Here is a 72089-nt window from a genome sequence, read left to right as displayed (position 1 = left end):
AGCAATACTGACGAGCGGTGAAGGAGTGGTTACACAAGAGTTACAGCCTACACAGCCAATCAATGTAGTATACCCAGTAGATCAAGGCGGTACCTAGAGGATGAGGAGGCAGATTTCAAAACCCTCAAGTGGGATTTAATGAAGGATAATTGCAGACATGCTGGAATTCTATGGGATATATGGCATGCACGTGGAGGAGTAGAGGGGACATGCAGCAAAACCAGCAAGCTCCAAGAGGGGGGATGGGCTATTTTCCACAGTACAATACAGAACCACTGCGGTATTATGCACAAGATCACACAGTATCAAACACGTGCACCACAAATACAGCAAACACAGCAGGTTCTGTTGCAATCACAGCCGACAAAAGGCCAACCACAGCAAGCGCCTATGCAAAGACAAGTACAGACCCAACAGTACAGCCCGACACAACAGGTGATGGTACCACAATGCAACGTGAATACAGGAGTCCCACAAGCAGCTACACCCAGGATAGGGAGTGTGACAGTGGTGAAGGAAATAATTTTACAGGTACAGGGATGAATTTATATCCACAATAGGAAAGCTTACCAGTGGCCTGATGTGTTTACTACTATCAGTGACACCGGACCCCCAAGAGGAACCAATGGTCAGGGTAATGATAGGAGGTGAGATATTTTTGTTTCTTGTAGATACGGGCGTGACACGTAGTGACTCATTCCTGTGTTTGAAAGGGAAAGTATCAATGCATGGCATTGCCATGAATGTGCAGGGATTCTCTGGGGCTATGAGTTTAGTTCCTTTTACTGACGAATTGCCTATTTCAATAGGAGAACATGACATGTCTATGCCACTATTGTTTTCTCTATGGACTGAGCTACACGGAGCCACTCCTTTCCTGCGGCTAACCTGCGTACGAGGTCCGTGCAGTAGCAGAGACGCTGACTGTGTACTGTGTTGGATTGTCAATCTGACTTTACAAGGCATTCAGTGTACACTAGTGTACCGTGGCCATTACTCTTTGGACCACTTGTAAACTGTAGACAGCATTCAGCACAACTTTCATCATGGGCACTAATGAGGTTCATGCTGTGCTCGCCACAGAACATGATATATTCCATATCCATGTGTATTCTACATTCCTAATGCACTTTGGTTAAATGAGTTACCCCCTGGAAGGTCTTTATCGACTGACATTCTTAATTCTTTAATAGGGGCTGAACAAGAGACAGTTCTTTCTGATGATGGTGGTGTATACCTTACTCTCCACCGAAACGCCATTTGTACCATTCACGCTTGTGTTCTACTTATGTACAGTACTATGTGTTATTACCACAGCCATTGGTGCATTACACTAGTACTATACAAATTGCTTCATGGTTTAATGATAGCATTCAGCATTGCTGTAAGTGATTTCAATCCGGCATACACCTAAGTCAACGCCTAGCATGTAATACACAACCGAACCCTTATTTATTTTTGTCTAAAATTTCTTTTATTCTGAACGATGTACCACTCATATCACACCCCTCTCCTGGAACCCCCTAAACCAAGAATCAGGCTGGTTGCAAAGTTAAAATATTTATTTATGTATTTACAATTTAATCACACTATGTTTTTATGGGTACACAATAATCACCAATGGGGTGATGTAACAGTGAATAATCTCTTTAATACACAAGGAGTAATAATGAGTAAAACAATTCAACACAGAAATAATACTTTTGTGTATGTATGCAGATCAGATAGCACAGTGGTTAAAGGCTCCCCCTTTAACCCCTCAACCCCCCAATAGGCAATGTAAAGAGATAGGAGGAGACAGCAGGTATTCAGGAATGGCAGAATTCAAACAAAATAGCAATCCCACTTTCCCCCAGCAAACACAAGAGAAAACAGAATTTACTGTCAAGCTGTCTGAATGGCTTTTAAAGTTATCTTGATAATGGATTGGGCAAAAACACTAATATGGTCAAAATTGCTGAAATTGCTATCAATTCTTATGCTTTGGATGGTTGCACACAAACACAAACAATGATTCAATACCAAGAAACTGTTTGAAATCTTAAAATTCAAGTCGGGAGCAATCAAAAGCTGTTTTACACATGTCAGAATTTCCCTAAATGAAAATTTGTGGCAAACTTTTTACTGCGCAATAATCACAATAACGGGAAAACCGTAAGGATTTGGGATGTTTTAGATGTGATTTAAAGCTGTGGATATTGGCTACAAGGAGAAGTTGAAATATTGTTTCCAGCACAAAAACTGGGGAAGTTATGGATGTTTTAGTGGAGGTCGTTTTTCGAGATAGGTGCAAGAATGGAAAACGGGACTGAGCTTTTAAAATGCAAATGGGATTTCTAACACAAGAGGATGACTATGAACAAACCGAATCCCCACAAGAACACAGCCAATTGATCAGAATGACTGCCTGCCCGGGACTCACCTTCTTCAGAAGAGAAAAGATCAGCGCAAAGATAGTTTTAGCAAGACAGGTACAGGAGGAGATAGGAGGGATATGATAGAGAGTTTAGACAATTCAAAAATACTCGTAACAATATCAGGTTCTGAAGACAAGATAGGATGGGTTAATATAGGGATTAACTAAGCAAGGTACATATGCTAGTGACCCAGTTCCCAGTTCTATCTATAGATACTCACTAGATATTTTTTTAAACAGAACTGTCAGAATTCTGCTCAGGGATTCTGGTCAGGGAACCGGATCTGGTTCATGGGACAGACAGCTGGGCACATCGGATGGGATGTGCAAGGGCTCTGGTAACAGCACAGGACTGGATTGGATCTGCAAGGCACTCGGATCACAGCACGGCACAGGACTTGATTGGATCTGCAAGGCACTCTGGTTACAGCACGGCACAGGACTGGATTGGATCTGCCCTTTCTGGTTCCGATGATAATTGAGGCCTAGCTGAAAGTGGTTCAGCTATGCAATGGGTTCTGCTTTGCCAAGTTTCTGGAGTCTGAAGCAAGGAAGATGGAAAGTTTGCAGCAAGGTGCTCTGCCAGCATTTGGATAGTGGGTGAATCTGTCTGTCTTTTTCTGCCCTCTGCTGTCTCTATGTATGCTATGATAAAGGGTGTGTGTGTGCTGGTTTAGTGTAAACTCGCCCCATTGACAGGGATTGGTCAGAATCTCCTCTCTGCCTTGATAGGAGGAGAAAAACAGTGTGTCACCTTTATGGTGTGGGTTCATGAGGCTTAGAGTCCACCCCTAGCCTCTTGAACACAAATCTACTTTTGACACAATACATATTTACACATGTGCAACCTCTATAACAAACATGTACACAGATTATATATTTTGTACAGCAGCTACTCCGACAAACCCCATAGCTGTGGGATCTTGTGTCTGCTTTTCACTGAATTTTGCCCTTTTCATCCGGAACACAATGTCAAATTTATCAGCAAATTTATACAAGTGTGCGTGTATAACCTGGGCATAAGTGTACACAGTTTCATACTCCTAGCAGAAATACATTTGTTGTAAAATCACATTTTCTGCTGTTTCCTTCCAAAATATGTCACACGATTTTGCCGCCTCTTTAAATGTGCAGGCAAAATTTAGATTTACAATTCTGTTACTTTTGTGTTTTTGACAATTTTAAGTGGCAAGTTACAAGTCTTTAAAGAAAATGTTCTTTGTGAATGTTCTGCCACAGATGGCTGTTTGGGCCCGACTCTTTTTCCATCCCTTCAGTCCAGAAGCATCTCCTCCCTGTTGGCTCTTGGCATAGTCCATTTACGACGGTCCTCACATCTCGTATTTCCTGCTTTGCAGCTGTTCATTGTTTCCTTCCTTCCCCACTGCAGACCAGGTTCGTCCCCAACCCTATAATTAGTGCTTTGGTGTGATTTCCTGGTGGAGGGAGCTGGAGTTAGAGGCCTTGCCTCTGTGAGGAAAGCTGTTATTCTGGTTTGGTAGCTTTAGCCAAGCTTTATTTTAACTGTTAATTCTGTTGAATTTTCCCTTAACATACAACAAACTTGTGGCATCACATCACAGCTAAATACTTATTCAAGATTGTATACCATGGAATCAAAACAATTACAACATAGGATACTCTCAGTAACAGGCCTCTTAGATTGCAAACATTTGATTTCAGTTTATACATGTTTAAAGTTTAATCCTGCAGGCCCCTGGCAGCTGTCATTCAGGTGGCCCAGGGTACTGCACCCAGATTTTGACAGATCCACAGACAGCCACTTTTGCTGTGGAAATCTCTTGGTGCTTTCAGCTGTTCAGGACATTGTATGTTCACAATGATTTCTTATACTAAGTGAATTGTAGCACCCAGCAAGAATGTTTGATGTTTGAGGGTGTTCTGTGCCGACCTTCTGCAGTTTCAGCCACAAAGAAACAGGGTTTAAAGCAAGATTTTGGGGTTTCCTTTAGCAAAGAACTGCTTTTCCTTCTGTGCTCCATCTTCACATGTTGTGGACCGGGGTGATATATTTGTTCCACCACTGACAACATGCATGGCAGATTGGGCAGCCATCTTTTTGTGCTTTACAAAGCGCAATTTTCAGAGGTTTTGGCGCGCACAAGGGTTTTGCGGCCATTTTGATGTTTCTGGCACCATCAGAACACAGTGATGCCGCATGGCAAAGCAGAAGTTGGTTAAGACATCCCACATTGCCTGAAGCCTTCTTTATCAGCCTCAGTCTGGCACTAACTTGCCAGGTTCTTATTTGATGATACTTCCAATATATTGCTTCCAAAAGTAAACTTAGATGCCTTTTTTGGCCCATTGGCACAAATTGAAGTGAAAATGATTTAATATATATGGGTTAGCCAGGGCCAGGCAGAAAGCTCAGTAGTGTGTAGGCACTTGTACTATATTTTGTGCTTTAAGAAGTTTTTTGCATTTGTTTCATCTGCTTTTTGAATAAATGTTTGGGTTTTACTGTTAACATCTTTTTCTCTGTTGCTGTTTCTTCATGGAAGTGCGTCTACAAAATGAGCACTCAACTTACTAAATGTTCTTGCAATAGAGTTTGCAAATATTGTTTTTCTAACATACTGCAAGGTCTGTATATTTTCATTTTAGGGTTATTCTTCATTTCCTTTCCTAATGTTTTCCTACATTGTGTTGTAGTTATTTCATATACACTTACATTAGATGCATTTACCATGTACTTGTTAATTTGCGTGATTAAATCACTTTTTACAAATTAAATTTTACTCAATACTTTAAAACTTTCAACACAGGAACACCTCTTTGTTGTATTCTATTGTATTCTCGACAGGCACCATTTAACCTGCTAGGACATGACTTGATGACAAAACTTAATAAGACAATATCATTTACTGACAAAGGGATAATATGTTCCACTCCAGTGATACATTACATGAATGTACAACAATTCATATTAGGCTTTACAGGCAAAAAATATTGTGAGGTGTCCCTTTGGACCCAGAAGTATTTTTGTAAGGAGTAAATATTTTTCTGCCATGGTTTCCTGGATTGATAGGTACATGAGGTGCTCACAATACCTGACAAAAGTGTGTTTATGCCTGAAGTACCTATGGATGACGAGGAAAGACAGGTTATTCCCATAGAACTAGAGGCAGCAGTGGTAAGAGAGGAAAGTGTGGTTGTTCATGGGACAGATGATGAAGGAAGAGCATGGAGTTCAGTAATAGCTCTTGATGGATACAGACTAACCGACTTGACAGACAAAGAGTTGTTCAGAAATGAGTATTCAGTATTTCAGTATTTCATAAGTCTTACTTATTGGATAAAAGTTGAGACTAGGGAAATACCACAGACAATGACATTAGTAAGGAAGAAACTGTCATTTTTGCAGGAAGATTTAGAAAAAGTGCCAAGCATTTGATGGACCAACAGTTCATATGATGTGGATCTACTGTGCGGAACAGGAGCACTTAAAATTAAGGTTAAGCCAGGAGCAATTTTATCACAAGCACAACAGTTTTCCATGTCCAGAGAAGCGGATTAATATATATTTGAAATCATTTCTGCTTTAGTATAGCAGGGAATAGTAGTACCATCATACTCCACATGTAACACGGATGTGTACCCAGTAAAGAAATCAATGGGGGTCCTGGAGATATATTCAGGATCTAGGCCTCCTAAACAATATTGTCAAAGCAGAGCTTCCTTTGCTTCCACACCTAGCTACAATAGTGTGTAGTATTCCAGCTACAGCTAAATATTTTACAGTAGTAGATTTAAAGAACACTTTCTTTTCAATTCCCCTTCATGAGGACTGCCAAGACTTGACTTCCTTTTCGTATAGAAAGCAGTGGTGGAAACAAACAAGATTACCACAAGGGTACTGTGAGTCCCGATCAATCTTTAATAGGGTCCTTTAGATGGACCTAGGCAACAGACAACTTGAGAGCACAATAATCCAATATGTATATGGCATACTTGCGTGCAGTGAGACAGAAGAACAATGCACAGAAAACTCAGCCCAGTTAATGACAGTATTGGCAGAGAAAGGATACAAAGTGCACATAGAGAAACGTCAGTACTGCCAGGAAGTGGCCCTGTAAACAGGACAGCTAATTTCTCAAGATGGGAGAAAAGTGACACCTGAGAGAGCAGAAGCCATCAATGAAACTTTAAGACCTATGACAGTAAGGGAAATGCAGGAATTTATAGGCCTATGTAATCATTGTAGGACCTGGGTTTTCGATTACAACACATATATTTGACCCCTTTTGAAAGAACTTAAGGAAGCACAGAGAGGTAAAGACTTCATAACATGGACAGATGAGAGAAGGATTTGATAGTTAAAAAGGGTGATTTGCACAGCTCTGGTGTTAGGGATTCCAGACTATAAAGAATAATTGTATTTGTTTGCACATTCAAAAGGAGTGGTAATGACAGCAGTCCTTATGCAGAAGACAACATTAGGACATGGGCATAAACCATTGGCTTATTACAGTGGGATTCAGGACCCAGTAATGAGCGGGCATTACAGTTGTGAACAGGCATTTGCTGCGGCTGCTTTCAAAATTGAAAAAGCTGCAAGTGTTACAATGGGGTATTCAATGACGTTACACGACAAACATTCCTTATTCACCTTTTTGGAGAATCCTAAAATCACGTTGACTACACAAAGAGCATCAGATTATGAGGTAATTATTTCAAACCCAGCAATTAAAATTGTTAGATGTAGAGTAATGAATCCAGAAATATTCATAGCAGAACCATTAGAGTAGGAGGATTATGTACATGATTGCACAACGTATACTGAGATCTATGATGATATTCCTCATGTTAAAGAAAATGCTCTATGAGGGGGGAATTCTATTCATTGATTTTCCCTCAAAAATTGATCAAGCAACAGGAGAAAGGCAGACAGGATCGACAGTAGTACAGCTAAAAAACAATAGTGAATTTGAAGTAGTGACAAGTGCAAGATTGCCTTGAGACTGTTCAGCATGTGCTGCAGAATTAGTGTCACTTATCACTGCACTTCAGAGATATGAGGATGAGGAAGTGACACTGTATTCTGACTCCGCCTATGTGACGTCAACCGTTCATGCAGGGTTGTGACGCTGGAAAAGGAGGGGCTTCCTCCGCACAGACAGAGCCCCAGTGCAACATGTGCCACTATTGAACAAGCTTATTAAGGTAATAAAGCCCCATTGGCTATCGCTGTGGTGAAGTGCACAGTCGATACTAAAAAAGCAGACATGATTTCTTGGTGTAACAAAGCTGCCAGTAATTAAACCGCAGAACTTGAAGCAACAAGAGTAGCATATTTAGTAGTTTAATAGAATGTGTTAAGCAAATAGCAGGATGATGTATGTTAATGAAGGAGGGCTTTAATATGTTAGCCATTGTACAGTTAATTGAGCTGCAATGTTGAGCTCCACAAGAATAACAGGATTTATGGAAAAGAAGGGGCCGTTCTATATCCCTCACAGAGGCTATATGGAGACAAGATAGTACTGTACAGCCAGTTATGCCTCTAGCATTATAGAGAGTTACGCTGGATCAGCATTACTATCCTACGCTATACCCAGAGAATTTTGCTGCCATGATTGTAGAAGACTGGTTTTCACCAAATGTATTAGAACACGTTGAACAGTTTATTGTAAATTTCATCATCTGTCAGATATTCACAGCAGGGAATACTTTGCTTACAGTGAGAGGAGTGTTACCCCGCACCAATGGTCTTTTTCAGCATCTGCATATAGATTTTGTGGATTTGTTGCAAACTTGCAATGGTTACAATATATGTTAGTAGTAGTATGTCCTTTTTCCCAATGGATTGAGGCAATTCCATGCACGCTCCCCAGTTGCCACATGTGCTGCCAAGTTTCTCGTACGTGAGGAGTTTCCTAGATGGGGTGTATGCATAGCCTTCACTCTGACAATGGGCCGCATTTTGTAAATGAGATGTTAAAAAAGATAACTCTTCTATTAAGCATAATGCATAGGTTTTCATCAGCTTATCATCAATAAGTGAATGTTATTTGTGAGCAATTAAACAGAATCCTTAAATATAGGATCGCCAAGATAAAGATGACTTTGAAAAAGGGATGGTTGGATTCCCTCCCCCTTACCCTATTCTCATCGAGAAACCAGCCTGGCTCAGATCACCACCTTACTCCATAAGTTGGTGACTGGACCCTGCATGAGAGTGCCCCTTGCTCCACACACTCAAATTGTAACTGATCCCATAGTGTAGCAAAAACATTCGGGGATGAGATGCATGATTATTTGACAAATATGACCACTAATGTTTCTTTTATTTCTCAACAGATCAAGAATTGGAGGAAGGGTCAAAGAAAATGGAAGAAGAGAGCCAACCAATCAATCCAATAGAACTTTTAAAACCATCGACCTTGTATACAGGGGACCTAGGTCTTTTTAGTTTCCACATGGAATAAGCCCTGTTTTGAAGGACTGTAACGAGTAGAGGGGCTACCCCCACTTCTGTGAAGATCCAAGGAAGATGAGCCTGGCTGCATGTGAATAACATAAAGCCTTACAAAGGTTAATTCCTTATCCCTCTGGCACACGCTGACAGTGAAGGAAGAGAAGAAGTTCCGCAAATGCAGACTAGATCGGCTACCAAGAGCAAACAAGAACAGATGAAAAAAAAAACTATTTGAACTATCAATATTAGGTTAAAGAGACAATGTTTTAAAAACTGAAAAAGAAGAAGAGCACACAGCACTTTATGTCGCCTCTAATGTTAGACACATTTTTGCACGCTGTTTTCACTTATATACTTTGATCTTATCCAGCTCTAATAAGATGAAACGTTGACATTATCACCATTTTTGGAAATCCTAAGAACGTCCCTATTATTTTCCGGATTATCATTGCCATAATGTTACAATTTCTGTTATAAAAGGTGAGGTTGTTACAAAAAGTAACAGAACCAAGCGTTGATAAAAGATAATGTGGATTTCAAAAGAGAAGGCCAGTTAATAGACAGAATGTAGAACAACACATGACTTCTTTTGCAATATTTCTTGTAGCTGCGTTTTGTACAATGTGTTTTCTTCCTTAATTTGCAGCATTTCGTCAAATGATGTTTTACAATATAGATGATGTGCCTGACAAGTATCCCTAACAAAAACACAAGTGACATTTTCCCTGAGATTTCTAAATGAACTGACTTAAGAGGGATGTTGGAGAAGATTTTCAGGACACAAATGCATACCTTGATAATTCAGCCCATTTAAAGAATACAATGTGGTATCAGCACATGAGGGAGGTGGGGATAAGAACATCAGAAGAACATCAGATGAGAGCTGCTGAGTACGTTCTCTCATCCCTTATGCTATGAGCACAGCCAGAATATTTATAGCAAGAGAAATACCTATACAAGATCCAAAGTGCCTTAGCCATTTGGTAGCATGCACAAGAGGCCAATTTAAAAGGAAATGGGCAACGCTAAAATGGATCTCACAGAGCACAGTTCCCATTTGAAGATGCTTACATAAAAATTCAGAAGATGATAAAAGACCCATTTGGAACATTAGAATGCTCCCATACTAATTCAGCAGTCTGACTGGAGGACAGATGAGGACTGTCGAACAAAAGAGACAAGATTGTGCAGACACATGGCAAACATCAGCATTGCCAACATGGTAGCGACCTCAGCTATTGGTATATGGACAGGTACCCACCAGTACAGGATGGGAAGAAGGAATGGTGGTATGCAACACACACTTATTGATGAGAGCACCAGTACAGGTAGTGCAAGTAGTAAATGATGGATGCCTTGAGGAATGGGCCAGGTATTCAAAATTACTAACATGGGCTGAAGATGAAGAAGGACCTGCATCCATTATATCGATGAAGAATGTGAAACTGGGTTTCAGAAACAGTGGTCTGATGAAAGTTGGAGAAAATAAAGAATGCAAACAAATAATGAATGTGCCAGGAATGATAGGAGGAATTGCAATGTTGATGGACCACTATTTTGCCTGTCGATCCAAAGTTTATATGAAGTTGCATAAAAATTGGGGAGAAATATGTTCTATAGTGAAAATACATTCTCCTGCATTGGGAATACCCCAAAGTGATCTCCATATAGTTGACCTTCCAAAAATGGATGGACACCAAGGGACAAATAGGTCGCTCAACCTCATCCGATAGAAGAGAACTATTTTACGGCAAAAACAATAGACGCTTATCACAATGTCCCAGATGAGCACACATTCTTTGGTAGGACAGCAGTGATATTTACAGCCATATTTCTGCTAGGGCTTCAGGCAGCAGCAAATGCCACGTTGTTACAAATCACCAGATGGGAGGTGCTGCATATAATTAATTTGACGATAAATGGATTTAATGCAATTAAAGAAGAAATGGGGCCCATCAGGCTCATGACACTCCAGAATAGGTATGTCCTGGACTTAATTACAGCAATGTAAGGAGGCCTTTGAGCCAAGACCAGGTCTTCTTGCTGTACTTACACACCTGCCCATGATGAGGAAAATAGAGCCCTGACAGATGCAATAACTATGCTGTCAACTCTGCATGTGAAAATGGAGGAAGATGTAGATGAGACTGGAGAATAAGATTGGTCTTTATTTCTATTCTCGTGGGTTCCAGCCTGAATGGCAAATGCCTACAAAATTTTAGGAGCAATACTAACGTTAGTGATGTTGGGTTCTGTCTTATAAGAATAACCACTGGATAATGCAAGAACACAGAGAAGAAAACTATTGGGATGATGATAATGTTTGATTTGAATGCTTTGACTGACGAGCACACACAGACCAAAACCACCACCTGTGAGCACCTGAAAGGAAGCCTTTTGGGATCACCACAAACAAAGTTTCAGTATACTAAGGATCATAAGAACTATGCGGAATGATAGATAAGTGTTCTGTTCACCGACTGGGGAGTGTTACTTTATGATCTGGAGTGCGGATGAACACATAAACAATGCAGGTGACCTTCGGCAATGAAATCCCAGTGTGAAGAAAAGGTGAACAAGATTGAGGAGGTTGTTGAGGACTCAACCAGAGCGGGGAATGTAGAGAAGCAGATGCACATGTCACTCATGGAGTCTACCTACTCACCTCTGTCATATTGGAAGAAGGGCAAGAAAGCACTATGTATGACACCAGGTATGATCCCAGTACCACATTGAAGATATGAGAGACATTATGCACTCAGAGAACCGGATTGAATGTACTCTTGAACTGACGTGGTAGAAGGAAGTCAGCAGCCATCACTGGACATAGAAGAACATTAAGTGAAGTCCCACAGGTGCAAAGTGATGACATGAAGAGAAGACACATGAACGCACTGAGACAATATATGGATATCTGAAGAATGAAGAAGTAAACATGCATGCAAATATGAAGAAAACCAGACACACTTAGAAGGTAAGTGACAAGAGATGCAGTAGATGTATATACTCAGAAGAGCAAGGTAGACAAGACAACGAAGAAGCTTGCTAACATTGGAAATATAACGCAATTTAACTACCCATGTTGAGAAAATGGATGTTGGCATCATATGATAATAAGCGTGAAGCCTCGAGGAGACAGACCAAGGCTGCAAAGCTGACAGATACTGGAATACAATTTCCCACAAGAACAAAGGATATTTGTTTGTCTCAGGATCAAGGATGCCGCAGCAAGAAACAATTGCAAGGCACACAAGGAGTCAAAGAGGAAATGCAACATATGCAGGACATATTTCTCTTAGATTAAGAAAAGGAGTGAACATTTGTGAGTGCCAAGTATTGAACAATCAAAGATGCAGAAGGCACATGCAAGACAGAGCACCCAAGCCTCTAGAGGCCAAGGAGTGTAATAGCATCCAGTATAATTGAATCAAATGCCACCAAATAAAAGGACAGAATCGACAAAATCATGGTCTCCACACAAGTGGTACAAGACCAGAAGACAAGGCTTATTCATAAAGCTCCAGACAAAGATAGAAATGTACCTTCACTCCTGTTAATGTTTCAATGAAGAGAACGGTTAGCAAGGTCAACTACAGAGAAGAAACCTTGGCCTAGGGCCTAACTGACAAGAGATGGTGTGCTAATTAGCTAAGGAGGGCTGTTGTCTGACGTTCTTCCTTGCACCTGACTTTTGTTGCTTACGTGCTGCTAACATGCCAAATGGCCAAGGTTGGAGGAGAGTGCTATCCTATCATGAGGGCCTATGAAATGGGGGACCATACATTGTTACAGAAGCCTATACGCTGCTATTTTTATACTACTATTAGTATTTTACATAGTTAGAGGTTGTTCACAGTGTGCCTACCAAATATGGGACAGCCAATGATGATACTAAAACTTATTTAGACTATAGGTGTAAACGTTCCCTTGACCAATCCCTCCGTCCAGTAGGATTTTACTGTTGGCCATGTAGGATGACATCATAACTGATGTACATCAAGGTATAAAGCCTTTTTCATAATGGAAATGTATTTACAGTGGGTGAGCTAAAATCTGTTTGTTCACTAGGTTTCTGTATTTTATTGAACTGATAACAAAGTAGTATTTTACCATATTCTTTGAGCCTATTAGGTTATGTGGGCCTGAGTTCATTTATTTGGTAATCACAATTTACTTTGCAAGCAGACAATTACTTGACTAATAAAGGGAGCGAAAATCAGGTAAAGGACATGTGTTTGTCTTGCCAATTTGTAAGGCAACACCACAACAAATCCCAAATGCAATTATCCTCAACCATCCTCCACCATCTATCAGATGTCAGCTCGCCTGTGCCTACCACCCTGCAAACATTGCATTCTCACTATTGCCTCGTTGCAAATTGCATCAATACGCGACCCCTCTTTGCTGGTAGACAAGGAATAGACCAACCAGTAAATTAGGGTGTGCATATATGCTCTGACCACTGGTCCACATGTTCCTGGTGCAGTGGATTGTTTTGCTCGTTGATGGCTTCAGTACACACCCCACTGTGGCCATGAACATATCAGAAAATTACAGCACTCCCATGACGGATACAGAAAATAGTCGGTATCTTCTGAACAATGATTAGCTTTTGCAATAAGATGCCGGAATCTAGAATTGTCCACAAAACAACTTGGACATGAGGTCTATTGTCAACATTATAGAGATATGCTTGGAAAAGGCATTGTCAGTGATGAGACTTCTCAGGCAATTGGAGAAGACAGGCCTAACTCAATGGGTGATCACTGTTATGTAAAACTGTGGTGCAAGGGCGCTATGGCTTTGTGTGCCAAGCAATGACACAGCTGCAGCAGTTTCAGAGGTCATTTTGCAGACTAGCATGATGTGTTGCCTGTCTGCTGCTGGTACTGCAAGGTTGCAGCTGAAATCTTTTCACTTCTTCCCATGACTATGAATGGTGGCACAGCGTGTGGGGCTGCATAGATGTATTACTAAGCTAGTCCATGCCACTGTGCTCTGACCTAGTGTGTGAGTAGAATAAGCAATTACTGTTTATGCTATGTGAAGTACGGCCGCGCTTTTGATTGGTGGAGGAATCTGGTGATGCTGGTGGTGTTCTCAATGCCGAGTAAGGATGTGATGTGATTTCTGTTCTGTGAGAGGAAGGCTGCTTCTCTCTGTGACTACTACATCCTCAGCATCTTGGCGTCATTCTCCACATGCTTAGCAGTGTTGCTTTCCAGCAGCAACATGCATTTCTGCCTGGACTCTGATGGATCATAACATGTATCTTGATCATCCTCCATGTTGTTGTTCAATGGGGGTGATGGTGACAGAGATCTGGATCTTGCCTTTAATTAACTACTGTGTGTTGTTCATCCCTGACCTTCAAGATATAGGATCTGTACCACTCCCTGTGTGCCACTAAAGTGGTGTCAGTGGTTGTTTATCATTGTGTTGCAGCACCTGTGCATGCACTTGTATTCATGCATGAAATAGTCCAGTGCGACCTTTGACGAAGGGGTTGTGGAATTTGACATAGTTGATACAATGTACAATTCTAGCCCCCCGCCCCTCCGCAGTGCACACAACAAGTGCTTCTGAAATTGGAAAAGACCATGGGTAGCATGTCTTCCTATTGCCTATGGCATGTTAGTGTTCTAGACATGTTGTACACATGTGCCAGTCACGACGACCTTTGAATCTCTTACCTTTCTGAAGGTCTGCCACTTCCTCCCTGAATGGCTGCTGTTTGTTTACATTATTATCTCCAAACTAAAGACTGATCTACATGTGTTCACATTTCTAATCTTCGTGAGATACGTTGGATTAGGTTAGACACATTTTCCGAGGGCCATTTAAGTCTTGACGTGGTACATAGTCGACCCATCTGCTGCCTACTTCTAATAGTGTTGGAAGAAACCCCAACATAGTGGCCTGCACATGTTTACAGGTGACGATTTCAAAGGTTCAGTGACCCATAACTATTCACTGGTGACATGAGAGTGCAAACCAGCCAAGCCCCACCCACAAAGACAGCCTGCTTTCCCTCTGTAAACCTCACTGAACCCCAGAAACTACCTCCCCAAGCAGTAGGAGCAGAAAAACAGTTTCTCCCTCTCCAGTGTTTTGCCAGGCACCCCTAGAGCAGTGAGTGGGGCCTGTGATAGGCTGCTGTGGGGGACTGCAGTAAAATGTCTGGCATTGCAAGGCCTTATCCATAGACCCCTGGTTAAACCTCAAACCTTTCTGGCTGATTCTTTGAAATGCGAGTGGTTTGTATTGGTCCCGGGAGGATAGCTCAGGGGCAATGTGCTTGCCTTGGAAGCAAGACGACACGGAGCACCACAGATTCGAACCCCGGGTTCGCGCTTAAAAACCTCTGGGCTTAAGCGCGTTATAAATAACCGATCATATTATATCATATTCACAAACTTGTTCGCCCAGGCCTCAGCTCTTAACATAATGTAATACATGGATTCTATGCCTTGTGTACCTTGAGATGCTTCAAGACTTATGTGCAATGCAGACATTAATCGATTCCTCTTGTAAAATGGCCTATGTAAAGTGCATCATCACAGCATAGGGAAAACTGTTCCATGAAAGAGTTTTAAAAAGAATGTACACCTTCAACCCGCCAAATGCAACACGCTCTTGAAATCGGTTGTGAAAGTGATCGTACATCATATGCCTGTCATGTGAGGGACAGGAATAAAAATAGGCAGACGTTTCAGGCAATCTTGTGAGGATTTATAAGGCTCTAAAACTGCCAGGGGAAATTGATGGAATGCAAGAGCTTTATAAACACCCTCCTAATGGGAACAGTCTTACTACAATCCAGGTAACCTGGGCGGCTTGCTACCTCTTTGCAGAGATGAGTCGTTCTTGCTTGTAATCCCTTTCATGTGTGCCTGTACATTCATTTCCCTCCTTCCAGCCAGCTGTCATGCACCGTGTCTGTAAAAACATAGTGTTTTTAGGAGTACAACCTCATTCAACATTTCGGAATGGTAAACTATTAACAGACCAGCAATGCAAGAGGGAAACTAATGTATTACAGCCACTATGGTGAACCATTACTAACTCCTCTCACAGTGAAGCTGCCTGCCCAAAAGCAACACTTAAGACAGTGCAGGCATGCAGGCTGCACAGCATGGGCTGACAAACAGACACACCACCACACAGTAAGAAATAAAAGACAATGGGAAATGGGCGGGGCTAGCAGGGAGCTTACGGAGGTGGCCATCCATCAGATCTGGGGGCGCAGTGACCACATTGCTACATACCCGTGTCAGTCCTTCAGGTAACACGCTCTACATCTCAGCTCCATGCCCACCTTTCACAAACTCTCCACATATTCTAGAGACGTTCTGGTTCATTTTCCTTTTACCAAACATTATGCAAAAATTGCTGTTTGTACAATTGACCAATTTCTCCACCGCAAACCGCACCTTCGCACTGGTGGAAGGCACGACTTCACTCCACAAACCCTGCACACATATACAAGACAAACATTCTTGCACAGCACCTCTGCCATAAGAAGGAGCTACTTTTTTTTTTCTTTTTAAAAAAAACTTTATTTATTAATTGTTGGTGGTACACGTCGCCTCCTCAACATCACATTCCATACAATTCAACAATCCGGTTATCTAATATCGAAACACAATAAAAACATATAGGGCCTCATTACGACCCAGGCGGTAAGTTACCGTCTGGGCCGTGACTTTACCACCATGGCGTAAACTATGTTTACGCCATGGTGGTAGGCGGACTTACCGCCCCATTCCAACCTTGGCGGGGCGGTAAATCCCCATTTTCCCATTTTCCCTTCCCCATTCCCATTTTGCCCCATAGGGCATAATGGGAGTGGGGTAGGCGTTAATTACGCCACCGTAAATTACGGTGGCATAATTAACTCCATGGTCCCTTAGCGCCATGGATTTTAACACCTGCTAAAAGCAGGTGTTAAGTCCGCCATGGCGCTAAGGGACCTCGTACTCAGGCGGTAAGGGTCGGCGCTGTTTACGCCGCCGTAAAACCCTTACCGCCTGAGTCGTAATGAGGCCCATAGAGTCTACACAGTCAATACATTTCCAGGTCCAGCCGGGCTGCTACCAGCCAACCCCGATTCGCACAGGTATACTCTGAACGGAGCCCAGATGTCTTTAGGCTTGCAAAACCTCGGGAGTGACATTACATACTGTTCCTCACATTCATTGACATATGATAGTTCTTTAAGAAAGTGATTTGCGCGTGGTGCGTGTGTACTCTTCCATTGCTGTAATATACATTTTTTAGCCACTATGCATGCTACATTAAATAATCGTCTGGTCACTTCCGAGGTCTTCCCAATGTCTCCGAATAGGTATTTTTGGGGTGTTAGGTCTGCTGGGATTTGTGTAATTTCTACTAGGATGGACGCCACTTCACCCCAGAACATGTGTATGGGTGGGCAGTTAAATACTTACGGAATGAATCGGCAAGTTTCGCTCCCACATTTCTGGCAACTGTCAGAACCATTTTGTGTGAATTTAGCTATCTTCTCGGGTGTGTAATGCAATGTATTTAATACCTTAAATTGGATCTGGCGGAGGCCTGCATTAATGGACACCCTTTTGGTTAGATCACAGTATCTTTCCCACGCCTTGTCTGAAATGGTGGTTCCTAGATCAGCCTCCCATGAGATTTTAATCTTGTTTGTCTTAGGCATGCTTGCCTGCACGGCTGCGTAGAGCCCCGAGACACTAACTCCTGCAGGGTAGACAAAGCCGCGAGGTATGGGTGTGGAGGTGGTTCGTCAGGGAATAGAGGCCATCTGGCTTCAAAGGCCAACCGCATCCGATGATACTGTAGTATTTTCAGTTGATCCCTCCCCATCCCAACTTTAAATTCCTCTAATGTTATGAATTTGCCATTGGGGTAGATAGCTTTAATTTCGAATTCCCCCTCTGGGTCCCAATTTGTCCGGACATCTGGATCATATCATGGTGCTATACCGGGGAAGTTCCAGAAGGGTGCTTCCCAGTAATAAAGAGTCTCTAATCCAAGCCTACGAAAGAGTCTAGACCATGCATGCACTGTTGTGATGCCCGAATCGAATGGGCAATCTTCCTTATGTTTCTTTTTAAAAATTATGGAGCGTAGGTCGGTTGGGCGTGCTGCGTGCTTTTCAATACCAACGTGAGGGGAAGTGCTCAGTTCATCATACCAGTATCTAATAAACTGGGCTTGTGCCACCAGGGAGTATAGCTCAAATTCTGGGGCAGCTATGCCCCCTTTGTTGTACGGCTCCACCATTTTTTCCCACTTCATTCTGGCTGCTCCCCCGCCCCATACAAACTCCACCGCCAAAGATCGTAGGGCTGTAAAAAACTGTGCACCCGGCCACACCGGTATGTTAGTCAATATATATAGTAGTTTCGGTAGAATTACCATTTTCAGTATGGCCACTCGACCAATAAGTGAGATAGGGAGTTTTGTCCATAGGCGAAGTTTGGTGGATATACTACTCAACAGGTGTTCATGATGTCAGCATAAAGGGAGGCTTTTTCACCGGATACAATGATTCCCAGATATCTTATTTTAGTGGGGGACCATTGCAGACCATGTGTGTTGTTCGGGCATCACGTGGCGGGGGTCAGGGGAAATATTTCAGATTTGGACCTGTTGGTTTTATAGCCCGAGTATTCAGCAAACTCTTGTATGGTTTTGATCGCCGGACCCATATGTGTATCTGGTTCTCGGATATATAGCAGTGTGTCATCTGCGTATAGGGATATTGATTGGGTTAGGCCAGCCAGCGTGATGCCCCTCCATCCCTGGTGTTCCCTGATTGCTGCCGCGACTGGTTCCATTGTGAGGGCGAATAGTATGGGGGAAAATGGGCACCCCTATCGCGTGCCCCTACCCAACCCAAACCAGTCGGACATCATGCGATTAGTCAGCACTCTGGCTCTGGGGTCAGAGTACAACAGACCAACGCATCTCAGAAAGTATGGGCCAATACCAAATTTCTCAAGCACTTTAAACAAGTACAACCATGATACTGAATCAAACGCTTTTTCAGAGTCGAGTGATACAGCTACCGCCTGGACTTCTGGTTTTATCTGGACCATGATTCCAAACAGTCTCCTGAGATTAAGGGCCGTCGATCTAGTGGGGATAAAGCCACACTGATCTGGATGTACTAATGTGGGCATATGTGGTAGGAGTCTCGTGGCCAGGATCTTAGCAAAGATTTTAGCATCGCAGTTTATTAGGGACAAGGGTCGGTAGGAGGACATCTCGCTGGGTGGCCGTCTAGGTTTCAATAGTACTGTTATTATTGCTTCTCTCATTGATGGCGGTTCTATAGCTTCCTCCCACATGGACAGCAGCACCGGGGTCAGTTCCTTGTGTAGCTCCTTATACAACTCTGCTCCTAGTCCGTCCAAGCCCGGTGCTTTGCCGCTGGCTAATGATTTGATTGCCGCTGTGACCTCCTCAGTGGTCAAGGGTTGGTCCAATGCGAGCCTTTATTCCATGGGCAGCGTCGGGAGAGTGATATTGTCGAGGTACATTTTCACGTCCTCGGCTGATTTCGAATCATGATTAGAATAAAGGTCTGAGTAAAACCGGGTGAATTCCCTATTTATCCCTTCTTCACTAGTAACCACTGTGCCGTCCCCTGTTAGTATGATGGAGATTGACGTGTGCTGCCTTTCGGCTTTTAGTAAGTTGGCTACGGTACGACCTGCTCTGTTTCCCTCTCCATATCTGTGCGCTCTATGAGGGGTTGACATATAAAGCAGTTCCCTAGTAGCTAGTTTATTGGATTCCAATAAGCTGCAGTTGATGTCTGAGAGAGTTTTATTAACATGTGTATCCGTGTATCGCACTTCCAGGTTTCCCAGGTGTTTTTCCACCTCCGCCAGCTCTACCCTAATCGCCTTCAACATGCCTGTGGACTTGGCGATCAGTATTCCTCTCACCTATACCTTGAAGGCCTCCCAGAGGGTGTGATGTCTATCCACTGAACCCCTGTTGATATCGAGGAAGTGCTCCACCTCTATATGTAGTGCATCAGTTCCCGCTGGGTCCTTGCGAATGTCTGGTGGCATCCTCCATCTCCTAGTTGAGGGTTTTATGTTTCCCAATGTCATTTCCATTGTGACACGGGCTTGGTCTGATAGGGTGTGGGAGAGTATCTCACAGTTTGTTTTCTATCTGGTTCATGAGGCTTGTGGAGGCCAACCAGTAATCTGTTCTGGACTCAGTGTCGTGCACCAATGAGTAAAATGTGTATTATGTGGGTGCAGCAATCTCCATGCGTCGACCATTGTCAACTGTGATAGGATGTGTTGTAACATCACTGCCACCTTGGAGGGAGCTCAATGTTTTGTATTGGAACAGTCCAGTGTGATATCCAGGATTGTGTTAAAATCCCCCCCACAGGAGCTCTTTGAACCCATATATCCTATTTCATGTACTACGTCTATGTAGAACTCAGGGTCATCTAAATTCGGACCATAGGTATTTGCCAACACCCCCCCTCCCCGCAACGCTACCCCATATTATGACATAGCGTCCTTGAGTGTCCACTTTGCTCTTACCAAATCAAAAGCCTACAGATGGGTGTATAAGAGTGAGAACACCTCTTGACTGTGTGGAGTAGTCTGTATAGTATCTATTTTGCCCCCAGTTCTTCAAAAAGTCTGTGTTTACCTTTCGGAGTGCATGGGTTTCTTGCAGCATGATCACCTGTGGATGATGCCTAGTGACGTAGGCTCCCACCTTGTTTGACTTAGTTCGATTGTTCAAACCTCGGACATTCCATGTAAGGAGTTTTAACTTCAGTCCCTTATCCCTCGCTCCGGTGTATGCCATGACTGTGTGATAATATTGTGTTTCTTGTTCCAGTTATTGTTCGGAAGAATGTCATGTGCAGGGACGCGACCACCAATTTTAACTTGCAGAACCCTTCCAACTGGGTTCCCAAAGCACCCCCACCAACTCGAATCCCATACAACTCAACATAATGAAGTATCACATAGAAAATTGACGCCCCACCTGCATCATCTCCCCCAACATGACGATGTTGCCCAATAACACTCGGAACCTTCATAATGGGCATTCCCCCCCCAACCTTTGGAACTTTCCTGATGGTAGCCTGCTGCAGCCATCTGGCCACCTTTCCGGGGGCTCACGGCTCGAATCTATGTTAAATCTGTATCCAGGCCGCTCTCTGCAATTGTTCCTGACTTCCTGTGACAGGGATTAGATGGCGTAGTCCTGTCACTCTGCTGCGTCCAGTCTCTCCGCTCCCGGCTGGATTCCGCCGTTTTGGATCATTTGCCCTGTCTCTGGGAGGCAAAGGGATGGAAGCCTCCACATATGTCATGGATTCCGTGGGGTTTTCAAAAAAGTGGGCTCTACCACCATGTTGGATTCTGATCTTCGCAGGGAAGATGAGGGCATAGGGTACATTTTGTATCCGCAGTTGTCTTTTCACCGGTTCGTAGGATCGACGTTGCGCCTGCACCCCAGCGGAGAAATCCGGGTATATATGGATTCTGTTATGCTCAAAGTGTAGCGTACCTTTCTCTCTGGAGAGTCTGAGGACGGCATCTCTGTCTCTGTAGTTAAGGATACACGCTATTATGGTGCGTGGCGGTGCCCTGGGTTTCGGTGGTGGAGCCAGAGTGCGGTGAGCCCTCTCCACAAGAAAATGTTCTGAGAAAGATTCAGCCCCCAGGATGTCCTTCAAAAGGTGGTCCACTTGTCGCTCCATGTCGCCCTTACTAAAGGTTTCTGCAACTCCAACAATCCGGATGTTATTTCTACCGGATCTTGATTCTAAATCCTCGCATTTCCTTTGAGGTTTGCGAAGTTCTGTTTGGAGCTAGTCTATGTCGCGGCCATGTTGCGAGATTGTGTCTTCGTTTGCGCTGATTCTATTCTCCGTTTCCGTAATACGCGAGCTCTCTTTCTCCACTCTGGCCTTCAGGGATCTGATCGTTGCCACTATGTCATCTAATGTGACATTGACTGCCATAAACCCGTTCTAGACTGGTGTTGCCAGGCGTTCTAAGGGGTCTTCACCCTGCCTGTCTGGTAGTTGTTGCGTCCCGTCGGGCGTCCTGCATGGTTGGGAGCTGGTGAAGGAGTCCATTGGGCTGGTCTTTTTCCCTCCTGTACCCTTCCTCTCGGTGCGGCCCATGTAGGTTAGTGTATGGCCTTAGAGTGGACTGTGTTCTCCCACGTATCGTTCCGCTGAAAGGAACCAGATAGTATTGAGGCTCTATATCCTCCTCACCCCCTGCTTGCACTGACTTAAACACGACCCCCATACCCCGTTAGTTCATAGTTTTATGTCTGCACTCATACACAAGCCATTTAGAGATGGGTGACTACCAAGTTCTTGGCCACTCTAGCATAACTATAATGGCTGAAATGCACACACGCATAATAGCACCTCCCAAACCTTTCCCACATTTCTGGATCCCTGTCTGTCCAAGGGAGTTCACCCAAAAGCGCTCTAGGACCATAATCATGGAGAAAGGCACTATACAAATTGACAAAATGAATGAATGAATGAATATAAAACATCATGTTTGTGCGTGACATGATACGCGTTTCATCTCAGCCACTCACTCTTTTATCACGGAAGGGGGTGTTTCTCTTCCAAACGCTGTACACCATTTTCTTCTCACATATCACAAGGAAAGCCAGCAATTGACCCTATCCCCAATTTATTCCTGGAATAGAACATTCCAGAGCAGATTATAGGCCCGCCAGAGATAGCGTTCAGCTTTACAGAAACGTCACTGCAAAAGGCCTGAATCTTTCTGCGCTCCCAGAAAACGTGTGTCAGGTTTCCCACTGTTCTTCCGAAGCCCTAGCATGTGCTGTTCGCTTATCACCCATGATAAAAGCATCCTTTCCGGTGTCCACCATTTCCTAAACAGCGGTCTCTGTTGTATGTAGTCTAGAATGTGATGCACACATAAACCAACGTTTATTTTGAGCTATTTTAGGACAAACAGAATCACAATTGGTCCTGCAAGGCACAACTAAAGAATCTGAGTGCATGCCCAGCATCGCCTATGCTGTGGCACTCAGATTCATTCTGCTGGCAGCGAGTAGGGGCTCTGCAGGAGCATTACCACTTCTGCTCTTGTAGTCCAGAAACACAACCAATTACAAAGCGCCTGTGGAATGCCTATATGCCACAATGGGGCACCTGCGAAGTGCTGCAGCATATATGTGCTACCCAAGCTGGCCCATGCCTTCCCTTGGCACACGGTACAGCATTAAAACCCTCGGCCTCATCAGAACTCAAAATAAATAATGTCAATTAAGGGCTGTGAGATCCTAAACCTAAAATACATACATATTTGTTGACTGCAAAACCCTCACCATTTTATCATGTATGTGGGGGAGAGAGTGCTTTGGGGAAACGTGAACGCTCGCTCTCTCAGTACACAAATAAATGAGGAAGTGCTTAGGTGTCTGGTCAACCCTCAAATTATTAGAGCATACATATATGAGGGGGTGCTTCATGAGCTGTGGAACCCTTATCCTCTGGAGACATAAACATTATTATTATTATTATTATTATTATTATTATTATTATTATTATTATTATTATTATATTTATTGAGCACAGGCCTAGCTTCGAGATGCATAACGGAGTGCTTTACAGAGGTATGCAGCAAAACAGATACATAAGGGAGCCCTTTACAGAGGTGTACAACATTACAGATGCATAATAGAGTGCATTTAAGAGGTAACAAAAGAACAGCTGTACTGCGGGCGGGTGGGATACAGACACATAAGGGCTGTGAAATGTGTGCTCTTAAAGAAATATGGTGATTGAACATACATTGAGGGCGCTAAGATCAGGTGCCCCAGATCATTATTCATGCCACCTTGCAGTTACCCAGAGCTGTGCTGCCCTGGCTGCACTTACTCAGAGTGATGCTGCCCTGAATTTCCCCTTCCCTCTCCCTGGCACGTTCCTCTCTCCCTTCCCCCTGCACAAGGCCTAGTAAGATTGTTTGTCTTGTCCGCCCTTTGTCTTCCCTCCTTATAGTATCGCTTAGAAACACTTGTGTACAGCTGCGTCATAAATGACTAATCATATCATACCATTAGTCCTTCTGCCAGTAAGTCCTGTCACAATGCACAGTAACCTGGCAAATGCTTCAAATGTTACCACCACACCATAACCATATCATTCAGGCTGCCTGTATGCCCTCATGATGTTCATGGTCTGTTTGGAAATTCCTCGTGAATTCTCTATGGCAAGGGGGGGAGGGGTGTGTGTAGATTCTCCTGCTTTGTGTATCATGGGGTGCCACTGGGTGGGTTCTTTCCTATTTAGCTTTTGGCATTTAAAGCTCACAATAGTCATAACTGAGGAACAGAGCAGCCGGGCCAGAATACATCATGCCGGTCTGATTGGCAATGACTGTTTCCTTAATGACAAAGCACCTTGTAGACGACAGGCAATTATTAATATATATTCCTCTGCCCAAATGCAGTGCAGATTTGTGAGCACTACCGCATTGTGCTTCCAACAATCACATCCACAAATGAGTCATGCAGTTCAGTGCACAAGGACGTGAAGGAGTATCTGCAGGATGTCTGAGGCTCATACAATAGCTGAGGCTGTGGTCTGAAGATTATTAAGATGCCGGCTCTTTCCGTGTATAGGTCCATGATGAAATGTTCACTTTTCATCTGGTCAGATGGTTGTATAGACAAGCGCCCCTATGCCATTGACGCGGATTTGTAATGCAGATAACGGTCTAGCTTGGGATTTTAAAGTATGTGACGGTTTGGGGAGATTCTGTAAAGAAAAGCAAAATGTCAACTGCATTGAGAAATGCTTATTAGCATTCTCCTGCGCTTGAATAGTTACCAAGAATAACCTCCCCTGCAAAATCCCTAGAACATTTCACGTACAGTACCAAAGCATATACCCATAACCAAGGCCTTGAGATCTCACAGACAGTGCACATCTAGGTATCAAGAGTGATGAGCTACAGTGAGAATCATTGAGATTCACCACACCAGGTACTTATTCGATGTTAGCCTTAAAAGCGTTGCAGCAGGAAGCAGGAGAACCTTTTTCATCATATGTGTTAAATGTAGAGGAGCAGCTGAATGCCTCTGCAGGAAGTCCCGCCCCCATCCTTCCTATATGCCGGGAGCCAGAAATTGTGTCATGCACAACACCAGTGACTGTGCCTATTCCACTGAGAATCTTCAAGAAAAGATATCAATTGAGAAAACCCTACATGATGTATGGATGTAGAGATGACAATCTCCTTTTTTAATGAAAAGCTTTGAGAGAACTTAAGGAAAGTAAACATCTGTTGATGTCTGTTGTAACTCCCTCTTTTAGACAATTGATAATAAAACAGTCAGAGGAGGTGAGTATGGATTGTTCCTCTATTGCATATGCATTGGGTGTTAGGATTTTTGGAAGGATTTAGTTTTGTTTGGGATAATTATAGTCTTAAGGACGATGAAGGTGCTGAAGGGAGAGGGGGCAATCTACAGTATTCACTATGTATAGCCAGCCTTATGATTACTTTGTCTACTTGAGTTACTACATCTGTACAATTATAATCTGGTTTTGATTTTCTTCTGTGCTTTACATGTGCAATCTTCATTCCGCATGTGATAGTTTACTTGATTCTTAACTTTGTCATCAGATTCCATATGGTGTATCCACCTTCTCTCTTGTAATCTCTTCTGAAGTGTATCACTTTCTTCTTGTGACTTCACCAGTATCTTCTTTCATCATCTTCACGTGCTCCTCAGGGATCCTTTCCAAGAGACTGTCAGCTTTTCGTGGATACATAAAGAATGGTTTCCTTAATGGATAGTTTGCATCAAAGGCTGCTCGTGTTATAGGCATAATTATAGGCATGATTACAGGTGTCAACTTTGTCACTATTTCTGGTTACCAACAGATAATCAAGTCAGGGGCAAGACTTCCGGTGGAGGCTTTTAGCTTCTCCTCTAAAATACGATCTTTCTAGCAAAATGGGTAACAGAAATGGGTACCTTCCTTCGGGCGGTGAGACTGATGTGCAAATTCAAGCTGTGTGAAGTGCAACTGCACGGAAAGCATGTCGTAGTAAATCTATGTCGCTATGTCTGAGGGTGGTGAGAGCAATACAATTACAAGTTACTTTCCCCGAACCATTAAGCCCAATGAAGAGTTGCCCCAGATGTGTGAGAGGAGTGAAACTGCAGCTATTTCATCTTAGCTGCTTCAGGTGTAGACTGCTAGTAATAATTATGCTAGCAGGAATTACTGTAATGGGGATGGCGTCCGCGCCCCCTCCTTAACACGCATCCTAAACTCACTGGATACAAATCGTGATAATTTCAACTACGATATAAGGGAAGTGAGAACCATCCTGAGAGAGCTGTGCTAAAAAATGGACTACATTGACGGTTATATCATGACCCTCAATAGAGAACAAGTTGGGGGTATGAGGCCTGAGGCTGCATCTATCCCCCTACAGATAACATCATCCTCAATAAAGAAGGTGTATGGTTTCAGAGTATTGGAGCTAGTTTTAATACTCATAGAACTATCAGCATCATCATCATCAGTAATCTGCAATAGCGATTTGGCCCTACGTGTTAGTGTTCATCGAGATACCTCCATCGGCTGAGAAAAGAAGTGGTAGAGTTCCTTCTGATAGGCTCATTGCTGGTTTTAGTGGTGGTTGGGGTATTAGACATATAGAGAAGGAGATCTCAAACATCAAGAGTTAGTACATCGAAGCCTCATCCAGCTCCCCAGAAAAAGAACCTGAACATATATGAAGGTTTAAGAATTTTTCTCTAAACTTAGAGCACAACTGTAAGTCTCTCAGCTGGAGGTGAAGGCTGGTGAGACTGAGTCTAACAATCCCACCCCATCTAAAAAAGAGAAGGGGAAAGTCAAAAGGAAAGTGAAGAATGTGATGGGGGCTCTTGCTACAGTCGTGGACCTGCCTAATTGGAAGGGCACTATTATTCGATTCCTGAACAAAAATAAGTGTCCCAATTATGAGGAACAGGTTGAGGATTTTGGGGCACTTGGGTGCTGTGATGATCAAAGCCTTAATGAGCCCCAACTTCTATCAGAAGGCCTCAATTTAGCAGAGATGCTTGCCATACCTATGGTACTTCGAAAAGGGTTTTCTCCTGTGTTGGCGGTTGTTTCTCCCAAAATTAGTCGTGATGCTGTAAATGATGTGACGTACTCCACTCAGCGTTTTCAGGAGGATATTCCAATGGAGCTAGACAGAACATATGGCACCTTAGGCATGAAGTGTATTCTAAGCTCTAAAACGCAGACTCCTTTAAACCATCATAAAGTACTGTTGATTGCAGCGACCGTCTGTTGGACTTCCCAGACTCTCACAGACTTGACATTGTGTTTCTTCATATAAAATCTAAGTGCACTTATGATCTCTTGTTAAGTGAAGGGGAAGCTCCACTAGTAACAGGATATGATTTGTTTAAATGGTCCCGGCCACAGAGGAATGCTGATGCCTTTGAGATCCAACACAGTGGGTATAACGGTGGGTCTGAGAAGGTGGGCATATTTGTACATATGGAGTATGGTTCAAATTCTGGCTGCTCAGAAGAGTGAGACTGGCGGTGGATATCAAGGTGCCTTGTAAATGATTGCACGCAAGTGGGGGTGAGAGGTCAATCATAAGACTCAATTGTGAAAATAGACTCTTGGAACACTCAAGGTTTTAGCCACCTGCTGAAAATAGCTATGATATATATATATTTTTTTTTTGTGTGCGATTTTGAGGTTATTAATCTCCAGGAGGTTTGTGGCATCAAACACTGCCCGTGGAAGCTATTGCTGGAAGCACCACCATTAACAGGCCACCACGTTCTTCTCCCTACTTGGTCAAGTGGTCTAGTGTTTTTTCAATATGGCACCATCTCCCGGAATAACAGCATCTCAGAGACGCCACAAAGCACCTTGCAACTATTTCTCAGCACTTTACGTAAGACAATAGTTTTCCTCTTGCCAGCTCTCCCGCTACCTTTTGCTTGCACTGCCTCCATTTTGCTTCCACATGCCGCTGTGCCTTGGCTTCTCCTGCTTCTGTTCTCTCTCTTATTTCGCACCTTGGATTCTACCTATTTACTCCCTTCAGACCGTTGCTATGTTACTAATAATAATAATAATAATAATAATAATAATAATAATAATAATAATAATAATAATAATAATAATAATTTAGCATTTATATAGCGCTACAAACCCTGAGGTATCTGAGCGCTGCTTATTATTATCCACGGTGTGTGGTGCTCATTTATCAACCTCGGAAGCATGAAATGCTGAGTTTGTCCCTGCCGGGATTCGAACCTGGTCAGCAGGCTCTGCAGAGATGTCAAATCGAGCGATCTACTCGCTGTGTAATCAGACCGGCTGGTTTATTTACTCCTGGCCACACGTCTACCTTTCTTTGAATTGTCGGCTTTCTAGAAATCTCATCTGGAGAAGATCTATTCTCAGCATACCAGACTCAGGCTTTTTTTTCTGCCAATTGGCTTTTTCCCATGTTAGGGCTGTGCCTGGGAAGCCACTGGGGCCAACTGGGTATATCAGGTGGACAGAGTGGCTTCCTCCAGGAGCAGACCTTACCTCTTCTAGGGTTGGCGCTCAGCATGGAGGAAGACCACAGCTGATCAGCACACAAAGAGCACTTCAGACACTGACCCTGATTCATCAGTGTGAGGAAGGAAATATATCTGTGAGAGTTTGGCTAAAATAGGTTCTAATTTAAGATGGCTATAAAGTATTTGCACAAACTGCGATGCAAGGATCAGAGGGCAGACCCTTTGGTGGCATTCTCACTGCTCTCAGGAATGATCTGGGATGGCTTATTTGTCGTCTTTCAATCAATCACCCAGTTGTACTGGCAACCATATTGTCGTGCAAGCAAGAGGAAACATATTTTATTAAGAAAATTGTCCTCATTAATGTATGCTGGAATCATGGGCAAAATACGATAAGGATTTGGTGGATTGTGTGGAAGAGTTACTGATGGCGTGAAGAGGAGCAGGAAGAGGTGACAAGATTATATTACTGGGTGATCTAAATTGCTATTGTGGGTTACGAGAATAGGGTCTGAGTCAAAGAAAGGAGTTGAACAAAGGAGTAGTGGGCCGCAATGCAGCTAGATGTGTTCGGCCAATGGCTGATTGGGACCTACTCTGCCTGAATGTTGCATTTGCAGGTGGTCAGGATCTTGCAAAAACATTGAATGCCAATAAGGAGGCTTCTACTTTAGATTAGGCCTTTACCTTCTTAGATTTGTTTGTATGGTGTTCAAAATCTGTACTTCTGATAGCAGTAACCATCATCTAATAAGTAGTGTTTTCCAATTGTTTGTAGTGTTTTGACTAGTGCAAAAAGAGAAATTATCCTTGCAATTAACCCCTCAGGTAATCACCTAAGATAGAGGCAGGGAACAATTTATACATTTAATCAAGACCTGAGTGGCTCAAAAATGTCCCTGGGTATTGATAGTGAGTTACCATCAGTGTCCAATTCCTTCCACTTCTTGAAGGTAGAAACACATACTTTGAATCACCTGATTAAATGGGATGGCTTCTTTGGTAAGTATAGTGAAAAGAAAAAGTATGAAGGGGAGAATCAGAAGAGGAAAGCTGCCCTGTACAAAGACATTTGTACCTAAAAACAAGATGCCTTGCTAGTATTCACTATTTTAAAGGGGGATAAAATTGAGGCAAGTACATACAAATTGCATGAAAGGCCATAGAAAGTGTGATGATTTATTGGATGGCCACCTTCAACACAGGGAGTTACTTCCCTCCCCAATCAAGGTGTCGCACAGTAAAATGCTTAAAAGATTCAGACTGGTTTACAACCTGTCTAATGCTACTCAGCTTCCACCCTCTGTGCCACCAAAAATCCAGGTACCAGGCTGGTGCATAGAAGAAGGTAATATCAATGTATTTCAATTACAGAATTAATAATAGCTACACCACAATAACATAAGCCACCCAATCTGTGGCACAACACAATAATCACATATGAAATGTACTTGCATTAATAGACTGACCTGTATTTCTTAGTAATACACAGGTTGTATTTTAAATCATGTCACACATGGGATTGCTCTACACATTAACCCATAGGAAACTTTAAAAACACACAGTCATTAATTTATTCTTCCAGCCCCCCCACACCCCAGCGCCCCTCCCAGGCATCAGTTATGTATGACACTCCTTGGTTCAAAGGAAAGGTTTATGGACTTGGAATATATTGTGAATTTCATTTGTCTTATTAATTTGAAAGCCAGTGTTTTGGAAATGAAATCAATGGGATATTTGTTTGGGAACACAGCACATTCAAATGAAAGGCAGGAACTTGGGGATTTGGAATGAATGGGAAAATGTGTTTGTGAACACACACATTCAATGAAAGGCAGGGTTTGGGGATTTTTGTTTTGGGACCAGAGACAACCCTCTTCTGTAAGGAAGTTAGGGGTTACAGGAAAACCGTGTCACCCAATTACTTTATCGGCTATAGTGACTATTACACGCACTGGATGAGATTTGTTATTTTTTGGGATTTTAACAAGAATCGTCCTGTGATCTATAACTTCAATTAAAGGTGCTAAGGGTCTACACAATTGTAATAGACTCACAAGTGCCAAGTACATCAAGCACAACTCCATTGATTCTGGCGTCTTTTTTAGAACGGGCGCGACTCGAAGAGGTAAAAAGAAAAAACTTACCCAGGAAAGAGACACTTCGTCCAAAGAAAATGTAGTGATTAACATCTCAAATCACACCTTGACAAAATTTGAAAAATTGACATTACAAAAAGGTCTGTCGTTTGTACCTCAATACAACAGTACCTTCCTGAAAGAAAAAATCAGCTTTTTCAAACTAGCCCCGAAAATGAAATTGAAGGTCTTTTTTGAATCTGACGAAATAGATGAAATACACACAACTGTACCAGCATTTGTTGAAATGAGACGAACCAGTACCTTCATACCACAAATACAGAATACTATTCTAGATTCATTTCAAAAACAGGTACTAAATGACCTATCTAAAATTAACTTTCGTAAACAATCTCAAATGAATTTCTCACAGAGAACAACAGGTGTTGAACCATCTTTGGTATGACCCAGAACTAACTATAAAACCAGCTGACAAGGGCGGATCACTTGTCATAATGGACACAGCAAAATACAAAACAGAGATTGAAAATCAATTACGTGACTCAGACACATACCTAGAGGTCTTCACAGACCCGACGTAAAACATTAGTACATCAGTTCTAGAAGAAGCAGAAACAGAAGGTTTCATTAATCATCAGACAAAACAAGTTCTTACAAACTCACATCCCCTTATGCCAGTAACCTATATGCTTCCAAAAATACACAAAAATCCATCAAATCCACTGGGGAGACCCATTATAGCAGCAACCAACTGTCTGCTAGAACCCCTAGCGCAATATATTGAGAGAGTGGTGTAACCTTTAACACGGAAATTTACAACATATATCAAGGACACAAATGAATTCTTAATGAATCAGGATATTCAATTCAATGAAAGAACTGACACTTTATTTAGTATGGACGTAACAAGCCTCTAAACAAATATCACACATCATGGAGGTCTTAAAGCCATGGAATAGTTGCTACTTAATACATCAGAAGCATTAGCTGCAGACCGTCTCTTCGTTTTGAAATTACTTAAGATTGTGTTAAACAACAACTTTTTGATGTTTGAGAAAAGATATTTTGTCCAGATTTCGGGCACTTCAATGGGGGCATCAATGGCCCCAATTTATGCCAATACATATATGGCATTCCTGGAGGAAAAAAATTTGATCAACAATGACAGATGGAATAAGCACCTAAAACTTTTTGTGAGATATATTGATGATCTCTTTGGGACCTGGGAAGGTACACCTGAAGAACTCAAAGAATTCTTTACATTCATGCATACAATGGCCCGAGGATTAAATTTACTTCAAATGTGAGCAAAACATCCATTGACTTCCTAGATGTAAGAGTCTATATAAAAAATGGGAACTTATTTACGACTATTTTCATTAAAGAAACAGACAGAAACAGTCTGCTGCATGCCAAAAGCTACCACCTAAGAAATACGATTTCAAGCATTCCATTGAGTCAATTTCTAAGATACCACAGAATTATCTCAGAAGAAACTGACTATATGAATAAACCCCAAATTCTAGCCAAGAAATTCGAACAAAGAGGATATGACAGGAGTACAGTGAATGAATACGCAATCAAAGCTACACAGATCCAAAGACAGGAAGCATTGAAACCCAAAGAGAAAAGAAATCAGAAAATCTAGTATTTGTGACAACCTATTCCAATCAGAGCAAAAACATTACGAATATTGTCAAAAAACATTGGAAAATCCTGACATTGGACCCTACATTGGCAAAACTTTTTCCAACTCCACCCCTGTTCGCTTACAGTAAAAGTAGGTCAATAAGAGATAACTTGATCAAAGCGGACTTTTCAGCAAGAAGATCTACGAATCAAAATTTTAAGTGGACACTTCCATGCAATAATTGTAACAATTGCAATAACCTGATAAGAGGAGAATACCTGAACCATCCCCATAGAGGATACAAGATCAAATTACGCCACACAACAACATGTGACAGCAAGAACATCATCTATGGCATTAAATGTCCCGGTGGGATGTTTTATGTAGGGATGACAACGAGAAAAGCAAAGACACATTGGTCTGAACATAAATCCAATATCAGGCTGATAAATGACCGCTCACTAGTAGCACAACACTTTCTAAAAGAATCTCATACAATGGCCCAAATCAAGTTTGTTATTTTGGAACAAGTAACACTGTCAAGAAGGGGAGGCAATATGGCAAAAACTTTACTACAACGGGAGCTATACTAGATCGACAAACTGGAGGCTATGCACCCCAAAGGAATGAATGTTGACTGGGACATGAGCTGTCATCTATGAATCAGCACAAGTCACAAAAAAGTGACTTCCAGCAAACATCTCCATTTAGAACCTGGAAATTTCGCAATAAGACCGCCATATACAGAAGGTTGCTGCTAAAAGCGAGCACTTTGCTGGCAGCTGATCGAGTTATGTAAAAATCTATATCTCTCAATTACGGGTTTATCCTGTAAACTACTAGAACACAAATAATGAAGAATTAACATTCAATACAGTGTTTCTTTCCTTTTTTTGTCTCCATACTATGCAGCCGAAATGTTAAAAATCACAGCAATTAATGAAGTTACATTAATACCAGCGACACTCCAAGACGGCGCCCTGTATAGACACCAAATACAACAGAGAAGCCCATTACCCATCGACCCTCATGGTTTCCCTGACAACCACATTACCGCGATCCACACAAACAGTGGAACTATTTCGCGGATCATCACGCGATACGAAAGAAACTATTCCCATGGACTGTGAGAAACACGAATCATCACACACGAATCATCGCATTGTGATTCAGCTAGTTCAGCTGGGATCCGAACATTCATACGCTGACCGTGAGCGCGTCTCGATCAAGTCCAGAAGCCGGAGTTTGACATCACGCATCCAGAGCCACAAGTAAGCGAGACGAAACAAACAGTGTACGCCGCCATGACACAGTGAATTAATGCAAAAGGGAAAAGTTAAGATCCAAGTATTTGCACTGATACAATGTTTGTGAATTATTTGTAGAACTCAATCACTGATAAGGGAGAGTTGTTATTTCGAAACTGCCAGTCGCAAAAGAAGGCTTTGGCGAACAATGATGCAAGTGGAAGTGACCACATTGAACCAACCATCACTGTAAAGACGGTGAGCAAAATGATACATCTTCGGCAGATAGATGACTGAACCGTGGAGTGGGACCCAGCGCTTTTTCAGAGCGACTATGTCTCACTCACGTTTTTTTTGACATACAGACTCATGATAAAGTGTTTTGACACAAATATATTTTCTGATCAGGCATCAGCCCAAGACGCTGCTGTAATTCTGAAAATCCAAGAAAATATCAGATCCCACTAGATTCTCTCGAGTCACTAGTTGATACTACAAAGACACAGGTCAGTTCTTTGTTTCTAAAAACTTAATATATATATATATCTGATACTATAGAGATGCCTTAAATTTAAACAAAAGTCTGATGTGACTTTACTTTATCTATTTTCAGAAAATCAAAGCTTGGAAATTGTACCTGATGAAGGGCTAGTCCCAAAACGCGTTGTACACATATTTTGTGACAAATTGAATGATATATGTTTGGTCAATGCTAATTAAGCAAACTCTTATGTTTAGATATAATGACGACTAATTGTTAAATTTGCTGACTTTTTAAAAAAAAATGTAAATGTATTTATTTGAGAACTGTCTGAAACACTTTTTTGATTTAATTTACAAGTGAATTTGTGAAGATATACATGTTCAAATCACACTAAGTTTCTTCCTTGAAGTAAAAAAGGCAAATTATTTAACTACTAGAGTAATTTCTTGAATGTAATTACTGACTTCTGTCAGATAAAAGTGTGCCCTGTGTTTGCCCACCAAGATAGCGTTGGACCTTCCTTCTTTTTTCTATTGTATGCTGGTCTTGTAGCCGAGACCTACATAGGAGCACCTGAACTATATTATATTATTTCTAAGTTAAACTTCTATTGAATTAATGGTATCCAGCTAATCTAGTGTGCACCTCTACACTGTATGTTGTATCTACACAGTTATGCCCCTTACCCAAAATTTAAGGGAAAGGATTAAGGCAGAAGTTTCCCCACACATTTCATAGCTTTGATATATATTTACTTAGATAGGAGATCTCTGTTCTTAGCTCGGTATGCCAGCCCAATTTTAGGTCCCTCTTTTGGGGACAGGTAGGAGTCAGCTCACACCACAGGCATGGACAGCTCAGCTATTCTCAGCAGGGACCTGTTAGGTTTGGAGGCTGTCTCCCTCAGACAGGGCTGCCAGTTTTCCAAGCACACATCGCCTTTCTTTTCTCCTTCTTTGTTTCTCTTTCTCTGCCTTTGTTTGTCTGCCTTTGTTTGTCCCAAGGTCATAGGGTTATTATATAGTACTTATGACACATATACATTATGAATATTGACACACATTGGATCGGACATTCATTTTCTCCACAACTCTCTAGTCTGGCCTCTGCCAGCCGATAGGGAAAGGGGCTAAGAAGGTCTAGACTATGGATAATGAGGGGAGGAGAGAAATTCATCTTTTAAAATTACATTTAAAGTTTCATTTGGTCTCTCAGAAAGTTGCAACTTTCAATTTACAGATAACCACCATAAAATATATATTTTCTAATTCAGCGATGTATGCCAGGTCTGGTGACACTACTTTGACTATGGTATGACCTTCCTGGTGTGAGCTATATTTCTTCGCAGTTTATTCATACACCTAAATTATTATTATTATTATTATTTAATTTATATAGTGCAAATCCACTGACCCTAAGGCTTACGGGCGCTAAAACAATATATAGAGACAGACAGGACTTCCAAAAGAAAATGACCACCGATGGTAAATGTAGTGCCAACGGGCAAAATCTCAGACCAGAGGAAGATGTTAGTTAAACAGATGGGTTTTAAGTCCTTTCCTGAACACTCTGTTAGAGATTTCAGTTCTGAGTTCCAGGCAATAGGAGCCGCATAATAAAAGGATCCAATTTTTGTCTGAGATAATCTACAGTTTGGAACAGTAAGCTGAAGAAGACCGTTGGATCTAAGGCTATAATTGCTGGCTTTAAGCCAAAATTTGTCATTGAGGTAAGTAGGACCAGAGTTTTTCAAGCAGTTGAAGGAGATGGACAAGAGACGAAAGAGAATACGTTCCTTAATAGGAAGCCTGTTACGCTGACCTGGTATCCACAGGGACGGTTTACTCGCTGGTATGCTTTTCAGCTTTGCCTTGATGTGGTCTGCGGGAAGGTTCTGCCTGAAAGTACAGGAGGACTGTGTTCAAGACTGACCGACTGGGGTAAGTATCCTCCCTCCACCCCCATATGGTTTCAGTCCCTCTGGCGCCCTCTCCTCACCTTGTGGTAGATTAGGCGTACTCTCCGTCCTGCCTTCTTTGCAGGGGCGCGTTGTCTTTCATGGGCGAGTGCGGTCCAGTTACTTCACTGACGCCGGCCCGTTTGATATTGTTCAGGTAGGTCTTATTGCTGTTCTTTAGTTTTGTCTGCATGCCTTTCTTTGTTTAAAATGTCTCTTTTTTCTTCCTTATGTATGCAGAGCTTCAGCGCGGCGAACTGGCTTGGTTGAGTCCCACTGGTAAATTAAGGCGCTTTAAGAGCGCTATGATGCAGTAACTAAGCTCTATGCGCAGCGCTGCAAAATCTTGCCTTTGCTAACCCGTGTTTTCCTTGCTTGTAGGTCGCAGTGTTCTTCAGCGCGAGTGTCTGCAGTGGTGCCACCCGATAGGCGACCAGCCAGGTAAGCCTTTTGAGAAGTTCGTAATTTGTAAATGTCTCTACAGCTTTCTTTAATGTTGCCTCTATCTTCCTCTTTCAGGTCGTCCTGTCCGGAAGGCGTGCAGATTCGAGGAAGCTGTTCTCAGTAGCTGCGAGTGTTTAAAGATGAAGACTGCAGGTAAGATGTTGCTGCTAATGATGTTCCTTTTGTCTCCTTGCAGGTTCTGCTTCTCTGAGGTTCGAGGGAATAGCTGGACATGGTGAGCGTCACGTTGCAAGCTGCAAAGTAACACAAAGCATGTTCTGCAGTCAGGGTGTGGTTTATATAGCCCAGGTAAAGTAGTACCAGGGAAAGTAGTTCCAGGCCTGCCACACCCAAAACACTAGACTGCATAGCTTGGTTCTTAGGGAACCAAGCTATGTGGATGCCTCCATGTTGGCTGACAATACAATAAAGTAGTTCCCAAGCACATTGTTGTTCATGGTGTATGAGCCTGGCGCCATAGGTGCCAGGACTGGCCCCATGAGGGCTTTTGAAGAGGATGCCAGGCTCTAGAGGCCCGAGTCCTGACTCCACATGGCCAATGGGTTTTCCAGAGGGGGTTTTGGTCAAAGGTCATGACAGCAGTCCCCCCTAAGGCCCCTCCCATGGTGTCTGGCCCAGGTTTGGTTGAGAAGTTCCGATGGAATTTCCTGATTAGACGTGGTGCGTGGATATTCTCACTGGGCTTCCAGGATCTATCTTGTGGTCCAAATCCTTTCCAATCGACGAGATAATATAGCTTGGTCCTAGAGTATTTAGCGTCCAAGATATCTTTGACTTCGAATTCTGGTTCTCCGTCAACAAGTATGGTCTTAGGTGGTGTCCCAATCCGTGTGCCGGGTTGCATTGGTTTCAGGAGGGACACATGGAATACCAGGTCGATGTGTAGATTAGGTGGTAAATCCAGTTTCACGGCTGCTGGGTTGATAATTGCCTTAATGGTATAAGGTCCTAAGAATCTGGGATGAAAGGTCCGGGTTCCCTTGATGGGTATGAATTTAGCGGCTAACCAAACGTTGTCTCTTACTTGATAATCAGGGACCTTTTTCCAGTGTTGGTCGGTGAATCTCTTTTGTTTTTCTTTGGCATGAATAAGGTGTTCCTTTGCGATTTTGAAAGCCTGAGTAATGGTTGTGTGTAGAGTCTTTACCACTGGCATTTCCAAGCGCTGGAAGGTCTAGTTCAGAGGTACGTGGATGTCTGCCATGAAGGGTATAGAAGGGCGTTTGTCCCTTGCTTGAATGCAAAGAATTGTTATATGCATATTCGGCTATCCATATTAGGTCTTTCCAATTCCTTTGTTTGTGGTGCAGCAGGCACCGTTAATATTGCTCGAGTGTCTGATTGGTTCTCTCGGTTTGGCCGTCCGTTTGGGGATGGTGACAGTAAGATAGTCGAACGTCGATCTGCGCCATTGCACACCATTTTTTCCAGAAGTTTGAAATAGACTGGCTGCCTCGATCAGAGACCAGAACCGAAGGGAAGCCATGTAGCTTAACCACGCTCTTCAGGAACACTTTTGCTAGTGGCTGCGTCTAGGAGGGCTTAGAGAGGAATAAAATGGGCCATCTTCGAGAATAAGTCCACAACAACAAGGATGGTGTTGAACCCTTGGCTTGGAGGTAGATCAGTGATGAAGTCAAGGGAAAGAGTGTGCCATGGAACTTGAGGAATGTCCAATGGTTGTAGGAGACCAGATGGTTTTTGTTTCTGTGATTTATTTTCTGCGCAGACACCACAGGACTGAATATACTGAATGATGTCCTTACGCCAGGTAGGCCACCAAAAGTTCTTTTTCACCTTAGCTATGGTTTTGGCGATCCCAGTATGCCCTTCGATCAGTGAATCATGATAGTTTGAAATAATATGTTGTTGTAATTCCTTCTTGGGTACATATAGGCGATCCCTGAAAAAGGGTAGGTGGTCTTTGATGGTATATTGTTCTCCTTGAGTTTGCCGTGCGAGTTAGGCATCAGGATTCATTGTCCATTGGATTTCTTTTCATAGTTCTGCTTGTGTTAAGGCTGTCGTGATACCCAAGAGTTTGTCTTCAGGTATAATAGGTACTGGGTCTGGAGTTGTATATACTATTTCATCTATGCCCATGCGAGATAAGGCATCCGCCTTTCCGTTTCTGACTCCTGGTTGAAATGTGATTACATAATCATATTCGGCGAAGAAAAGGGCCCACCGTAATTGGTGCGAGGACAGGGCCTTGACTGTTTTGAGATATTGCAGGTTTCGGTGGTCTGTGATGACTGTAATGGTGTGTCTGGCCCCCAGAAGGTAGTGCCTCCAGGCTTTAAAAGCGGATTTTATAGCCAGGCCTTCCTTGTCCGTGATGGCATAATTAATCTCTGGAGGTGAAAACTTTTTCGACCAGAAGGCCACAGGATCTAGCTGGCCGGTTTCCAGGTCTCTCTGTGAAAGGACAGCCCCCATTGCGAGACTGGACGCATCAGTTTCAACGACATAAGGGAGGTCTGGACGAGGATGTTGCATGATTGGAGCGGAGGTAAATCTTCGTTTAAGTTCCTGAAAGGCTTCTTCTGCTTCTTCGGTCCAAGCAAACTTTTTATTGTTTTTTCGTAATAGTCCTGTGATTGGGTGCACAACCTAAGAGAAGTCTGGGATGAACCAGCGGTAGAAGTTCGCAAAGCCCAGCATGCTTTATACCCCTTTCAGAGACGTCGGTGAAGGCCATTTCAGAATGGCATCTACCTTGTGCACGTCCATTCTGATGCCTCCTGGAGTAAGGATAAAACCAAGTAATTCTACTTCGGTGATGTGAATTTTTCAAGCTTTACAAACAAGCGCTGTTGACGGAGCTTGGTGAGGACTGAACAAACGTGCCTGACATGATCTTGTTCCGAGGCTGAGTATACTAAGATGTCGTCTATTTACACTAAGGCACACTTCTGTACACTTACCTCCTGTATAGATATTGACCTTTAATGTTTGAAGACTTGTATACCTCTTATTCCCTATTAACTCTGTAATCCTGAATATTCCTTTAGATTTACCCGCCTCTAACAGCCCTGTACATATCTGTATATTTACCCCTGCATAGATATTGACTCTGTATATATGAAGATTTGTATATTTTTTATTCCTGTAATTCTGATTATTTTTATGACTACCTCAAAGTGTATATTTCTGCAACATTGTAAGCTTCGAATTATCTTTTGCCTGCGCCCTGTTGCCCCTGGGTAAGGTGCGCTATACAAATAAATAAACAAACAAACAAACAAAACATCAATTAACTCCCTTAAGACGTAATTCATGAAATATTGGAATGCCTCAGGAGCGTTGCATAACCCGAAGGGCATGACTTGATATTCAAACAAGCCGTACTTAGTACGGAACGCGGTTTTCCATTCATCTCCTTTTCTGACTCGGATCAGGTGGTACGCTCCTCGAAGGTCCAATTTGGTATAAATCTGGGCATCTTTAACTTGGTCCAGCATCTCAGGAATAAGTGGCAAGGGGTAGCGGTTCTTCACGGTGATCTGGTTCAATGCGCAGTTGTCAATACAGGTTCTCAAGTCTCCTTTCTTTTTCGGTACGAAGAACAAAGGACTGGCTGCGGGGGACTTCGAAGGACGGATAAATCCGTTTGCAAGGTACTGGTCTAAATAGGATTTCAAATTAAGGTTTTCTGGTTCTGTGAGAGCGTAGATCCTGCCGCAAGGGATTTGTGCACCAGGAAAAAGGTTGATCTGACAGTCATAGGGCCTGTGCGGCGGCAATGTATTGGCTTGGTCCTTTCGGAAAACATCCTGGAAATATGGAATTCACTTGGCAAGGTATTAGTTGCTCCCAGGGTTGATACTGTCACTCCGGGAGTCATGGGGATACAGACGTCGGGTTCCTCCTCTTGGTAATAGCAGGCAGGGGAGCAGTCACCGGGGAATGTTAATTTTCGTGCCCGCCAGTATATCAAAGGGTTGTGAGCAACCAACCATGGCATCCCTAGTATTAGCCTGAACTGAGGTGCCTTGATGAGATCGGATGAAAATGACTCCCAATGTCCGTCCTGGCACAGCAAGGTTACCCTGGCTGTGCACTGGGTCACTGGCCCGGAAGCGATTTCTGTCCCATCTACGGTGGTTACCTTATCCATAGTTGGCTTAGAACACAAAGGAAGCCCCATCTCTGCTGCCAGTTCTTGATCAATATAATTTCCAACTGCTCCGCTATCGATGTATGCTTCAACGGTGTGCATTCTTGACGACTGTTGGTGGTTAATTAAGATCACTGGTATTGCAAAGTGCGAGGTCAGCAACTCTTTCTTCTCACTCGACAAACTGACCTCTACGTTTATCAAGCTTGGTAGTTTCCCGATTCCTTAGCTTCATCCTTCTCTGTGGCCCCGAATGTTCTTCTTGGGGGTTTTACTGGACAGTCCTTCAGGAAATGTCCTGGTTTCCCACAATACAAACAAAGCTGTTGTTGTCTTCTTTTGTCCCACTCTTGTTTTGTTAATGGAGGCCGTATCCCTCCAATCTGCATGGGTTCTACAGCATTTTCAGGTACACGGGGTGTGTTTTCCCTTGGTCGAACATACGCGGTCCGAGGGTCCATCTTAGACCGGTCTGCCTTTCGGTCCTGCAACCGGTGGTCTAGCTGCACAACCAGATTTATGAATTCTGCACAGTCTCTGAGTGGAATAACCACCTGGGCTAAGACGTCCTTTAATTCACCTCATAAGCTTCGATGGAATAATGTGGTTCTTTTGTTTTCTGGCCACCTAGCTTCGGCAACCAGTCTGTTGAAGGTAGCAAAGTGCGTTAACAAGTCCTGATTCCCCTGTCGGAGAGACAAGAGTTCATTGTCTACTGCTTGTTCCTGGGTATGGCGAGCAAAAAGTTTTTCCTTTTCTCTCTGGAAGCCCCCAAAGTCATGTAATAGAGGATCGTCATGGGTTACCAACGGCACCGACCAATTTGCTGCACTACCACTCAGGTATGATAAGACAAAAGCTACCCGAGCTTGGTCGTTTGGAAATGCTCCAGGCCTACAAAGAAAGTGAAGGCGGCATTGATTGATGAATGCTGCATACTTCCGTGGGTCGCCTGAGAACCTTTCTGGTGGTGCTAGATGCAATGTTCCAGGTAACGTAATCTGTACCGGAGTGGGTGGTATGGCGGGGTTTTGCATCGTTGGATTGCTTCTAGGTAGAAGTGTCTGTCCTGCCTGTGATTGCAAGTGTTGCCTGCTAATCTCTTCAGTGCGTTCTTTGGTCACTATTAGGTCTCTCCGGAGGGCATTAATCTCTTGTCGGGCAGAATGAACCTCAGCACGAAGCTCTCCTAGTAATTGGGCCAATTGGTCCATTTCTGATGTCTCCATGGCACACAGGTGGATTTGTTATGGTAGGCTTCGTGTTCCGTTACGCTCACCTGGTATCCACAGGGACCCCTCCTAGCCGAGTTACTCACTGGTATGCTTCTCAGCTTTGCCCTGATGTGGTCTGCGGGGAAGGTTCTGCCTGAAAATACAGGAGGACTGTGTTTAAGACTGACCGACTGGGGTAAGTATCCTCCCTCCACCCCCGTATGCTTTCAGTCCCTCTGGTGCCCTCTCCTCACCTTGTGGTAGAATTAGGCGTGCTCTCCGTCCTGCCTTCTTTGCAGGGGTGTGTTATCTTTCATGGGCTAGTGTGGTCCAGTTACTTCACTGACGCCAGCCCGTTTGATATTGTTCAGGTAGGTCTTATTTCTGTTCTTTAGTTTTGTTGCTATCCTGCATGCCTTTCTTTGTTTAAAATGTCTCTTTTTTCTCCCTTAGGTATGCAGAGCTTCAGCGCGGCGAACTGGCTTGGTTGAGCCCCGCTGGTAAATGATGGCGCATTAAGAGTGCTATGATGTGGTAAGTAAGCGCTATGCGCAGCGCTGCAAAGTCTTGCCTTTGCTAACCTGTGTTTTCCTTCCTTGTATGTCGCAGTGTTCTTCAGCACGAGTGCAATGTCCGGAGGGGTGCCAGCCGAAGGTGACCAGCCAGGTAAGCCTTGCGAGCAGTTCGTAATTTGTAAATGTCTCTACAGCTTTCTTTAATTTTGCCTCTATCTTCCTCTTTCAGGTAGTTCTGTCCGGAAGGCCTGCAGATTTGAGGAAGCTGTTCTCAGTAGCTGCGAGTGTTTAAAGATGAAGACTGCAGGTAAGATGCTGCTGCTAATGATGTTCCTTTTGTATCCTTGCAGGTTCTGCTTCTCCAAGGTTCGAGAGAATAGCTGGACACGGTGAGCGTCACGTTGCAAGCTGCAAAGTAACACAAAGCATGTTCTGCAGTCAGGGTCTGGTTTATATAGCCCAGGTAAAGTAGTATCAGGGAAAGTAGTTCCAGGCCTGTCATACCCAAAACACTAGACCGCATAGCTTGGTTCTTAGGGAACCAAGCTATGTGGATGCCTCCATGTTGGCTGACAATACAATAAAGTAGTTCCCAAGCACATTGTTGTTCATGGTGTATGAGCCTGGCGCCATAGGTGCCAGGACTGGCCCCATGAGGGCTTTTGAAGAGGATGCCAGGCTCTAGAGGCCCGAGTCCTGACTCCACCTGGCCAATGGGTTTGCCAGAGGGGGTTTTGGGCGAGGGTCGTGACAAAGCCAATGAAGTTCTCTTCTAGACAAGGAGATAGGGTCTGATCTGTTCTTGTCCATAACAACCCTGACAGCGTTATTCTGCACTACCTCCAGTCTATTCACTTCACATATTGGAAGCCCAATCAGAAGACTACTACAATAGTCTATCCCGGAGCTAATCAGTACTCGGGCCAACGTCTCTCTACTAGTTTGTGAGAGGAAGGGGCGTGCATGAGAGAGTAGTTTAATATAATAAGAGGATGAGGACACCAGATTACTAACCTGCACTGTCATACTCAGATTACAGTCCAGATAGATCCCCAATGTCTTAACCTTTTTTTTTATCTTTATGACACAGTTATCAATCACGAGTTGGGAGTATAAATCTTCCAGTTTGTGAATTTTTGGATCAGTGTCCACAAGCATAAGTTCTGTCTTGTTGGTGTTAAGGGCCAGTCCATTAGCACACATCCAACTTCGCATATATCCAATTGATTTTGGTTTTATCAACTGAGAAGATACCCATGATAGGAATAATGCACTGGGTATCGTCAGCATAATTGGTGAACTCAATGTCATTACTGTCCAAAAAGTAAAGGAAGGGAACCGTAAAGATGTTGTAGAAAATTGGTGAAAGTCAGGCTCCCTTCGGGACTCCTTGCGTCAGATCCAAGGGATTAGTTTGTGCGATGTTACTGCTCACTCGCCATTGGCGTTCTTTGAGAAAAGAGGCGACACATACAGCAGCCAGAGCCGAGAAGCCCTCCACCTCCTTCAACCTGGAGACCAACACTGAGTGGTCTACCAGGTCAAAGGCGGCGAAGAGGTCCAGCAACATCAGCATACAGTGGCTACCTTGATCCATGTGGTGAAGGAGCCTGGATTTCAAATCCAGCAGCGCGGTCTCTGTGCCGTATTTTTCCCAAAAACCAGATTGTCTCTTGTTTAGGATGTCAGTAGTTCCTAAATGGGTTAATAATTGAGTGTACGCAACTCTGTCAAGAATCTTAAGCAAAAATGGGGAGTTGGAAATAAGGCGATAGCTCAAAGGATCAGCAGGAGAGAGATCTGTTTTTTTCAATAGTGGGGTTACCCAGGAATGCTTTATACAGGTAGGAACAGCACTGTCCCTAAAGGACGCATTGACAAACTTACAGAGAGTCGGGATCAGAGAGGAGACGCATGCTTTTATCGTGAGTGCCGGGCATACGTCACCCTTACAGTTAGATGGTTTAAGGTTCTGAATAATCACTGTAAGGTCGGCCTCTGAGATTGGCTTAAATGAGAACAGTTTTTCATCACTCCAACATTTAACGGGAGTAGCCGGGTCTTATAACAAATAGTTATGAACATCAAACTTAACAAAACACATATGTCTATTCTATCAGCTCACCAGGTTAAGGATTCACGTCATTTATAGGAGTGTGACAATCCCATTTTTAACTCTAGCCAAATTGCACACATTGCATGATGTTGATATTGAACTGAAAGGCTTTTTTGGTGATCTTTAATATGAGTCCTGGATGGGCTTAATGGGACACACACTACTCTTTGTATCAAGAAAATTGAGTCCCATGTTATTTCATAGCAGTACCTTGACATAGAGTTCTTCAGTTTGATATTCAAAAATCCTAGGCAGTTTTGTTTCTCCAAAGTCAAAATAACTGGACATCTGCTTGGCTCTGTTATTCCAGCTTGTCAATTTAGCTGATCAGGCTTGTTTGAAGCTGAGGCAAAGTTTATTGGGATTGTAAAAGTAGTCGGAAAGGTCAGCCCAGTATTCCCTTATCTGACCCCTTCAAAGGATTTGATCTCAAAAAGTGTATTTCTTAGCAATTTGCTGAAACAGACCTGCATTCCTGGTATGCATTGCCCAAATGTCTTTGGGTCAGAGATCCAGATACACTGTCCATCAGTTCAATGGGGTGCTGCAAAAGCAAGCTACAGTAACATTTGCAAACTGAAAGATGTGTCTTTTTTAAATCAAAAGGATACATTTTACATGTCATACATTTTATTTCCATACATTGCATTTTGGCATTCTTCCGTTGTGTAAATATATTTCCTTAATCTAACAGTTGACAGGACATGAGTGTCCATTCTAAATTGGCCACAGTTTAACATGGAAAAACGGTTTCCACTTTAAAACAAAGTAGGCCAGCATTTTAATTTGTGGCAGTCGCCTGTATCATGCTGCTGTTTGTTTTCCTCAGTCAAAATATGCCATTTCCCATTTTACATGAAGTCAGCATCTGCAGAAACATTTGGAATCCATTGGGCACATTCAGCAGTGGTACAGTCTAAGGCACACTTTTCTTCACCTGGGTGCCTTCCCATTTTGTCAGTGTTGAGTGAGGCCCACTTTTCACATTCACTAGACCTCCTTTCAGAAAGTAAGTGTTTTGGGCTGGCCTGCATATTCCAATGTGTCTCATTCATCCATCAGCTTTAATATTGCAGTAGTGGCCTTGCTTGGCCTCTCAGTTCATATCATTCTGAGGCTGAATTTATACTACACAAAAGTGAATGTTACAGTAAAGGGAAATGATGCTGAAGATTCTTGGCAAGCAGGACTCACAGGTATTTTTGTAGTGTGATGAGTGAGGATCCTGGAGCCCAGGAGCATAGGCAGGCAAACCCAATTCCTGAGGATGTTTGGTTGGAGTATTTACATGGTATGTTAATGTCTTTAGGAAATAATGTAACGGAGCAGCCTGTGGTAGAGTGTAGTCCCTGGTCTTTGGAGTTTGATAGAGAAAAGTTAACTCAACTTTCGAGGGTGGTAGGCCATGATGGGATATTTAACTTGGTATGGAAGGCAGAGCCAGCCTTTTAGACCGGAGTTATGGAAGTCTAGCATGATGCCAGAATACTAGAAAACAGCTATTCTCATACCCATTTACAAGAAGGGCGAGAGGCTATCTCCAACCAACTATCGACCTATCGCCTTTCTTGATGTCTGTAGCAAAATCTTTGCTTCAATAATTCTCAAAGCTCTGAATGCGTCGACAATGGAGGCTGGTAGATACAATGAATATCAGACTGGTTTCATAAGGGGTCTTATGACCGAGGTTAATGGATTTACTCTCATGTTGTTGATAAAAATGAAAAGGTGAAAGAATGCCTCTCTTTATATACCCCATGTGGACCTCTTCTCTGCTTTTGATGGTGTAAATAGATGTCCTCTATAGAAACAGTTGAGAGGTTGGAAGAAACCTCTGAGTTTGCTGGAGATATTGATTGCATATCATTCTCACACTAAGGTAAGCGTGTAACTAGATGGAGGAGGACATTCTGTCAAAGTCACCAAGGCCGTGTCTTGGTACCTGCTCTTTTTAACCTTTACCTTTCTGATTTGGATGTTTGACTAGGAGCAGCCAATGCTTATCCCCCAAGCCTATGGTCATTGAAATACCATTATTTAGCCTATACGGATGACCTGTTCATCTTTACCAGATTCCCATTGGTCGCATTGGCAACAATTATGGACATGTATAAATTAGCTATTAATGCAAAGAATATAAAAGTTATGTTTGTTGGCAAAAAACAGAAGAAGTGTGCTTTTATATTGAAAATGAAAATGTTTGGACCAAGTAGAACAATATACATATTTGGGTTTCATTATTTATAGTATCTTTCTTGAGGAACCTTTTTTGCTCAGGTTTCCCTACAGGCGGACCTCAGCGCCCTTCTTAAATAGCTAGATGCTGGTTTTTCACAGTCACATGAATTGTGTAACAACGGAGTTCCCTTGGTTCCTCTAAAACGTTCTGACTTCAAACACGCAAAACCTTTCGCTACTTTAAATTTTAGTCATGCGTCCTTGAGCTTTGAGAAAAAGAGGAGGACAAATGACCCTTCTTCTCTGCGTTGTATGGAAAATTGGCTTTTATTTAAATATATTAAATGTTTCTTGTAGTGCCCTTTGTGATAACACGTGTTTCGACGTACACAACGTCTGTTTCAAATCCGGGCTAATCATTTCACATATACAAATTATAGTATCCATTTTCAAGCAAAAAAACAATAATCAATGAATTGCATTTGGTTGTGTGAAAGTGCCATATGAAAATCACATAGTCATTCCATATACGCATTGGTTCAAATGGTCATTTTTGGGGAGGGGCAAAGGGTAGGAGTGTTTAAGGATGGTGGAGAGAAATATACAAAAAAAGGAGAGAAAATAATAATAATGACAAAAATAATAAAGAAGAAAAAAAGTCACATGGTTAATGATTGCATTCTCATTACACTGTGTTCAAAAATTCCTAACCGGTAATTAAGTATCCATTGTTTCATTTTCTTAACTAATGTGGTTGATTCAGATTTCAACTTAAGTTTTTCATGGGTTAAATCCCTGAAAGTGAAAACATCAAGAAATGTATGTTGGCCGCCTCAGTTGGTGCAACTCTTTTGTTCGCTAACATTAGGTTTGATATTGATATTTACTTTAAAGAATCCTTTCAAAACTGCTGTTTCAAACATGACTCTTAACTGTCCATTAATGACATTTTTAATATATGAAAAAAGTGGCCCGAATGAACAAACCTAGTGTTCGTTTTTACTTTACTTAGACTTATTTGAAAATGCCGTGCGGTTTAGCATTGCTTTTCCTTTTCTAACTGTCTGAATTATATTTGGGTCTCGTGTTAGCAGGAGGACCCATGTGAGACCATACACACTGAAAAAGCCCCCCTAGAAGCCCCTCTTGCACTCTTACCTTGTGCAACTCGTCCCGTGCTGTTCGCCATGCATCCATTATTATTGTGTACATGGGCGATGTGTCCTACTTCTCTTTTTACTAGAATAAACGTCTTTGCTGTTCGGAAAGGAGCCGTGCTTTACATCTGCTTTACATCTGAGACGTTTCTTGTAATTGAGACGATATCTTCATATATTGAGCATATCTGGAGTTAGGTGATATTGTTGATAATTATTAAAATTAAATTCGGAGCATTGTATTTTTCATAATAATATTTATCCAAAATGAAGTGAAGACACCACCCACAAGCCCCCTGCACTTCTGACAAGACCCCAGGCAGTCCCCTTAGGTCCTGACACCACCCACCTCTGCCAATACCATAGGCAGCCCTCAAACCACCCGTCAGCAATCCTCACCTCTGACACCACCCCAGGCATGCCCCCAAGGTCCAGACACAACCCACCAGCCCCCCTTACCTCATACAGTACCCCAGGCAGCCCCCTCAAGTCCTGATGCCACCCATGAGCCATCCTCACCTCCTACAATACCCCAGGGATCCCTCAGACCACCCACCAGCCTCCCTCACCAACACTATCTCCAGGCATGCCCCTCAGGTCCAGACACCACCAACCAGCCCCCCCAAACCACTGCCAGTATCCCAGGAAGCCACTCTAGTCCTAACACCACCCACAAGACTCCCTCACCTCTGTCAATACCCCATCCCTCACACTACCCCTTAGTACACTCACCTCTGACATAACCCCCAGGCATGCCCATCAGGTCCAGACAATACCCACCAGCACCCTCACCTCTGACAATACTCCAGGCAGCTGTCTCAAGTCCTGACACCACCCACCAGCTCATCTCACCTCTGACACCACCCCTATTATGTCCTTCAGGTCCAGACACCACCCACCAGCCCCTCTCACCTGTGATAGTACTCCGTACTCCAGGCAGCCCCCTCACATACTGACACCCCCCATCAGCCCCCGACCTTCTGCCAATACCCCAGGCAGCACTCAAACCACCCACCAGCCCCCTCACTGTCAATCTGGAAAAGTGAATACCCTTCATTTGAATGACAGACGTAACTTGATGGCCGTAGGGCAAACGTCTTATGCACCGAATTATAGAAATATAGACTGCTATGCTTGACCAACAAGCGGCCATTTTAAACGTAGCAAGAATCGCCATTTTGCTTGTTAACCATTGCTCATTGCTTTCTGTCTAAAACTGCTTTGCAGCTTGCAATTCTTGCGGATTCTGCTTACTCTGGTCAACTGTTAACATTGTTGTCTGAATATGAAAGGGCAAGGTCGCGGGACTGATGAGTTCGTTGAAAACTCCTCATGAGTAGCCCAGAAAGGAATGCCCACACTCCCTCTCTGTAGCCTTGAGGGAGAGCTGCAGGGCATTTAATCACTTCACAGCTGCCAGCCAGTCTCGTACGATGGTAGAATATGTTAGAATAAAACAGCTAAAGGCTTGAATTATGCTCTTCCTACGGCCCCCCTTCGCAAAACCCTGTAGAGCGTGTCGGCTCCCAGGACACGAATAGCACCTCATAGATAGCAAAGCATGGAATGTGGCTCTTCCCCCGTGTGCAGTTTGCTTCCAAGAACAGAACCACCGTGTTCTGCTCAACAACTAAAAGATGCCTCCGCACTTTCTAAATTGCACATTGTTACTAGAATAGACATCGAAAGTGTCATAATTGTCATACCCGTCGGAAATGTCCATCGTCATCCCGAGTTCAAAGAAACTTAATAAAGGAGGGTGTTAAACATGATATAGCTGATTGTATGATATGCATTTTGTATATATGTAACTGATGTACGTAATTCGCTCTCTTGTGTCCCTCGAGGTCTAGGAAACTCACGTCGCGGGGCGTGAGACCAGAATTGGCCAATTGGGACTATTTTTGCTTGCAATAAACCCTAGCATTGGGAATTTGAACCTCGTGTCTGGCGCATCTTTTTGTGTATGGTTATTGCCTTGTTTCCATATCACGAGGTACCCCTAGGGGCCCCTTTCATCACCTCCAATACCACCCCACGAAGCTCCCTCAAGTCCTGACACCACCCATCAGCTCCCCCCACCTCTGACACGAGCCCCCGGCATGTCACTCAGGTCTGGACACCAGCCCTCCTCACCTCTGACAGTACCCCAGGCAGTACCCTCAAATTATGACACCACCCCACCAGCCCTCCTCACCTCTGCAAATACCCCAGGAAGCCCTCACACCCCCTCACCTCTGACACCACCCCAGGCATGACCCTGAGGTCCAGACACCACCAGCCCCCTCACCAGGTCCAGACACCACCCACCAGCCCCCATCCAGTGCAATATTGAATAACAATCCACCTCAACTTGACTGCACTGCCACCAACATGAAGCACACTGGCCACATACTCACCCATATACCCACATAATGGGTGCACTGATGTGGAATACATGTTTGTATCTCATCACAGGACTCTGTGGTGCATCACAAGCAGTGGCACTGCAACTGGACAGCTAAATTTAGCAGCAGCTACACAGTGAAAGCACCATGTACAAATCATACATCAATGCAATGTGATGCAATGTGATGTATCATTGTGCACATATGCCATTGCAATTGCCTCAAAGTGCTGCATGTTGAATGACCCAGGAGCACAATAGTTCAAGACATCACTGATGGGACAGAGTTCCATGTAATGTCAGTGCATATTAACAAATAACAATAATTGAATCAAGGCAGTGAGGTTGGAAAACACAGCATTCTAAGCCCCTGAAACTAACATAGTTTGAACAGGCATGTTTTGGGGTAATGCGAAGGAAGTCAGAGAGTGTGAGCCAAGCAGATGGATGATGTCTACCGCCACATATAGCTAAACTCAGATGTGATGAAGAGCATTACAGTGGCATGACATGATAGCACACACAGAATGGTAGCTGATGTGTGTTGGTGGGTATCCATGCATTGTGAGGCCCTCCAAACTGCATAATTGATGAGTGTATGCCACATCTCCACAGTTTGGCCCCCAACCCACATGAGAGTCACATAATAAATGCATAGTAAAATCAAAGCAAACCACATGCCAACCATGAACAAAGAGACAACAACTGTGTGATAAATAACGAAAAGCTGTACTCATAATATTTACACTATCGAAAACTATTATGTGGAAAGGGGGATATGTCCAAAGGAAAAAAATAAAATAAGAAAAAACACACAATTAACTATTTACATAGGCTGCAGGCTCAATACTCTGCCATTATCTCCTCCAGGGCTGAGTCACATTCTTCAACCTCCACCCTGAGGCAGGCAATTATCCCTTCCAGGATGGTTTGCAGGCTGTCCCTCATCCTCCTCCCCTCCTCCCCCACACTCCTGCAAGCTTCCTCCAGGATTTCAACCCACCTCTGTGTCCTCCTCTCCACCACCTCTGCCCAGGCTCTCCCCAATCAGCTGCACCCTAACTCTATCCCGACAGACAACAATTGCCTAAAGACGTGGCGCTCCTCCTGCCAGGTGTCCAAACCTTGCTGCGTAGCTTCCCTCCCCGATGTAGTAGGGCCCAGTGATGATTGCTCCTGAACACTCCTATAGTGCTTCTGCCTGGCAAAGCATACCCTGTGCATGCACCCCCGCTATCTGAATGTTGCACAATGGGGCGGGCACAGTACCAGCACTATCCTGATGTGCCAGTTCCTCAATGAGTGCTCTTCTTGTCTAGGTGCCTGGGCAGGCCCATCAACCACCTCTACTGTACTTTGTTGGACTTCCACCTGAGGTAGGGACGTACTGATGACCAGACTTGGTGGGGTGGGTAGGACAGGAGTAGAGGGGGCCGTGATGGAATCTGGCAAGGAAGGCCCCTCGGGTGACCACTAGAGAAGGAGACAGTGGAGGAGGGGGTAGGTGAATGAGCCAGCATACAGAGACCACCGGAGAGCAGTGCACGTGTCAGCTAGGCCACGGAGATGGACATCAATTGGTGATGATCTGAGAGCAGTTCACAAATCACTCTCACATAATCATGAATCAAGCCCATCTGCTTTGCAACCCAGCCAGCATGGCATGGGGAAGCTCAGGGGTGATCTCTGTGGCCCCAAAGGGGAGCCTGGACTGGGTGGAGGCATCCACGGTGGTGGTCACAGCTGCATCAGATGGATCAGGGACAGTAGGTTGGTCAGCTACCTCCACAGTGCACTGCACAACCTACTGTCCCTGTCCATGGGGTGCAGCCTGAACACCCTCCTGGAAGCCCCCACCCGACCCTGTGCGCTGGCCTTCATCTTCCTCCTCCTCCACCACCACCACCATCTGCCTGGATGACTCCAGAGAGTCTTCCTCCCTGGATGGCCCCTCTGTCTCTGCACCCTGTCCCATAGCCAATGAGGAGTCCCCCTCCACAACTGCATCCTGGGACATACCCCCAGCAGCTTCGCCACCCAACACACCCTCTGATGATGTGGACTCAAGTCATGCTGGCTGGGGTGTGTGCTTTTGTCTGGTGGCTTTGTCCCTGCCTTTTAGCTCCACAACAATGCCTCTGCCCTGTTCACGATCTGCAGCAATTGTTAAAAAATGTTGAGAACAAACAGTGACATCAGTAACCGTCGTCAATGGATACACAAAATAAACATTGAAAATCATGCATCACGTTTCATCCATGAACTGAGACACATGCAATGCACACACACACATATATATTCCCTGACAGACTGCATTGCAAATGTTGCATGAGTGTAGTGTGATGGCTCAATCAAAGTCATGACTGATGCACATGCGAACAAAGCACATTGTACAGTGCACAACAACACTTCACCTAAAAATAGGCCATGCCAACATACCAATGGCCAACCAACACAATATAGACATGCATCCATGGTATTGGGGCCAGCACCAGGGCACCAGCCGGCACAAACACAGACAACAATGTCCACATGCGACAGCATGGCCAGCAAGCAAGCAACATGTACCACCACACATATTGCACACGTCTGTTGGCCAACCATACAAATATTGTATGCACACACATACTGTCCACCAGGCTAAAGAAGTATGCCAATTTCTCGGATGAAGCAACAAATTGGGTCATCTCCTTTTTGAAGAATAGACAAAACAGAGTGGCCAGCGACATTGCCGAAGCAGAACCGACCGTTCTTACGTATGGGGTCCCTCAAGGAGCCTGCGTGTCGCCGTGTTTTTATAATATTTTCATGATTCCCTTTTTCCAGATGCTTGAGGAAGAGGGGATCACATTTGCAAATTATGCGGATGACACTCAATGTGTCATCCCCATTTCTGGATCCCATGCGGAAGACGAATTAAGAATTAATTAAATGAAATATACAAAAGAATTCAGGATTGGATTTTAATGAATGGCCTAGCCATCAATAGTTCCAAAACTGAGCTCTTACTGAGAGGCCAAATTAGATAAGCTAGGACCCAGCTATAAATCATTTCTCATAGATAGCTGCCATATTGAGGTCATGAGTAAGGTGAAAACACTCAGCATTTTCCTCGATAAAAATCTGAATATGAATGCACAAGTAAATAATCTGGTCTCATCGGCTTCATATTTTCTCAAATTGTTTCACTGCCTTAGACCTTTTATATCAGAATCCAATGCCGAATCCCTGGCAAGAGCCATAATTGGCTCCAAGATTGACTATTGTTGTAGTCTACTGGTAGGGTTGCCACTATCGGATGTTCATCGGCTTCAGGTCATTCAGAATGGCGCAGTCAGGGTTGTGAAACGTCTATCTAGAAGAGACCATGTGTCGGAAGCCCGGCGCAGCCTACAGTGGCTACCGGTGCAGGCTATGCTTGTGTTCAGGCTTCTCCTTATTACGCACAAATGCATACATGGAGTCATGCCACTTTACTTGAAAAAACTAGTCTCAGTAAAAAATAACATCCGATCCCTTCGATCGGATGAAACAAATACTTTGGCTATGCCATGCTTGAAAACTAAAAAATCCACAGACTCAGCTTTCAGCTCGGCAGCTCCCCTTAAATGGAACTCGCTTGCAGCCACATTGAGGACCACTTCGTCCATGGACATTTTTAAAAAGGGGCTGAAAACTGCACTTTTTACATAAATTCCCTCTCCCGTAGACCTGACCTGATCCGTGCATGATTATTGAATATGAGCCTGTCTTGGACTTGGTTCAATTTTTTCTGTTCTCTGTATTGTTTGTGTGTTGTCATTTTTAAGCGCCCTTAAGCCTTAGGGTACTTGGTGCGCTATATAAATGCTAAACATAAACATAAACATACACTTGTTCTACAAATGCAGTGGAATGATAGGTCACATCCCAGTCCTTTAGGCGTCAATGCATGAATTCCACACACACAAGCATCAAAGCACATGTGCCACTATCATCAAATAAACCTGCATGGATGCCCTGTCAATTGAGTGACACATAAGGGGTCATTCCGAGTTTGGAGGCAGCCATGGGGCTAATAGCACCATGGCTGCCGCCAAACATGGGTCTGGGTCCGGGTAGTCGGAATTGGGACTTATCAGGACATTCTGACCTATGCGGACCCGTTAAGTCCCCATTTCAAAAACCATTCCCCATTCCCATTTGAGCCGCCATAGAGCTCAATGGGAATGGGGAAGGATCTAATAACGGGCCCGCAAATTGCGGGCCCGTTATTAGCTCCACGGTCCCTTAACGGGTCCCGCGAAGGGCGGCTGGTAAAACCAGCCGGCCCTAGTGGGTCCTGCTAAGGGACCTCAGAATGCGGCGGTAGGGGCTTAACGGCACCAGCATCCTTAATGGTGCCGTTAAGCCCCTACCGCCATACTAGGAATGACCCCCATAGACTGAGACATCATGCACATCAATCATATGTCCACAACATATCATATCCACATCTGTCATATCCAAGCACATGCTCCATGCTCACACACTGCACGTGCACTACAACAACAAGCCATGAGTGCACAAGCTGCCAATCCTCATGCAAATGCCAGCATACAATGGTTGACGACACAAATGGCTTGCATTGGCATGAGTCACCAATCAGCTGCGTCTCACAGCAAGTACAAGCCACAAACATATGCCCTAGAGCATTGTCCCACATAGGTTCTCACCAGCAGCATCCAGATGACTTTGCATCTCTGTCCAGCAGTGCAACACCCGATCCATCAGGATGCCAACTTCAGTGTTCTTGAAGTTGGCTGCCCTCTGCCTCAAAATGGGGGTGCTGCCCTTCCCAGATAATGTTGATGAGGCTGACATGGCACACCCAAGTCAAGTATGGGCTTCCTGGGTCCTGGGTAGGAGCTGAGGTGCTTCGGTGTTGTTGGAAGAGGTCGAAGTCCAGGCAAGTACAGAGGAGGTGGTCACAGGCCCAACACAGGAGTTCAGGCAAAAGTGGGGAACCTGGCACACCAAGACAGTGCTGGTTGCAGGCAGGCACTCACTGACTCACTCACTTACTCACTCACTCACTCACTCACTCACGAACAAACGAACAAACGAATGAACAAACAAACGAATGAACGAACGAACGAACGAACGAACGAACGAACGAACGAACGAACAAACGAACGAAAGAACGAACAAGCAGGCAGCAACACAATAGGAGTGACTGAGGCAAAGCAGGACCAGAGAAAGCAAATGCAGCAGCAGGAAGGCAGGAGTAACAGTGTTGTGCTTTTTGCATCTGCAGCAGCCGATAGCAGAGTAACAGCCCTTAATGCGTAAGTAACGTCATGCATGCCGTGAAGCTGCACAACTGCGCAGATCACAGCAATGACATGGTGATAAAAGTCACGCAACGCGCATCACGCGCATCACTATTTGTATGCATGTAGGTTACGATCCTGATGAATTTCAGAGACGTATTTTGTAGTGCTGCGAAATCCTTTCCTTCAGGTACCATGTACCCATTTTTCTTTGGGGAGGATTGCCTCAGCGCCTATGCGCATTATTTTGTGAACGTTTTGAGGCATACGGTGTGCCGCGTACGCAAAGCTTTTGTCTCGTGAATGCAATTTCTGTGTTTGTGGGTGCCATTGCGTGTCGCATACCACTATTGCATTTTTTCAGAAGCTTTACGGGTATTGCATATGCAATTTTTGTTTTTCCCGGTGCCAATGGGCCTCATTACGACCCAGGCGGTAAGTTACCGCCTGGGCCGTGACTTTACCACCATGGCGTAAACTACGTTTACGCCATGGTGGTTGGCGGACTTACCGCCCCATTCCGAGTTAGGCGGGGCGGTAAGTCCCCAATCCCCATTTACCCTTCCCCATTCCCATTTTTGCCCCATAGGGCATAATGGGAGTGGGGAAGGCGTAATTACGCCACCGTAAATTACGGTGGCGTAATTAACTCCATAGTCCCTTAGCGCCATGGATTTTAACACCTGCTAAAAGCAGGTGTTAAGTCCGCCATGGCGCTAAGGGACCTCGTACTCAGGCGGTAAGGGTCGGCGCTGTTTACGCCGCCGTAAAACCCTTACCGCCTGAGTCGTAATGAGGCCCAATGTGTATTGCATACTGTATTTTTTGTCATTCTGAGGCTTGCTGAACCACACATCTATGTAGCACACCACATAGACTGCTCCCTTACTCATTTTGCCCAGGACAATAACTCCTCCCTTACACCTGTGATATGAGTGGAAATACCCCAAGAGGGAAAGGGGCCGATGGGGTTGGGGTGGGGACATGGTGATGAAACACCTGCCCCACTCGTAGGGGATCGGGGATGTGGTGATGAAACATCTGCCCCAGCCGTAGAGGTTCGGGGATGTGGTGTGGAGACACCTGCCCAATCCAAGTGGGTCTGGGACTTAGTGTGGAAACATCTGCCCCAGCCCCAGGAGGACATGGAAGGCCTCAGTCCACAGGTGGCTGGCACCTGGATGCCAACATAGTTCCAGCCAGATATGGGCAGCACCAACACCCCGTGACATTTGTGGCAGGAAGGGACACCCTGCACAGCAGGAAGAGGCTCAACCCAAAGACACGGCACAGGACTTTGGCCCACAGAGGAAGAAGAACTGCACAGACGAGGAGCTCTAGCTCCTCATTGACTACATGACTGCTCACCATCGTGACAGAAGCCTGTATGCGGGGAGCACACATACACACGCACAACGTATAGTGCATTGACAGCATGTCACAGACCATATAAACACCTTAGGGGTGGAGATGTATGCTGCTGAATAGGTTCAAAAAGGATGGAATGATCTCACCCGTCGCACCAAGCACAAGCTCAGTGTCAATCTGGCCTCTGCACTGGCAACTGGAGAGGGTCCAGCAGAGGAGGAGCAGCTGACACTGCATGAAGAGGCGCAAGCCAATTCATCCTCCTTGAGCAGGTGCAAGGCGTGGGAGTCCTGGAGATCTTTGAGGAAACATCAGGTGGTTGGCCGACATTGTGCCTCCTGTGTTTTGTCAGTCATGCATCACCCACATTATTTATGTATTGGCACATCTGGCTGCATTAGTATGACAGCCTTGGGTAAAGCATGTCCTGTGATGTACAGACTCATGTCAAATGGCCATCATACCGGGAGTACACCTTGTGGCAGAAATTTGTGCCATCCCCCACAGGGTACTCCCCCAGTACATGGGCACCATGACACACCTACATGTACTGTTGAGTGCTACATTCTTGTTGCATGTTACTCTGCACTGCTAGGCAGGACATGCAGACAAAGTTTAACTTTCGCACTATGTCATGCAGAGTTTCACATTCCATAGTCACCTGCTAAAATGTGTCTGACAATGCACTGTGTCTTGTTCCAAGAGTGAAGTTACATATGTGTCCACAGACCACATCCACAGTGACTCAATTCCAGTGAAACAGAGAGCCTATGCATTGTGATGCCTGCTCCCTCTAACCCGCTCATACTCTAGACCCACTCCATGGGACCACTCCCCTCACCCTCATGTGTCTCAGTGGACGTTGTTTACATCGCCCATTCAACTCTCCATCTCTCTGCACTTCACAGACCTTGACTAGAAGGCCCACTTTCGGCTGTATCTATACTCATGGGCTGTTCCCCTTTCCACACTTTCCTGCAGGTCCTCATTGTCTCCAGTTACCTGTTCCAGACCTGATTAGTGTCATGTGTTGACCATGGTGTTGTCTGTGGATATGGAGATCTGGCTGTAGCCATGCAAGGTCATTGAACATTGGAATGTCACATGTGCATTACTTTTCCTCTGGTATGTGTGGTGACTCGACAGTTGCAAGCCCCTCATTTTGTGTTTACGCCACTGTTGAATGGCAATGAGTCCGCTGGTGGCATGGGCATGACGGGTGGTGTGCGGGGGGGTCACTTGTCAGAAAAAGCCATGCGTCTGTTGCTTACTGAACAAAGTGTGTGAATGCACATTGACTGATGATTGCGTGCTCTGCCATTTGTTTACAGAGTGCACCTTGAAGCATGTATGCATTGTTTTCTCTTTGAACATGGTATAATATGTCTTTCTCTGTCCATGTACAGGTGAGTATGCACCAAATGCACAGGAGGAGGAGGAGAAGGAGGAGGAGGAGGAAGAGGTAATGATGTGTCAGACCACCAGTGGGGTTTGTGGTGTGGTAGGCTGTGAAAACCCACTTGTGCTCCAGACCATCCTCAGTCATGCTGCAGACTCTTGGGACTCTTCAGACTCAGCTGGCTTTGATGCTGAACCTGATGCGTATACCTCAAAGAGGGCGAGGGTGAGTACCGCAATGGGTGGATCAGATGCGGCCCATGAGACTATGAGGGGCAGAGGGCTTCACAAGGCCAGTCAGTGGTTGTCCCCCTGTCTGTGGTGGTTATGGCTGCAAGGCCACCCTCCCATGATTTGGCTTCAGGTTCTGGGCTGATGTGTAACAGAGGGTTGCAGACCTGCAGCCAAGGACAGGGGCACCACAGGAACAGGCATGGTCCCTTGCATAAGGCCACTGTGTGCGCTGCACACGTGCGAGATATGAGCAGGCTGGGGAGACAGAGTGGGAGCAGCAGGTGTTGCACGCCGCCCACCGACATGGGAATGTTTTGGACAATATATCTGAGGGGATGGATACGATTGCCAAGTCCATGACCTTTCAATTGGCCCGGAGCAACAGGTGCAGGTCATGTGGTGCTCATTCCACTCCCACTGACTGCAAATGGAGGCCTACATCAAGGGCCGACGGGCTGATCTTCAGGCACACAGTGAAGCTCTATGGCGTGAGCTGTTTGCCATGAGGACCGCTATCCATGAAGAAATCTCAGCAACTAGGACACTGATCCATGATGAGATGGATGCCTTCAGTGAGACACTCTCAGAGCAACTCAATGCATTACGGGTGAGCACACATTCACACTCTGCAGCCATCTGTGAGGAAATGCATGGAGACCTTACCAACCTCACTGTGCTGGTGCATTTGACGTGTCTTGGCTGGTCGTGGGCAGTGAAGACCGGACTTTGCCACTGCGTGGAGAGGCTCCAACAACACGTCCACCTTCAGATCAACTGCAGGATGGGGGTCACAGAACATACAAGCCTCCTTGTCAACTGTTGCAGTGAGATCCATGAGCCCATGGAGGGGATTTTCTTTTATTTTTTTGTCACATTTTTTGGTCCACTCATATTGATATGCACCATACGACTCCCCCCACACCATAATGGACATTTGTGTTTTAATTGTAGTCCATGTTCAGAGATTATTTTGTTTTTTTGTTCCCTTGATTCAACATGGACACTTTTTTAATTAATTTGTAAATTCCCCTGGCATGGATGTTGGCATGTGTTTTTGTTTTGCCCTTTCCAAGGTGGATTTTCGATATTTTTTGTTTCTATGTCCCTTGAGATGCGCAGTTGACCTCTCAAGGGCATGATGAATGCAGTTGTGGACAATCAGCCATGCACCATGCCGTCAACTGCCTTGTGGTCAACAGGATAGCATGTGCAGGTAACATTTGGTGGAGGATATGTTCACACATGTCTGCTTTATGCATGATTGTGAACTATGGCTGTTGTAATGCACTGTCCCATGTTGTTGCAGTGCTACAGATTCATGTGGTGACTGCACTCCATGGGAGGTCTAACATGCACCCTTTCAGATCCCTAGTCCACATGCCCTCTGCCAGGCACTTGGCCTCCTCTCAGACATTGGGAGGCACAGTTTCTGGTGGAGGTGATGAGGGAATCACATCATGACAGCTTATTCAGCAGCTAAGCATGTGCACTGTCTCATGTGTTGTGCCTTGATCACCTTGGTATTTGCATGCAGTACACATCTTGACAAACTGGGGGATTAATCTTGTGTCACGGAAAACTTCTGTGCAGATGTGTATGTGTAGACATGCATGTGTGTGTATGTGAAGTTACATTTCTATGTGTCTGCATTGTTTTGGTGGATGCACTTAGATAAGTGACCCCATCATTGGAAGGGATTGTGCAGCAATATTCACACTTTACACATTGGCAGTATTTAATTCATTCTCAATGAATGTACTGATGGACAGCATGCTTCCAGTGTGCATATACACTCTGTGGTTTTTTGTGCTACAACATTTGCCTCAATGACCATGATGATGTCTACTTACTGACACCCCTCCACTCCCCCTGTTCACCTGTTCCCTACCGTGCCGTGCAGGTGTACTCCCTATGCACACTAGTCTTTGACCGGCACCACTTCCCAATCCACTCCCTTCTCCACTTACATTACCTGGCCAGCCATGACACTGTTCAACATGTACCACACACGTTCATTGACAGGTATCCACATCCTCCATTGCAGCACCTCATGACGTATCCTATGGTGACTCAATTCTGCCATTTTGAGTGCATTGACTACACAGGACATGTTTGTCTCACTTGATGCATGTCTGGTTCCCATGACTGACTTCTTCTGTGTTACCCAATGAGGAAACGTTTTAGTGGTTGATTCTCCACCAGCAGGGTTACATGGTTTGGGGTTTTGATAAATTCTTCATGTCATCTGCCACTGTCAGTTACTGTACATTGCATGTCCACATTGTGGTCCCATGAATGTGTGAGATTGTTAACTCCCTACAGCTTATCTTCATATTTTCTCCCTGTGTGAGTTGCAAGTGCACCCTGGAATCCATGCACACTTCCTGATACAGTCTCATTCAAGGTGGGTGGTGTGTTGGGGGGCGGTTGAACAGCTGCATGTTGCCTGGAGGTACATTTGCTGTGTTGTAGTGCAGGGGTATGTGTTTGTTGGTGTAGGGTCTGGGTATATGGTGGAGTGCCTTCTTAGCAGGAATGTAGTGTACATGGCTCTTTTTGGGGATTTGCATGGCATGGTGGGTGTTGCCTGTGTTTTTTCTGATGTAGAGCTGATGATTGACCTTTCACATGCGCCCATTCTTTGCCAGTCTGCCCTTCACTGTCGCCCACTTTTGTCCTTCATGGACCACCACATGTGGATCTTGTCCATCTCTGTTCCTTTCAGGATGCTACTTCAAGAGGTTTTCATGTCTCCATCTTCCTCACTAGGGCGGATTGTCCATGCCATCACCCACTGTGACATGTCTGACCTTATCTTTGCCCCAGACAGGAGACTGTCTGCTCCAGTCTCCTCCTTGCAATGCTTTTTCCCATCCCTCTCTCTCTCCCACTCCAGTCAACTGCTTGTCAATCGCCACTCTGTGTCCTGTCTCCCTTTTGTACACTGTGTGGTGCATGCCTATTTCCTTGTTTCCTACAATGCATGTCTTTGCAATTTGAAAATGTATTTGCAGGTAGGATGCAGTGGATATAAGCCAGGTGGGTACCTTGTGCAGGTAAGTGAAGTGCACTCAGAGTGTGACTTGTGTTGTGGTTTGTGGCAGGGAGTCTGGCACTGTGTGGGGTCGCTTTTCTTTTACTTGTATTAAGGTGAACGGGTCCAGCTTTGTGGGTGCATGTGACACATGGTGTTGTTAGGCTGGTGTGTCTATGCATGCTGTTTGCTCAAGATAATCATGGTGGCCCCTTTTGCAGGATCCTAGTTGGGGGTGACTATAACTGCTGTCCCTTAGTTGGTGAGTTGTCATGAGTGTGGCTGGCCTGGCTGTTTGTGTTAACACATTTTTCAACTGGTGGTGGTGAATGTTTCCTTGCATTTTACACATGTGTCTTTGCTGCCGCATGGCATCCCATACAATGATCTATTAATAGTAATTCCTACCCACACAGGCAATCTAATCTTAGTACGTCTTCCCCTTCTGGAGGTGCTATCCTAAATCAAATCCACACACATGACAGCATTGCTGCTCATTGGTGGGATGCAATGTACTCCAGACACCAGGCACAAATGATTGTCCATTCTTTGTTGGTTGCCATGGTGACCATGCACCGTGCATTTTGCACCGTCACCTATAATGAGGCCTGTTGACAGCTGCTGGGAGCATCTCAATTCTCCCTTCAGTTCAATGCACATTTGCCCCAATCCAATACATGGCAAATGTTCCCCAAAAAGTTGCCTTGCCTTGAACTTTCCTGTTGCATGCTCCCTATGTGTGTGTTTGTCCTTGGCTTATGTTTCTGTGCAATTGGTGAGATTTCTGGTTCACATTTTCTTGGGCTCAGCATCATATACTCTCCTGCAAGTGTTTACTGCATTGTCCCACTGCCACATTGATGAGGGGATGGCATATCATGACATTGAGAACACTGCGAAAGTGCTCCTGAGTCTCCATCCTCTCAGTGTTCTCTTTTTGCAGGGTCCTCTCAGTGTCATGCTGACTGTGGCCAGATGCATGTGTTGTGAGGTTTACATCAGCATGGGTAAGTGTAACATGGCCATTCACTGCATTGCAATCGGGAGGGCAGTGCAGGGGTTGTGGGTGGGAAAGCTATCACTGTGTGGGTTGTTCATGATGCATTGGTGTGAGGTAGGAAGATGTGGTTGCATGTGTGCAAGGACACATGGTGATGGTGCGTGATGTGTTAGTGTATGCATTCATTGCATGTCACTTAGGGGGACACATGTTTCTCTATGTTTGGGTGCATGGATGTGTTGCCAACCATCACATTGATTTGTATTACTCTACAGATGAATTTGGCATGGAATGATGGATGCAGGAATTGTGAAGGAAGTATGGACTTTACACATACACATGAAAAGGCATAGGTTTCTGGTGGTTTCCAGGCCAACACAGGAGGAGTTTGGTGGACTGCATTGTCCAGATGATGCAAGCTCACATCGGATGAGGTAATATGTAAATTACTCTTGCAGTGCACTGTTTCTTTACTATTTCAACATGACTGCTTTGATGAGACTGTGTATTGTGAGCATAGTACATGTTAGGGAATACTAAAGCTGTTTATTGTTGTGGATTGTGGGGCCAGGGCTGTCCTTGCTTGAATTTGTTAGCTCCAATTTTGTAGCATGCCTTCTTACTTGTGGTCTCACGTCTGTGGTTTGGTGTCTACGTGCATTTGAGTTGTTGTTGGACATATGAATGTGGTCTGGGACTGTTTTGCTTGTGCTGTGTGCTTCTGGGTGTATTACATGGACACTGTTGTGTGAAGTTGCTATGCCTGTGTGGTTCATTTGTGCACTAACATGCAGATTATGGGCATGAGTCACATGCTGATTTCATATGTGATTGTACCATTATTTGACACTCCTGTGGATGTGGCCCTTGGGGTGTGTCAAACACGTTTGCTCACTTACAAATTGGCTCTTATTCAGTGGTTGTTTTTATATGGGGTGCAATGAATCCTGATTCCCAGTATCTATGTCACATGTGGAATCTTGCACCCCTGCTTACACACTCATGACAACACGCTTGTGCCTGTAGTGCACATGGTCCACAGGTCTTAAATCCTATTTGGGTTTGCTTATGGAATTGGTGGATTTATAGATTTTGGTGTCAATGAATGGCTAAGTGCGAAGATTTGATTGTTGCCTAGTTCATACATGTTTCTGTAAAAACCTATTTTTAATTATTCATATGTTTTTGCCATTTGTACAGTTGAGCCTCTGGAATGAATTCACTGCATATATTTCAAAGTTCTAGTGGTATACTCCCACTTACAAGTCTTTTCTGGGACCGCTGCTTATGCATGCTGTTTTATGTCTAATGGACACACACAATTTTGCCCTCCCAGTGGCATATGCTAAGGGTGTTGTTGTGGTCATGGAGAATACACCCGATGTCATCATTGAGTTGCACTTGGGAGGTGGCTTCACTGTGTGTACTCCACAGGGGCAGGTATTTACTTGAAGTACGATTGCACCAGCTGTGTGTGTGCAACCTCTCCACGTGCCCTTTGTCCAGCCATGTGCAAGGGTGGTGCCTGTGGGTGTGGCTGGTGTCCAACCTCCATGTCGACTCGTACACCGCACTGTGTGGCAACATTGTACAGGACGCATGTAGCCACAATGATTCTGCAGACTACTCATGGTACATATAGCAACACCCCACCTAGCCTCTGAATGTGGACTCCATTATGCCTGAGTGTGCAGTATTGGACCTCACCTCAGCTGGTTTTGTTGGGCTCCTGATGGGTGTCATCATGAAGGTAGTCAGCGGTGAGGTGCTGTCCCCTGTAAATGTGTACATGGTTTTCATTGTATTTTTTGGCAGGGTCTATTGTTCAGTGTGCAACATGCATGGGTTCATGTTCACCAATGAGCCATGCATTGCCATGTTTTCCAGATACCAGGGCGCAGTGCAGCTATGACATTCGGAAGGTGTAGCTTTTATGAGTGCTGCCCGGGAAATTAGCATAAACTTCCATAATGATTCCCTTGGCATCACACACTACCTGCACATTGATGGAGTGCCAGTGCTTTCTGTTCCGGTAGATGTGCTCTGCCAAACGGAGTGTCCGTAGCACGACATGTGTGCAGTCTATTGCACATAGTATACAGGGGAAGCGTGCCATTGCATAGAAATCCTGCATGACTGTCTGCCATACCGCTGGTGTTCTGGGCATATATATGTGGCTGCGCACACATGCATGTGCTGTTATGCAAGATAGCACCTGGTGTAGACAGCGTGATTGTGTGGCCTGCAATATCCCATCAACTACTGCAGTGGTCTGCTGGAAGGACCCAGCGGGCAAGGAAATGGAGTGTAGTCAGCACTTTTTTTGAGCGGGTAAGAGCCTGGCAGCAGATGGTGGATGATGTTAGGCCATCTTCCCACTCCGTGGCAAGGTTTAGGATTATATAGGGGGGGACCTGTACGGCAAAAAGTGTTGTGCGTGTTCTGAAGATCCGAGCCATGGGCATCCTCCTCCTCGGCCGTGTAGATGCATGATAGCTCCAACTACTGCTAGATTAATTGTGGCTGTAGACGTTTGTTTGGTGTCTATAACGTGTTTTATAGGCATTTGTTCCATGTGTGTTGACATTTACGCCTGCTATCATGTGGCGTATGGGTTTCGGTATTTGCATGTGCTTTTTCATGACCCGACGTTCTGATTATTTCAAATCCATGAATACGGTTATATATGCGCGGCTATGGGTTGCGATTGATTTGCCGTCTACCGCCCCTCAACATGCCCACATTTTGGCCTGTTCTTCCTCATTCTGCATGTTCCGCCCTCTATTTTGTTTGATGCGTGGGCCCGGCCCACACACTGAATGGAGTCTGGCGCAAGGCGCTCAACAACTCGCAGGAATGTGGGGGGCTTGCGCAAACTCCACACAAGTCGCAGGAAAGTCCTGAGCAGTCGGTTACATGAATCTACGAATAGGGATTTGTGCACAGATTGGCTCACTAATCCCCGATTTTTAACGCAAATATTTCCATAAATCGGCCCTTATTATATAATGAACGTGCTTCCAGCTATATGATAGGACACAGAACTTTTGTCATTCAATCAGGAATCGGTCCATTCTTACTTAGAAGGTCAAATGTGGCTAAGGGTTCTGGGGCTATTAATGTGCGCCACAGCCTCCATTATTCACCAGGAAATAGGTTTATAGTCCTTGAGTGTGTGCCTGAAGTTGAGGTCCATAGCCCTGTTTCGAAAAGTGGGTTATCGTCTAAAGAATGCTCTTTTTAGCAAAATGAATGTGATTTTGATAAAAACAGTTGTCAAATTTTCGCAAATTGGGTTCAGATGAATAGGCTCCTGTTACCTTCTATGGAGCAGGCAATAGAGTTTATTTTTTTATTTGTATTTATTTATTTATTTACAAGTATGTACAGAAACGACATCATAGCAATAAACAGGAAATTTCAGAAGGAATAGTAAAAAAAAAAAAAAACTAAAAGAAATCATTAAACACATTCCATATCTTCTCATTTAAAGACAATTTACATCTCAATTTGTAAGGCAATACAGAGTTTGGAATGGAGACCACATAAAGTGAAAAGGGCAATTTGGGAGAATGACTGGATTCTTACCTGTGATCTTAATTAGAAGTATGTTTTATTCCAAAATGTGTCAAAGGTGGTGACATGCGAGCTTTATATTAAAAGATGTCCTTGCCCGTTTTAGAGAAACACATCTTTAAGTTTCCGAATGAATCTACTGCGGACAAGTAGGAGATGCTTGCACTAGAGTGAAGAGGATTAAAATAAATTGCAGGTTTGGTAGGGAAGCAGAGTCTATAGAAACCCTGGAACCTCTTTTAACGCTCTGTCCAGAACCTGTACTGGTAAAAGGCATATATTTTGGCAAGGATTTTTAATCATTCATGTTTTGGAATGACATTTAAGTCTAATATCTTCGGCCTTAGCAACACTGTCATTTTGAATTGTTAAGGTACTGTCCAGACTGAATGAAAGTGTACGTGTGTCTGCTGTTTTGATATGTTGAAAATTGTGTAAGGTTTTATTTTAAACCATGTGCACAAATAAATATAAATAAATAAATAACTATATACGTAAATAAATAAATAAATACATTAGGTAATGGGAAATACTGCAGGCTGTTGGTGAGAAAGCTATGCTCTGAGGCGTTTCTGTGTAGGGTTGCTGAAAAGAGCTTGTTCTGAAAGGCAGGTAGTGAGCTCGAACAGTTGTGAATTACTTGTGTGTGGAGAGAGGAATACCAAAGTTCTTTGGCTTCGGTGTCATGGGGAAAGGCATAGAGTACCATATTTAGCTCTTCAAGGAGGGTCCTATTTTGGCCAGTAGGATGTAGGCAAAATTGAACGTGGGATGCAGGTATAGATGGCTTTGTGTTAAAATGAGTGGTGTCTCGGGCCTCTCTGCACCAATGGAGTCCTGTCTAAGGGAGGGAGCAATGTTCTGTCATTTAGCCTGCTCATTACATGCTTGCAGGGCTCAACATCGGTTTGGTTTAAACAAATGAATGGATTATATCCTCTGTCACATTAACTCTGTCTGGCATATAAAGCGATGTCTGATTTAGGTTTGTAGTTCCTGGGCATATGAGGAAGTAAACAAAATGCAAAGCTGCACTTGGCCTAGAATTGTGCTACCTGGGAATTTTGCGGTGTTCTTTCCATATGTGGCATCAAAATAAACATTGATTATGAAGGCTGTGCCTGCGGTATGAAGCCGCACCTGACATAATGTGGCAGCAACTAGTATGCACGGTGATATCTAACGGTACATAACCCATTATGACGTCACCTGGGAACATGAGGCTGCACTTGGCATTGTATGCATCCTGCATGGTGTCTATATATATATGAGATGATGTTTGCACCTGATCTAGCAAGCTATAGTAAGCATACGAGAGATGACGCTTTGATAGCTGACATGTTGACATGTGGGGATTTACATGGATAGCATTTCAGTGCACGAGCATATGGTTCAATAGTTGGGATACAAAGCTGTACTGGCAAATGAGCCTGTACTTGGTTAATGAGCCTGTACCTTGGTACACACGACTACAAATAGTCATATGAGTATGCACTAGGCGTATTGTGCTGTACCTGTGCATAGTAGGTGCTAGTGGGATATTTCTCACGTTTTACAAAGCTATTCAGTGTGCATACATCTGTCTCTGGCCATTGTCCTTTATTATGGAGGTGTGCATAGCCTCCAAGGTCACGCGCCATTTTGTGGTGGTCTCAGGAGGCTAACGCAACAGAAAACGAAGCTTCTGTGACAGATATCAGACTGTTTTCCCCTTCCCAAACCAATGAATCAAAGATGGGAATATTTCATACATCATGATTGCCCTATCACCCAAAGGAACCAAGTGCGCCACCTTTGACCAGGAAAAAAACAACACGCACGCTCCTTCCTACATCACTTTGATTGGCGCAGACATTATCACACAAGCACCATTGGTTAGGAAATTAGAAATACATACAAAATAACAATTTGTAGTTCACTGATGCATGCCACGAAAAACACCTCTACTTCTCACTAATCTGTCCGCAGTTTTTTAGGGCACAAGTGGCACAAGCATATGTTCCAAAACCAAAGTGCCACCATGTGCGCAAAAACCGATACATATCTTGTATGTGATGGTAGTGCTACTGTCCTACCATCCATTTCAGGCTATGCTCTTATTTGTTTATTTATGTATTTATTTATTTATTATTTTCTTTGTTCATTTAGGAAGCATACTAAGCCCAGAGACATTAAGCGCTAGTTACGAGAATCACAGCAGTCCGAAACAGTTTGAAGCAGAGTTAAGTATCTGAGAGGAATTCGACCATCCTCACAGGGAGGGATTTTTTTGAGGATGAAAATGAATGATGGGAGATAAACCTCCGAAAATGTGTGGGGCTAATCTTCACACATTTCCTAATGCTCTCCACACAACAAACACATAGTCCAGTGTACTCTGGGGGCCACAGACCTACAGGCGTAGTCCTCCCTGTCACATTTATTTGACAGGTGACATCGAGGGGTGCACAAAAACATCCAAAGGAGAAGGGCAACACCTCCCTCCTGCCCTGGCCAGATTAATTAAATATTAAAGGCCCCATGGATCCGCCCTGTGCTATTGTCTAAGTTCTGTGCAGCGCTGGCACATACTGATGAGAGTTAATTAAAGCAGGCCTGCGAACAGGCCTGGTCACAGAACTTAACAATGGGCAGGAAAACAAACTAACACCTCTTTGAAATGGAATGTGTCACCTTGAAGCTAGCTCCCACCCCTCTGTATGAAGAACAGTGAATGGCATGTCTGGATCCACTATTTACCATAGGCAACCCCTGCAGAGTGGACCCCTTTCAGAGGGACAAAGTATGTGATTTGAGGGAAAGAGAAGTCTGTTCTCACCACAAACATTAGAGAGACTTGCGCTTTGATCAAGTGCCACAGAGAGCTCAGATAACCAGAGAGACAATTTGATCAAAAAAAGACAGGAGGATGGGTGGAAATGTTGTCACCTCTTACCTTCCCTGTTGCAAAGCACTCTGGTCCTGACCTCATGCATAACAGAAGACTGTTGGTTCAGACCCCAGATTGGTTCCTTAAGGTAGGCTTAGCCTGCACCAATCACTGGGGCCCATTTGGCTTTTAAAGAGGGCTGAGCTCCTTACTTTGCAGATCATCCGAAGGCTTCACAGGAGCAGAAAAGAAGAACTCAGCATTGGACCCGGGCTTAAGGTACAGTCTACTTTACAGTTTCCACCAGTGAAGGAAGGCCAGGATTTCCAAGAGGGAAGCAAGATCACTCCCCTAAACATCTCCCTGAGAACAGAGGGAGATACCGGATTCAGAGGACCCATCCAGCAGCTCCAGAACCAGTACTCAGCCAGCACACAGCGTGCCTTGCTAGGTTATGCCAGAACGCTTCCTAGGTAGGAAGTGCCAGAGAGTCTCAGAACAAAGGACAAAGGCATTGCCTGCAACCACTCTCCTCAGCTTTGGGCCGTCCACCTTGAAAGGACGCCATGTGCCCTGCGAAGAAGCTAGGAGGTGCGCCTCACAAGCATCAACAAGCATCAGCTTCTAATGACATTTCTTAGGCAGTCGAGCCCACGAACCACGAACGGCTGCACCACTGACTGTTGTCAAGCCGCTGTCACTCAAGCCATCCAAGATGCCTCAACCAGCATTCCAGATCCGCCAAGCATACCAGAGACAATGATTCTTGGCCCTGAGCCACCGTGTAGGCCAGCCAGCAGCTGTCCATCCCGTCTTGGTTGCCGAACTACCTGCCACTTGAACTCTGTCACAGAAGTTGCAAAGAGTCCTGGAACTGACTCGATGTGGTTGAGCATCAAGATCATCTGAAGCAACAGGTACATTGTGGTTCTGTGCCCCTGGTCCTTCTCCAAAGTCCCCTAGTGACATGCACAACCCCTTGCTCACTTGTTGCTGAAACCAAATAACACTGAACAGTTGAGACTGATTGCTTTAAAATTATCCTCCTGTCAGTAAACAGAATGAATCTCTTTCCTTCGTGAAACTGCCTGTCCTCTGTGTTCTTTTACCGGGTGTTCTGTATTGTGTAGTGTGCTAGAACTGTCTGTTGTAATGATAATAAAGTAGATCGTTTTATACAACCTTCACTGGACAGTCCCTTTTACCACTGGGTAATAATTGTATTTTGCTGTGTTGCAACTAACCAACGATCCACAACCTTGCAGAGATAAGCCTGCCATTCCGTTGACGTTACCAAAATTGCACAAGCAGGTTTATTTTTGACTTGTGTTCCAATCTGTTTGGATCCCTTCTGGTGTACTAGACTTGTGGGCCTGATTGATGGTTTAGAAACCGATATTCATATCCCTGGACCACTGGTGTCCGGGAAGTTGTTTTATCACAGTATCACAGTGACAAGTTCTTTAAGAGATGAGTCTCCCAAGGTCTCCTAGGAGAATAGGCGTGTCTTTAGATGCTGACGGAAAGCCCAGTAGGATTTTTGGTGGTAATAACCAGGAAGCTCATCCTTCCCCCCATCACTGTAGTCTGCATCTTGGGGAATCTTATCAATCTATGGCTGCACCCTTGTCATAGCACATCAGCAGCCTATTCAATATCCAGTTGGTAACACAAATATCCTTTTGTAACTGAACTTCAGGCCCTTGGCGGGTAGCGTGTCATGCAGTGGATGGGATACAGAGTAACTCCAGTAACACCAAATATGCAAACCAACTCAGGAAGATGGCAATGTTTGTTTTACTGTTTTGATATCAATTGTCTAAAACAGGGAGTTACAACGGACTTCAACCGACGCCGCACAGCATTATCTCACTCCACTCAACTCAACACACTTTATAAAAAAAATACTTTTATAATGAGAATTCATCATATGTGATGTCATACTACGTGGCAATTAAGGAAAACCTATGGGGGTTGCGGTTGGCTTAAGGGGTATACTTTATTTAAGGGGTTGGGTTGTGATTGGGTCTCTACAGTAAGGTGGATAAATCATGCCCAACCCTTAATTCAAGTCATCTTCAACAGTTATTAGATACACGGTACATCATTGGCTCTCAAACTATAGGGCCCTTCATTATATGGCCCTCTACAATTGGTTGGCACGCTGGTTCCCTTCTGGAATATTCGGCTCACTAGCAGCTTGTAAACTGTCCCCCATGTGCCAGGAGGTGGACATGACATTACCCGCCCACCCAATTAGCCCATCATCTCTCATCACCCATGCCTTCTGCCATGCAGCTTGTCTTTGAACTTGGCCTTACACAGTATCCTTGCCTCTGAGAATACAAGGGAGTGTGAGCACCATTCTAGAAACTCTATTTCCATCCTTGGCTCACGTGACAAGAGACTGCAAATCAGCCCATTTCTTCAGCATTTAATTGTCTTAAAAGGATCAACTTGGCACTCATGGTGTTCTTTCTTTGCACCTTGATAAGGGATGATTCGGCATTTCACATTCACTGAATATAAGAATAGATAACCAGTTCTTGGCTGCTCCTGCCTTTGACACCAGGCCAGACAGCCCTTCTTGAGTCTTCCATGAGTTCACCTGCTTACTTGCTGCGAAACAGCCTTCAGCCCTTCTTCATGGGTTTGAGCTTACTAAAATTGTGACATCGATGTCCATCTTCTATATAATGGCGCCTTCGTGTGCAGTTGCTGCATCTGTATAGTTATCGAATGGCTTGCATTTTCTGCAGTGCTCTTCACACGTGCAATCTTCATTACGTATATGAAAGTTTACTCAACTGTTTAATTTATCATCAGATTCTACAAGGTCCATAAATTATTTTCTTCAGCCACTCTCCTCAGTGCGTCACAATTGTCTCTTGTGAAATCACCAACTTTTCTTTCTTTCATTCTTCATATTCCTTCTAGGACCTCTTCCAGGAGATTGTCATCTCTTCGAGGATGCATCAGATAGGGTTTTCTTAGTGGATACCCTTTCTCGAAAATTCTCTGCGGAATAGTCATAACTACTGGTGTCATGCATGGCACACATTCTGGCTTCCAACATATAGGTGTGAAGGGGGCGGGACTTTCTGCAGGGGCACCTGGCTGTTCCTCTATACTCCCCCCTTTTGGTTTATTCATCGACCACACTGTCATTAATCTCCACATTCTGATTTCTTCTCTTGAATAAGTTCTTCTTTGGAGTCCAGATCTTCACTACTCATTTCAGGGATCCTGCTGACTTTACATGTTCATCCCCAC

The sequence above is a fragment of the Ambystoma mexicanum genome, chromosome 6p (genome assembly GCF_040938575.1).
Source record: "Ambystoma mexicanum isolate Mex_15411 chromosome 6p, UKY_AmexF1_1, whole genome shotgun sequence".
In the NCBI taxonomy this organism is placed as follows: domain Eukaryota; kingdom Metazoa; phylum Chordata; class Amphibia; order Caudata; family Ambystomatidae; genus Ambystoma; species Ambystoma mexicanum.
Note: the sequence above shows the minus strand (reverse complement) of the source record.